Below are 72,089 nucleotides of genomic sequence, written 5' to 3'. Positions count from 1 at the left end.
TCATCATCACCAGCGTCCTCACCTTTGCATATGGTGCCCAAGGGTGATAACGACTGGCGACCATGTGGGGATTATCGCAGGCTCAATGCTATTACGACGCCTGATCGATATCCTATCCCACACATCCAGGATTTTACCATGCAACTGCAGGGTTGCAAATTTTTCTCAAAGCTAGACATTGTGCGAGCATATCATATGATTCCAATAGCTGATGAGGACATACATAAGACGGCCATCACTACCCCGTTTGGTATGTTCGAGTTTTTACGAATGCCTTTTGGGTTAAAAAACGCCGGGCAAACATTCCAGAGGTTCATGAACAGTTTGTTCAACGACCTCAGTTTCGTATTCGTCTACATTGACGACATTTTGATTGCCAGTCCGACGAAGGAAACGCACCTTGAACACTTACGCATAGTGTTCAATCGGCTGGCAAAATACGATTTAAAGATTAAACCGTCCAAGTGTGTGCTAGGAGTATGTACCATAGATTTCTTAAGCCACACAATATCAGCTAATGGAATCATTCCGTGTGTGGATAAGGTAGAGGCGATAAAATCATTTCCAACGCCGAAATCAGTTAAACAATTACAACGATTTGTGGGAATGGTTAACTATTATCACCGTTTCTTACCGAGCGTTTCTAATACGTTGAGACCATTGTACAACTTGATAGCACAGCACGGTAGTAAGAAATTAAAGACATTCGATTGGTCGGAGGAGTGTGACAAAGCGGTTGATCAAGTCAAGTCGGACCTGGTAAAAGCTACGATGCTGTCACACCCTAGGACCGATGCAGTTTATTCTTTAACCACGGATGCGTCCAATTTCGCCGTGGGAGCTGTACTGGAACAGCAGTATCAAGGGAGTTGCCAACCATTGGCATTCTTCTCTAAAGTAATCTCTCCAACCGAACAAAGATATTCTACGTTCGATAGAGAATTATTAGCAATCGTGCTGAGCATCAAGCATTTCAGACATTTTTTGGAAGGCAGATCATTTACGATATATACTGACCATAAACCACTCACCACAGCGATGACGTCAAAAGCTGAGAAATCGCCTCGACAAAATCGTCATCTAGATTTCATTTCTCAGTTTTCAACCGACATTCGTTACATAAAAGGAGATAGTAACATAGTTGCAGATACTCTCTCGCGTGTGGCAGAAACGGATTCAGTTAGTAATTTGGATTACAAAATTTTCTCTGAACGCCAACATAATGATGCACAGTTAAAAAAAATTTTGGAGGACGAGAAAAGTAAAAACTCTTCTTATAAACTTGATAAGCTCTTGCTAAGCAAAACAGAATTATATTTTGAGGTCTCAACGGGAAGAAATAGACTGTACGTCCCAGAATCCTTACGAAGGGAAACATTCGACGGTGTGCACAACGTCTCCCATCCTGGCATAAAAGCATCTAGGAAAATGATGACTGATCGATATTTTTGGCCAGCAATAAATAAAGATGTGGCCAATTGGACTCGTGCATGTTCTGTTTGTCAAAAAGCGAAAGTAGTTCGACACACAAAATCACCTTTGGAATCGTTTTCATTGCCAAAAGGAAGGTTTGACCATATTCACATGGACATTGTTGGTCCTTTACCTCCATCTGAGGACAAAACATACCTATTGACAATAGTAGATCGCTTCACGAGATGGCCAGAGTGTTATCCTCTAACTAATATCTCAGCGGCTACTGTTGCTAAAACGTTCGTGGAGCAGTATGTGTCCAGGTTTGGATGTCCGTTAAGAATAACGACAGATAGAGGAAGACAATTTACCTCAAGATTGTTCGAGGAGTTGACCAAACTAATGGGTACACACCATATTGCAACTACCGCATATCACCCACAGGCCAACGGTATGGTTGAACGTTTTCACCGTCAACTGAAGGAAGCCTTAAGAGCTAGAGGGGACTCACCACGATGGACAGTTCGATTACCATTAATACTTCTTGGCATTCGTCTCTCTTATAAAGATGAGATCAGAGGATCGCCAGCAGAAATGGTCTACGGTCAGAGTCTCCGATTACCTTCAGAAGTTTTCGTACCATCAAGCGACAAAACCAATGATGATACAACTGATTTGATCGTTGATTTGAAAAAAGCGTTCAAATCAGTAGAACCATCGAGTCCCAAGAACAAAAACAATGTAACCAACTACAAACCTAAAGCTCTAGAAAATTGTAGACAAGTATTTGTCAGGGTTGACAAGGTCAAGACTGGACTTCAGGCACCCTATGAAGGTCCCTATACCGTGATTCGAAGGTGCAGAAAATTTTTTATCATTCAAATAAAAGATAGAAATGAATCGATTTCTATCGATCGGCTAAAACCCGCTTTTGAGTGTGAGGAACACACACAGACAACCAAGCTACTGGGAAAGTCCCCCGAAACGAAACGACAGAAACATGTTCGTTTTCGTTCATAATATTACCGCCTAGTCCGCAATATGCGTTTGATGGCACATATAAAATCGTGACTACGTCACTGGGGGGGAATCGTGTAGTGACCAGCACCATCTGGTGAACAAACGCTATGCTCCTGCCGGCGTTTCCGAATTCACCACTTTCGAGAGTCACCCTGTGGTAGTGCAAGTAGTGTAGGTAGCACGCACAGGACACGAGCGATCGGATGCGCCGATCGCTGTTCTCTAATCAGTGTAGGTAGCAAGCACAGGACACGAGCGATCGGATGCGCCGATCGCTGTTCTCTAATCAGTGTAGGTAGCAAGCACAGGACACGAGCGATCGGATGCGCCGATCGTCGCTCTCTTACCATTCCGACCGCCGTCGAGTAAAGACCATTCCTGTGTAATAAATATCGGTAAAAGGTATCGCGCAACCTCTACAACCTTGCAACCAACTTGCAATGCAAGCTTGGTGCATGCAAGAAACTTGCAGCAAGATGGCGCGCAAGATGGCGTCCAACTTCGTACTTGCATGCAACAAACTTGCATGCAAGCTTGCATGCAAACTTGCATGCAAGTTCTTGCAAGCAAATTCTTGCATGCAGTTTGCATGCAAGTTTGCATGCAAGTTTGCATGCAAGTTCTTGCATGCAAGAACTTGCATGCAAGTTTGTTGCATGCAAGTACGAAGTTGGACGCCATCTTGCTGCAAGTTTCTTGCATGCACCAAACTTGCATTGCAAGTTGGTTGCAAGGTTAGTGTATAAACATTGCATACCTTACGGCGCATTGCGTTGCAAGTTGGTTGCAAAGTTAGTGTATAAACATTGCATACCTTACGGCGCAGTACCAGGAGCTACCTCTTCCGTGCATGCTCTCCTGGTATTATACATTCGGAAACAGGTAGTTTTCGAAGAAATTTTTCTCGACCAACCGGAAAGTTAGTGTTTAAACATTGCATACCTTTCGGCGGTTTCGAGCAAAATTGCTGTACAAGGTGCTACCTGTTCCGTGGATGCTTTCCTGGTATCAGAAATCTGAAAACAGCTGATTTTGTATGGAATTTCGTACCAGCCAACGGAAAGTTTGAGCGAAATGAAGGATGCTCTCCGTTTCATCGATCTTCCTTAAACTAGCGATCGCTCTCACGGGTTTGGTAGTATGCAATAGCAATAGTGATGGGCAAATTTATTCCACACTGCAGGTGTCACCTCTTGAAAAGCATGCTTTCCTGATTTCGCAAATCTGAAAACAATTGTGTTGTTCATCGCCTAAATCTTCAACATGAGCGAAACAGGTTTCTAAGAAGTTTCTCTGATTGTTTCCGTAAAGTAAATCGATTGAAAACTGTACCTTAGGCGAAAAATCGTAGCAGGCGCTGGACTAATCAGGAATCGTAAATGTACGTAAATCGTAGAAAATGTGATCCAAGTAGTGGCGTTATGGTTCTCCTTAGCGCATACAAACGTTTATATATATAGAGTGGCTTACTAGGCTCATTTACAGGGCTACGCAACAGAACTCTGAGATGTACGCAAGGGAGCTTTCTTTCCGAGACTTTGCTGGTGTTGTTAAATCATGTTTGAAGTACATCTCCCTAACACCGATAATGCCGTAGCAAAATTAAAGGCCCCGCTTTAAAAATTCCGCCCTGGGCCTCCAAGGGGATTGATCCTCCACTGTCTGGCTGTGAAAAAAGCTATATTTTAACTGCACAATAATGTACCATGAAGCTAACCACTCCATTTACGACTGCTAGCATAAAGTTGAATAAAGCATCTGAATACATTAGCGCCACCTATTGGTCATCCCAAGATACAAACCACCATACGTTATGAGATGAAAACGCGTACAGTCGAATTCAAAATGGTGAGCAGAAACGTTGTAACGTAGTTCCAAATACAGCATAACCGCATATGATAAAATGCCTAATTTTGCAAGCCTTAACTCATGTTTTCAATAAAAATAGCTATATCAATTTGAAGAAAAAAAAATTGTTTCGAATAGAATATAGCCTTTCTGCATGAGAGTAACGCTTAAAACGCTTGTTAGTTGTTATTGTTCAAATGAACAAAATGCCGAAATTCTCCCAATGAAATCCTAAGCCAGGAAAATCCAGAAATGACAAGCCTAGACCTCTTGAGGTTGTTATGCCGATAAAAAGAAGAATATAAAAATAAGAGACATAGATAGATGGAGAGAAAGTTGCAAACAAAACGTCATTTGTGTTTAGTTTTATAATATGTACATTTGCACATCGATCAAGTAATGAAAAGAGATAGTGTTGTTTTGGATGTATTGACACATATTTTAACAAACTTTAGTACATAAATTCGTTCAAAACCGCAACTAGTTTTGAAAGCACAACAAGTACTGTAATTACATTTTGAAGATGATTCTAGTCACGAGTTTACCCCCACAAACGACAATATTAAGTTCCATGAACATGGGTCTGGGTTTCCCTGTTTCAATCACATATTTCGGTTCCAGTTATTTGTCATAATGGTGTGTACATAACCTTACAATATATGTAAATACATCGACCGACAAAATACCCATAAAAGGTGCAGATATGTAACTAGCGTGGGTCGAAATAGGCCTACACGCGATATAAACCGCTTGAAATGCAACGTTTATTTAGCAAAAAAGCAATGTGCAAAATGTACCAAACATATTCTGCTACTATAAGAGATGTGATGAAACATTGTGATGGAAATTTTTTCTTTTCAGATTTTCTTTCCAACAGTGCCACAGACTGCTCTCCACCCAGCTTCTGCCACAACTCAAAGCAAGAAAGTTCGAAGAAATGATACTCTCCATCGCTCATTCCTCATTTCATGCAGATCCACTTTGCGAGAACAAAAACTTGCCTTCTCTATCCAAATCAAACAACAAAAACCCATACAAAAGCCATTTCGCATCAAGTGAACTTTCGCTTTTCGCTGGTTACTGGATGTAGCAAAAATCAACCCTCTTAATGGATTTGCCGATCCATCAAGCGATACAAACAAGCGAATGGAATATGTCTTTCCGCAAACACCTGTTCAACCTGATGAGGCAGGGTTCGTCCTATACGTTCTTGGGCGCTAAGAATGTTTACACCTTGAGTGGTCGCGTCCCATTCATAAGACGGGAGATGGCTAGTGGCACTGCGCTGCATTGCGCATGGGCTGGTTTTACGTGTGCAGAACGGGGTACGGGTCCGAACATGACACGAGCGGGCACGTGGTACCGTGGCGTATGAGCGCACAGCAGAAAACACAACAGGTTGTTCTGTGCTGGACATACTGGGAAGGTTCGGAGTCGGTGAAAGCGATTGAAGCGTTTCAGTCTGACGCTAGCTTTCGTCGATGGTGGACTGATCCCTCCGATGGGAAACACAAGCACACAGGCAGTCCATCATTCTTTTCAACCCGTCCAACGCGCTATTCAACAGTGGAACGTGGAACGGTTTGACAACGATTAAATTGCGCTTCGGAAACGTTCCATGAAAGTTCCCCACAAGAAGGGCCCTATTGTGTGGTCGTGTGTTTTGTGAGTAATTTAATGTGCTGGAAATTTTTGGAAGGTTGAATTTTATTTTTTAGAAACTCCCCTTCCAGTGTTTTACTATGCCTATTGGATGCTACCACAAAGCCGCAAGGAATTCATTAATCAATTTGTTTGCCGATTCGGGCGAATGGCAAGTGTGCTCAACTCTTGCTAGTGGTGAAACGGAAATCAAAGAAAGGGGGAGGGGGGAGGGGGGGGGGGGAATTACCCAAAATTGTGCACTGTGATAAGACGATTAGAAGAAGAGAAGCACGGAAGAGGGAGTGTGAATGTGTCCCTGTGTAGAAGTGTGTGAGTGCGTGTTTGACTGTGTGTGATTTAGAATCCAAATATTAGTCCCACCAGGCGCCTCCATCGTACGGTGGTACGTGGCGCCGAAAACAGAACCAACAATCGATGGTGCATACGTACGTACACGGCAGCAAAGGGAATAAATCTCGATCATTTCTTTTATCCACAACCGAGCGGCATTGGTTTTATTGTTGTGGTTTCCGTTCCGCTTGGATAATGATCGTTCTGCGTCGGAAACTGTCCCGTGTGTGGTATGATGGTATGGGAAAGAAAAATTAGACCACGGGCAAGGTGAAGCCTCAACGCCTCAGTGCCACAGCGGGAACGGCAGCATTAGTAGAAGCATGCTGGCTCGAAATGAAAAACCACCGTTCACCGTTGATCATGATTGAACGCAGAAAGGTCGCCGTGTGAGGAAAGATTAATTGAAAGCCCGGAAAATGCAGAAAATTGTGGAAATTCTTCCACATCTTTGTACTTTCCTGCTGATGGTTTCCTTCCTGAGCTGTTCATGCTGCTTCAGAGTTGAGTGTGTGTGTGAGTGTGTTTATGTGTGCCAATGTGTGTGCTTGCTGTGGAAATTTCACCAGTGAGGTGCATCAACGATCTTGCTTAATTTATTGTGCCATATCAGTCATCAAACTTCTGCAAAAAGTGCTGAATTTAGGTATAAAAGTGAAAATCATTTATAAAGAATATGTTTATGACTCTAAAATCAAGCTAAATACATATATTCAACAAGGGTGGTGGCATAATATTGTTGTTAAGAATTGTATGTGGTGTACGGTGTTATATTAATCAACTATTAGAAGAAAACAAAACTCGCTTATTCAACTAATGTTTATACTTATACCTTTTCGAAGCAGAAGATAAAACTCGATAAAGAAAAGCAAGTTTCCAATTGATTTGTCAAGCATTGAAGGAAAGCTTTCGTGATTGATGTCACATTTCCTCTTGTTGCATAACCGTACAATACTCCGCTAAGAACAGCAAATGAAACGTGCCAAAGAAAATGCGGCCACGAGCATTCCCAACAAGCACTCAATAATAATCGCCCTGCTCAAGTGCACGATCCGTAAGCCACACATCATAAGGCACGTGACTGCTTGCTTCCTTCGACCGAGGGCTAATGGTGGGAAAAAGTTTTACACACGCACACACCCTTAAACTTTTTTGTTCTCGGCGGTGGGCTTTACAATGCCATAAGGCTGATAAAGTGTACAAGAAGAGACTTTACAAAAACGACACGTTAAAGTTTGGGGCCAACTTAAACCGGCTGGATGTTTGCCCGTATGTTACCATCAAACAAGCGTGCGAGTCACGATGGCCAGCATGTGCACGGGCCTAGATTGGACGGTAAACCTCACCCGGGGTAGCTTCTCATGGTGGACTGCTGCTGGATTGTTGTGCGCTTTCAAGCATGTGGTCTTAAAAGTTTAATTAATTTTTCCCCCATTTTTCCGAGCATTATTTGTCCGGTAAGAAACGATGGCGCTGCAATGAATTCAATTAACTTCGATATGAACAGCGGCCGTTGCCGTTCTGCATTTAGCGGTACACGTTGAGGGTTCATCTGACGATGGGAGAAGAGAATACAAAAAAAGTCGAAAAAAGTCTCGTCGAAAGGCATTTCGAAGTTTCCTGAAAGTGGAAGTTTTGATTTCCTTTACGGATAGCCATGCACAACGGAACCGTTTTAACGACCACCAAAAGTTTATGTTTAAATGCCTGCTAATGCAACGATACTTTGCATCACCATTAAAGTTTAAAGTTTTATTCGAGATAACATTGTGCCTAATTAATGTGGCATGAAATGAGTTCAAGTCATCTTACACCGTGCTACGCAACACACAACAGATCAAAAATTTATAATAATCCATAAACATGCCTGTCAATGGCTCGTACTTTGGTTAAATCCCTGTTCCTAAAAACTCATCAGGTAAATGATAAAGTTTACATTTCGTCAAATATTACAAAATTAATAATGATAAAGACAAGTGATAATATGTGCATGATTACATAACGCGTTAGTCGTACTGTTACACAAAAAGCTACGAACTAGTTTTATTGGTTTTATGCAGCGTGTTTGGCATTACATTTTTCTCACTGAATAATTCACATAAACGTTTTTCGTTAAAGTTAATATTTTATCACGAAAACATGATTCAAAACAAAATGTTTTAGAATACGCTTTTATGCTCGATCAGTTCATTTCATTGCGTGGTGTGAGCGCGATAACGATAGCAATGAAACGCATGAATCAAAACGAAGTTCGGGATTTAATTAATGCACTTACTTGAGTTTCTACCTTCACGCAATATGAATAAGTTTTTATGAGATAACATTTACAAGATTTATTTATTCAAAAGTCTGCCTTCTAGGATAAACAATGGTTACTAAAACAATAAACTATTGTAAACTTAAAGAAGTAACAGGGATACGAGCAAAGAAGAGTAGGAAGTAAGGATAGATGGTAAAAGAGAGGCTTGGAGATGAGTTGAAATCAAAGGAGTGGGAAGAGTGGTTGAACCATCTAAAGAAAGATAGAAGCAGAACATTATGGGTACAACAAGAGTGCTGAGTTTCTACAGCTAAAGGGTAGAGCGCTGGAACGGAGGAAACTGGTGGGCACAAAAAAAACATATGGAGGCGAGGAGGTCAGGAGCATCGAAGGAAGCAGCAACAAGCCCACCAATAAAACAGGTTTGACTCACATAACGTCGATAGCTAAGTTGAGAGAACCCCGAAGATATTGAAGGCACGTTTCATAAGGCAACCCAGGTGAAGTAACATTATATGCCTTCGATGCCGGCGTACCTCCTCAGTTGTAGACGGGTGCCAAACACAACTGGCATGCTCAAGTATAGGGCGAACCAGTCCCACTGATATTTCGATTGGGATCTCAAAGCTTCGTTTGACACGTTACCGTTTGTGTTAGGTAATGAGTTTGGGGTACTCCCACAGTTTATCGATGCGCCTCCATCAAAGACGAAAGAGCGTTGAAGATATGTGTTTGATTTTGGGTAACTTTCGTTGGTTCGATTTGAGCTGTTCCGCATGGGCACCACACGCTGGATGCGTTTGTAGCGAATGCGGATGGTGGATTCGTTGCCGCTATTTATAGAATTGAGTTGAATGCTCCTGACCATCGACAATTATCGATCCTGACCAACCCTATCGCACCTTCCTGTATCGAGACAACATTTCATGAATTTAACTTTCGTATGTATGCAAACGAAGCATTTTGTTGAGCTTCATCACACGTTATGCGTCAAGTGAGATTGGCTATGCAATGTGTTTTTAAAAGAAAATTAAAAATACGCTCCTACACTCAATGTAACAGTATGTAATTCATTCTGGTTGAAGCTGCAGGTTGAATTACTGTAAACCGATGACTGCAATCAGTGCAATGATCGTTATGCAAACGGTTCCTTTAATCATCTGCCCTAGCATGCTCCTCTTCCAGATTAAAGAAGACGGTTCCTTCGCACAAAACAAAGACGTCACACGGTGCATATTGGATGTGCTATCATGTGCTGAGAAAAACTAAACAAAATTGGATAATTTTCAACAACTGAAAGGAACCTTTTCATATGCAGGCTAACGTTATTGGTCAGCTCTCTGTCTCACCTAATGCACCTAATGAATACTTTAAACTATTTTTTGTCGATTCCTTAAAGTAAATTTTTTGTCCTTCCATTTCTGGGAACTACAAATTTTTACCGCCGTTTTATACCAAAAGCAGCAAGCAATCAAAGTATACTACAAGCCATGATCACCGGAAACGCGCGCAACGACAATACCCCTCTTATGTGGGATCAAACAACAAATGAGGCCTTTGAAAGCTGTAAGAAAGAGTTGAGTAACGCAACATTACTGGCACATCCGTCTTCAACCGCTAAGCTTAGTTTATATGTTGATGCATCAAACGTGGCTGTTGGAGGGGCACTTCATCAAACGACAGAAAAAGGGCTTCAGCCTCTTGCATTTTTCTCAAAAAAGCTAAGCCCCAGTATGTTAAAAGCTAGCACATACGATCGAGAACTCTATGCTATGTACGAGGCAGTTCGATATTTCCGCGATTTCCTCGAAGGCCGAATATTCTGCATTTATACGGATCACAAACCATTAGTAACGGCCTTCAAACAACGACCTGAACGGGCTAATCCTACGCAGCAACGCCGACTAGTTTTCATTAGCGAATACACAACAGACATACGCCATATCCCCGGAAATAACAACAACGTTGCGGATATGCTGAGTCGCATCGAAACCATATCGTCTGCACCGATCGACTACGATAAGATGGCAGAACTACAAAGGTTAGACGAAGAGTTACTAGCCTTTGTGCACAAACCTCCTGCAAAAAGCTCAATCGTCTTGAAGGAGCTGGAATTACCATCAAAAAAGGGCACACTTTACTGCGACGTTTCAACACAGGAAATCCGACCACTAGTTCCGAGAGTGCTTCGAAATCGGATAATTCAAAAGATTCACGGCACATCGCACCCCGGTATTCGAGGCACAACACATTTGGTGGCGCAGCGATACGTATGGCCAGCATTGAGAAAGGACTGTAAAGAATTCGTCACAAACTGTTTAGAATGTCAACAAAACAAAATAACGCGGCACAATTTCACCAAAGCGGAACATATTACAGTACCTGGACAGCGATTTCAACATGTGCATATGGATCTCATCGGTCCGCTACCCCCTTCGGAAGGAAACGTGTATTGCTTAACACTAATAGATAAGTTTACACGTTGGCCTGAAGTAATTCCACTACAGAATATGACGGCAGAAACGGTTGCACGAGCATTTATCACAAATTGGGTTGCGAGATTTGGTGTACCGCATAAGATCACTACCGACCGCGGGCGACAATTCGAAAGCGATCTTTTCAAAAAGCTTTCCGAAATGCTAGGAATCGATCACCTTAAAACGACACCTTACCACCCACAAGCAAACGGTCACATTGAACGCTTACACCGTCAACTAAAAGCAGCGCTTATGTGTCACGATCGCGCTAGGTGGACCGAGACACTACCGTTTGTTTTATTAGGGATGCGGTCAACACTGAAGGAAGACTTAGGAGCAACCGTTGCGGAATTAACCTATGGTACGAGCTTAAGGCTACCAGGAGAGTTTTTTGACCACAGTACAACAGTATCGAATGCGACACCCGAGTTCGTAAACAATCTGAAAGCAATAATGCATAAAATTAAGCCCGTACAAACAACAGATCATAGAAAAGAGAAAGAAGGGTACATACAAAGCAGCCTACCGACATGTACCCATGTATTCGTGCGAGTAGACAGGATTAGACCAGCGTTAACATCTCCTTACGAAGGTCCATATAAAGTGTTGAGAAGAACCAAAAAAACCTATACACTCGAAGTGAAAGGAACGATATCGATAGACAGATTAAAACCCGCGTACACGAATGTATCGAGCGAAAAGAGCGCATCAGTAGCAAACACTACACAGTATCAACGGGATACAGTGGCAGACAGAAATCCGATACACCAAACGCGTTACGGAAGAAAAATTTATTGTCCACGTAATTTTTAAAAGAAGGGGGGATGTGATGTAGCGGAAATAACCCGCGAGTATAAACGGACGACATCGTCTCACTTAAGGTCGCACGACGAAAAGCCGAATTAGAAATAAAAGTTAGTAGATCATTACCAGCGAAAAAGATCAGACGTACCAACAACCCTTTAAGTAGCGCTATCCGAAACGCCGAGAATAAACCTCCAAAAATCTTTCGGGTAATTATTTTAGTTCTAAGTTTTATTTATATAGAATATAGATGTTCCATATGTTATGCTCAAATGAGACAGTAGCTGCAAAAAACGCGATCTGCGCGCAAGAGCCCAGGATGTGCAAAGAAAAACAAATGTTTGAAGCTCTAGTAGAAGTGGAAGTCAGGATCAGTGTTTGGACTCTTTTCAACTTGAAAATAAATTATAGTATCACGAAGGTTGAGGAGCATTCATAGCACAGAGAGGTATATAAAGTGAACATATTTCCTAGTTAATTTTAGGACAATATTTACCTCTTTTCAAAAGCGATGCCTTCGTTTCGCGCATAATAATGCAATCGATCGGTTTCACAAACTCATTTAAAAGTAGATAATATTATAAACATATCATAAAACGAAAACGTTCGCACAGCCTAATGGATTCTATCCATTAGCAAAACTTTTGCTTGGTTAAGCTCAATCAACTTTCGGTTAATTTTGCTTCAGGTTGTGGTAAAAGATAACAAAACCGTATCCCCTCTGCTATCTTTCTTGCAGCTGAATAATGTTTTGCTCAACTTTAACAGAGCTGCAACTACCTGTAATAAGTATGCATTATTCATTGACCTTTCTGTACCACGGGTGAATATGGCCATACTGCCAGGTGGGGTTGCAGGAATGAAGTTAAAATTTTATTCCAATCTACAAGAAATGAAGCCGTAAAAAATAATCGTCATGAAAAAAAGGTTCACAGGAAGAACAAGAAAGGAAGAAAACCACAAATTTTTAGATACATAACTTTTCTGCTTGAAAAATATACTTTCCACAAAGAAAATTTCGCAATCTCATCAGAAGTGCAAACAAATTAGAAGTGCAAAGAGCGATATTCTACTGTTCGAGGAAGGATACCATCCTTCACAAAACGCTTATTAAAATGCACTAGACGAAGTCTGCCAGCACAGTTGATGCTACTACCAGATGTTTGTGGCCGTGGTCAAATTGCGCTTGGTAAAAATGAGTTATTTAAACCACTACCAGTTCTTCTCTGCGTGTGTATTTTGCGTTGCCATTTTCCCTACCGTCCGGGACAAATTGTTCATGAACAGCTCGTTTCCCGACAAATCCTGCCCATTTGCAAGGCCCTGGAAGATGTATAAATTAAACTTTAATGAACCAACGGTGAAGCCCATTAAGGGGTGCTCATCCAGCAAAGCTGGTACTTTGCTGATGCCTTCGAAACGCAGCGCGCTGTGTCGGTGCGGGCCACTCGGGACGGTTTTAATTTTCTTACTGTCAAAAATTAGCACCACCTTTGGGAAAGGTAAGCAAAGGGTACAGGGGGGAACGGAGAGGCTTGTAACAGGGGATACCTTATTTGAAAATGCAAACACCACCACCTGAATGGACAAGAAGTTTAGCCTTCGCACCATGTTCAATAAAACCATTGATTGAACCGGTGCCACGATGGGAAATACGGTGGAAAAGGAGGCTGCAAACGCCGGGGCACATTATCAAGAAAAAGTTGACCTTTTTTAAATTTAGCGCAGCGTACCTTATGGAAGATGCTGATGTGCAAACAGGATGAATAAGCGAAGGCAAAAAAGGCATAAAAGGAAGAAACAAAACTTTGAGCGACAGCGAAGTAGGCGTGATGGGCAATGGAGGCGCCCAGTACTTTATGAAACTATGAATAAATTTGGTTAAATTTCACATGATAGCCCGGGCCAGGTGATTTACATCACAATCGCTTATTCAATTCCCTCCCTCTTTCCCATCGTTCACATACACCTCGCACCGATATACACCATTAACACATGCATACGTTTTTTGTGGATGCATTCTTTTTCTTCTCTTTGATAATTAATATTACGGCCCGGTGATAGAATGCATGCTAACCCCATGAATATGAATGGTTGATTTTGAATACGGAACGGAACTTGCTTTGCAAAGCTCCAGCTGTCCGCTTTTGCCCATTCATTACAATTTACATCGTCTGACCCACGGGTTGTCAACACACACGCACAAACCGGCTCGTCGACGCTACAAAAAAAAGGCATCACAGGTATGAAATATGGGACCCGGCAATGGTGCGTTTCGGATGAGATTTAACTGTCCCGGCGTTGTGGTCGTAGTGGAATGGTATGTTGGGTTGCGAAATTGCACATACGGTAATAGGGATTGTGTGGCTGCCACAGCTGGTCACCGCTTCCGGTGTCGACGGCTTTGGTCGTCCAATTTACAGGTGAAGTTTCTCTCACCGGAGAGATAGAGACATACACACACACACACACACACACACACACTGACAGACATAAAATTCCCATCGGATTAGCATCATCTCTCGGTGGAATGGCAAACATTTTGATCACTCAAATCGCTATGCATATGTGTTTGTATGCGATTGTATATTTCTAGAAGGATGGACAAATTTCACCATTTTTGCACCGATGCTTAAGTTTATATCTGTACGGTATGAATATTTCTTACACGTTACCGTATTAAAGCTCGGCGGTTTCACGTCAACACACATACATGCACGCGCACAAAAAATGGACTTGAAATGCCAGAAGATGGATAAAAATGCAAAGCTGTCACTACCCCGTGCAAAGCTTTGGTTGGTGTGTGTGTTTGTGTGAGTGTATGTGTGTGTGAGGCAGTCGTTACATCGTTTTTGCATTTCTCATTGCGTGATGGACCACCCGATGCATGCCCACTCAACCACCGGTGCTGTATCACGGGCACGGAATCATATGCCATAGAAAGAATTCCAATTTCCTCGCTTTTTATGGTACTTCCAGGCGAGGTTTCATTTTTACGATGACCGTTACGCTATTCGCATACAGCCCGAAGCCCGCCACCGAAGAAATAAGCCATCAAAAATATTGCTAAACCACACACGCAAAAAAAAAACATAAAGAAGTGAAGCAAAATCGGTATGATTATTTGCAGCATCTTTGCTTGCCCGGTGTCGATCGATTACGCCTCACCGGACTACAACATTGCGATAAAGGGCAGATGCATCCGTTCCGGGTTGCCTACAACGGTACGCCTCACCGCACACTACATCGTACCGGCTTTCGGCGGGGCAGGGCACGAGAGTTACAGTATTTTCTTTCTCTTCCGAACATCAGCGTATCTGTCTGTACGTAACAGCGAAAGCAATCCACCCATCAAACTGATAGGTAGGGCGGCAACCAAATAAAGAAATCTCCTTGACTCCATTGCCTCTTGTGCTTGTGTGTATGCAAGGGGCAAGTGAGAAGGGGGGAGGCGGCAATGAGCTATGAAGGGGACGGATGCAAGTAGGTGGAAACCAGCCCAGTAACTGATTGATGTTTGAGGTTCGGCTTCGGTGATTTGATCACCATTCGGTTGATTTTATGATAGCTTTTTCGATGCTGAATTTATGATAGCGTCCGCATCCGTGCCACGGAACGTGAGCATGGGCTTAACGGTGAGTGAAGCTTAACCGTGTACCAAAGTGTAATGGAAGCTGCTGCGCTTAGGGTGGAACCTGTGGTTTGGACATGTTTCTTTTTGTTTTGTTCTGTTTTGTTTGTTGGTTGATGTTATCGAATTTACTGAAAAAATTACGCTACGCTGTGCGTTGTGCCCAATGCGCCGCTATGTTTGAAAGTGAGCCACATCTGGCAGGAGGGTTGCTTTATGTGTTTTGGATTTGTTTTAAAGTGGAGATTACGAGAAGATTATTAATCAATGAAGCGAGACTTCACCGCATTGTCGCACTGCTATACATAATCGAGCTAAGATTAGTGTATGTGTAAGTAACACTCGGTACGTGCGAAGCGTAAAATAACGATATTCTATCAATCTGTCCCTGCCCTGGGGAGCTTGGAAATGCGAGGCTTAAATCCTCAAAGTGTCTCAAAATTCCTAGTTGTTGCTTATTACAACTATGTGCTTTTCTTGTAGCTGCATATAAACAACTAAATATTTCATGGATCAACGATTAACTATACTACTAATATTACTACTACTTCTACTAATACTAATACTACTTTACTAATTTTCTCTGCGATATGGATTCTGTCCAAAACTGGCGAAACCCTCTTAGCCATGTTCGAGAGAAAGATGCTCAGAAGGATTTTTGGCCCCGTATGTGTGGAAGGACAATGGAAGAGCTACTACAAAGACGAGCCCTATGAGACTCGCCAGCCTCCGGTGGGCTGGTCACGTCATTAGAATGACATTGGAATACCTAGCCCGTAAAGTCCTTTTAGGTCATCTGCATGAACTGAGGAGGCGTGGTAGGTCCAAATTGAGATGACAACGGAGCTCAACCGTAAGCAGTTGGCGGACTCCTGTAGCAGGCCAAGACCGTGAAGCAATTGTAGCGCCGGAATCAAAATATATAACTACTAATTTACCGATAATATGAATGAACATTTGAATGGTCTAAACAAAAAAACAAACCATAACTGTATGTTTTAGAGCGTTCTTTAATCGATGCGTTTCTTCTATTTCGTACGTTACTTCATACCATTCTGTTGAAACACGATGCATTTAACTATAATACTGTTCACATTATCGGCATACAGAATGAGTCAGAATACAACACGTAGTATCAACACGTAGTTCCACAGGCAAGTTACTTTTATCATACGATTGGCGTTTTTTGCTATATTAAAGCCTTTGACAATTTTCGCCTTAATTCCACATAAGGTCTGATAGAAATGAGAAATGTTAAAAAAAATAATCTGAACAAGAAGATACGAGATGCGATCACAGCAGTTCAGCAACGAAATCTCGCTCCGTTGGGAATGGAATTTAATTGCAAAGTAGGCTATGCTACCGAAGCAAAGGAAAGTGGACAGAAGTTGGGGTCTTTGCTAAATCTTTGCCAGCAAAATGCCAGACAATTGTATTGATAAGCTGAGAGCATCAGCATTGGAGTTTTGTATCGATTCTAAGTGGAAAACGGTGTCAAATTAGATAACAAGTATGCCTACAAGAAGACAATATTAACGAACCAGTTTTTAATTAAAACGCCAAATGAAATACTTGTTTTTTTGTGAATTAGGACGAGAGCAGCGCTAGAGTAGGGTTCTATAGATCGAGTTGCACTGGCACATCTTCGGTATGTTTAACTTTTATCGCCCCATTTGACAAAATACATAAAAAAATCAATTTATATTGAAGTCTACCGAGATAGATGTCTCAAATGCTGGTACTGATTTATGCTATGCCTAAAAAAGAAGAGAAAACCTTCGTACATAGCAACTATTTCTTAATGTCTTTGAAGGTTTTCGTTTATTGCGATGAATCTATCTTATGTTTTTTGTCTCCATTAAAAAAAATAACAGAAAGTTTCGTTAAAAAAATCGGGATTTACACATGTTTTGTTAGTTTAATGCTTATAAAAAATATAATGATGTTACGTACTTATGTGGAAATTGAACATGTTGTTTATATATTGTTTCATTTTCAGGCCAATTATTAGCCTTACATACCTGATTACTTGATACGTCTAAAACACTTTGAGGACATTGAAATAGGTAATTATAAATAGTAACAACCTTCTCAATCCGAAGATGGCAAAAAGACACGGTTCGATAAGTTTGCTTTACGTCGCTTGATGTCACCTGTCTGACACTCTGACAAACGTCCTTCAGACAGGATGTCATTCCATACAGCTTATTCACTGACGGTTTAAAGAAATTTAGCGTTTATAAAAAAACAGCTTTCAAAGCTACCGAAACCCCCAGTCTGTAGTGCAAAACCATTATCCTCTGTCCCAAACGGGATAAAGTAAGGTAGTGTAAATGTATTCTCGGAAAATAAACAACGGCTGCAATCACTTGCTTTACGATGGCCAAAAAAAAACAATTTAGAATAATAAAATGAAACGTGCCGACTGTACATCATTTGCACGATTTTCCCTCTTTCATTTTCCAGCGAGTGCATCGGATGTCGGATCCTTTCGCAGCTGGTCCATGCCATTAACCACCGCTTGATGAGTGTATTAGGGATCCTGTCACACGCATTGACGCCCTCCGGTGTGGTGACGGTGGTGCGCGAAATCAAGGCAAGGATGATAAAATGGTTCAAATACGACCCATCGCTCCAAATGAACTTTCTTTAACCGGTTCGCTTATCGGATACCGACAGAAAGCCCGTCAGAACCCATCTAAACCCATCGAGAACCATAAACGGGATGGTAAAAAGTTGGAAATGAGTCCAAAAAAGCAGAAGCGAAACCGTGAGATAAATGTTTGTCGCGTGGAAGGTTGATGGAATGCTGTTCATACTTTTTTGTGCGTTGTTTGTTTGTTTGTGTGTTTGTTTTGCTGGTTTCAGCAAATACCTTAGTAAGGCTGTGGGACAAAGCGAAACAGCGTTTTATTATTTATGTTTTCTTTCCGTTATTGCAGTAAAAGTTACTATTGCAGTCCAAAAAAAAAAGGTAAACAGCTTTCCCCGATTAAAGCCTTTTTTATTTGTTGTCCTTTGCGACCTTCTTCACCACAGATAAGAAACAAAAACGCGAACAGAGTTGTTTGGTTTTTCGACTGTAATTGTGATTTTGGTGTGATAATTAAGAGCCGAGCAGTTTCTTTTGTTTTATAAATAAATAGAACTTTACTTAGTTTTGAAGTTATTTCAATTATTTTAATTTTGCCGAAATGATTACAGTTTGCATAATTGATCTCCTTACAGAATTTAGTTTAAAATTTCAGAAATAGTTTTATATTCCATGTATTCATATACTCTTTAATTTTATTTTTTGTCTCGCGCTTAAGTTCAGTAGAGTCGATTTAGGACGTAGTAGTAGACACCGAAAGACGAAAACAAAAGGATGAAAAGGAATGAGATTTGGGGAAATGGAAAGGAAATGGTACTCTAGTGGTACAAAATTATGCTTGGTCTGTTAATATTTAGCTCGTTGGGTATACAATTAAGTACAGTGCAGTTGACAAAACTAGACGGAGGTTGTTGAATCCTTGTTGCACTCCATCAGCTGTTTGGTTCATTGCAGTTTGTTCTAGTCGGAATAAGCTTCTTTATATCCAAGGAAATCACAAATGGGATAAAATCGCTGTACACTTACTTGCGCGCTCAACATAATCCGCTGAATAAAGTCGAATCACTAAAACCGGCGGTTAGATAAATCAATAGCTTCAGCTGTATCGTTTAGTTGGTGGACTCCTGGAAAATTACATGTAAACCCAATTTAATCCGTTTATCGAGGACAGATAACTAAAACCAACGGTATGATAAATCAATGCCATTAACTGTATCGTTTTAATACCTTAGTAAGTGGGCACTTCATCCACCGAATTTCCCCTCTCTTCGATCTAATCCTAACGCAATAAGTTAAATCAAACGCTCGATAATATGTAGCTTCCCCGGAAAGCAAAACAAACTGAATCATACTCGAAGGCTTTATGTTTACTATCATCGATTGGTTTATTTTACGAGTGCCGCTGAAACGGGGCTCGTTCGTCAATCAAATTCCCATCCCTCATATGGTGTTTGCGTGCATGCGGCCATGCGGTACACCCTCCTGCTGTTGCGTGTGCCATTAGCATACTGTGAGGATTGATCGTACATCAGGCATTTCACCGTCGGGGTTGGCGTCCCTTTTGCACGCCGACCCGATGTTGGTGCGAATAGGCAAAAAATCGGCCGGTTGATTCGTGGGCTCGTAAACAAACACGGCAACGGTAAAACGCTTCTTTTTTTCTCCTCTTTCAACGCATGGCGTACTGCGAGGGCCTGTAAACTGAGTTTTTCTGGATACCAGTGAACTAGCGATCGACCCATTTTGCGGTTACTTGAGGCACGGAGCGTATCCTTGCTGCACAAACGAAACGCTGAAAGCAATTACGCACATGAAAGCCAAAAAAACAACTCCAGCTTGTAAAAGTGGTTGCTGTCGTCCGTATTCCGCCTCAGCGATTCGAGCGAACCGTTCCCAAAAACAACTCCGCACTATCCATACCAGCTAGTAACCAGCAGTAAAGCATCACTTAATTTGTTTGTTTGGCAAACGGTAATGCAGCGTTTAGTGGGAAACAATAAATGGTCCCGAAATGATGTGAGATTTACGTGGCTGTGTAAATGAGCTTGCGGGTGGCATAACTGTTTTGTGCGCTTTTTGTTTGCCGTGTGGTGAGCGAAACTTTATTTTCGGGTGCGGCGGGTCCAGCAATCCTTCCCCTGTTTGCCCGCGGTTTGTTTTGTAATCATTTTTCAAAACCACACACACAACCATTTAATGTATTTATTTTCTGATGAATGTACCTTCCGCTGTGATCTGCAAACAAATTTTCAAACCTTTCGTTTGCCTTTTTGTCGAGGTTGGAAATTAATTTCTGACAAATTATTCCCACATTTGTACTGCATCAGAGCTGCTGCCGGTACTCACGTTAGATGGGATTTTTTTGTTAAAGTAATTTCACATATTACGTGTAATTTACCACGATGCTTACATAATTGGATTACCACCCGGAAGATGCCAACTGCTTGATGGAAATGCTTTGCAATGAATTCCTTTGCAAGACACTTTCGAGCGCCATGTGCGTTGCTGTTCGTGCTATGGTGCTTCGGTTTACTCCGTGGAACAATGAGCTGCATGGGATTTTTTCTCTGGATACGCACATGGAACGCTCATCATGGCCCAATGTTAACGGCCAATTAAACCATTGATAATGGGCCAAGGTGCGATGTAGTCGACGGAAATTTATTTTGACAAGAATTTATTCCGCCGCTTTCCGCTACGTTCCTAATTAACGTTCAGATGCGTTGCTTGGACGATAATTAAACGCTACCAAATGGTTGGAAATGGCACGAGTAATGGAACGGAAGAGTGAGTAACTTGCACAAGCTTCCTTCGGTACGATGTTTGTTTTGCAAAGTTGGATTTAAGTTCCAACTTAAACGGCCATCACAAACAGAGCTTGTGCGACGGAAGGCACTAAGCAAATAGCTGTAGACAAACCGCATTATACCGATGGGGTATGCTAGACGGCATTCTTATTTATTTACCATCTACCGCACCGTCAGCGACTGGAAAAAGGATCGATTGGAATGGCATTGAAAGGAAGGAAACAACAAACGATCACCGCGCAAATATCAATCAGGCATGGCAGAGATTCGTTTCGACCCAAGCGGTACCCTCGAATGAAATGCTTCGCAAATACTGCACTTGGAGCGCTTCTACTTGACTCAACACATCTCATGGCAGTCCTTTCATTGAGTTGCGATATTGAGCAAAAATTGTTGCAAATGTTTGATTTCGTTGTTTTTCATCCCCTTTACGGCGGTCACGGTTAGGAATTGAAAATAATAATGTTCTTCTACTACTTCTCCAATTAGTTTCATAAATTTAAGCGTTTTATAGCTGTAGGGTTATAAAAATGGAAATGTTACAAATGCATCGTTAACAAAAAAAAGAGTTTTATTACAATGGCGGATCTAACGGAAGATGGAATAGGCAGCCGCCCGGGGCCTCACCGTGTGGGGGGCACATAAAAAAGAGCCGTTTAGCAAGAAAAAGTGTATGAATGATGCTAGGAATGAGTCCGTAAAACTAGAGGGCCTCTAGAGATATCGGTACACAAACTTCTCCGCTCAACCTTTTTAGAATAAAGAAACCTTACCATCATTCCACCCAGAATCTCCAAAGGGATTGATCCACCACTAGCTATTTACTAAACCAAATGCCAATACCCACAACCTTAGAAGCAATCCTAGAACGTTACGCAAAGAAACTTGTATCAACACAACATTTGAAACACGTGTTCCTCGAAACGCTCTGCAACGGCTATTCGCTGAGTTGACTAAACAAATGTTTAAATTCTCAATTCCCAAAAAAAAAATCACCAAATCTGTCTGCAAATCTCAGCAGATTAAAATATAAACGGAAAATAATGCATTGCGTAGCAGTCGATAATGATTGTATATTTGTATAAATATTCTTGTCCGTCTCGGAACGTTTCACACGAAAACCCGTACAGTCCTTATATACTAACTGGTTCCAACGTAAAGGACCTCACTAACATAGAGAATCGAAAAATTAACCTAAATATCTGTGTGGTATTGGTTTTAAAACAGCAACCAGTATGACACCTCAAAGATGATTAACACCATTTCCTATAAACTTGTTCGATAGGTTTGAGCCAGCAGTTAATTCAAAGACACCAAGCGATATGATAGATTTTACGCATCGGATAGATTACGGATAGAATATCATATTTGCAAAGATTGCAATATCATCTTCGTGACCATGAAAAGGTAATACTCACAGGGCTCCTTGATCCTCGGATGCAACAAGCACGTTGCATTGTTCCAGTTTATACATGTTTCAAGCTAGCTGAATCGGAAGTCTTTGATAACTGAATGACCACAACGCACAAACACGGATGCTTAGGTAGTTATGATTACGTTCAACAAATGAACAAACAAATGACGTATTCGTATATTTTCACACCCCAGTCCTTATCACTATTTTTCTTCTTTATCGGCACAAAACAACTTCGGATGATCAAAGCCTACTAGTTCTGGTTATCTTTCACCTTATTCACCAAGTAGCTGGATAGTCAGTCCTGCGCATGGGGGATTGGTGCGGATGGGATTTTGGACCGGCCCTGTCGTATGAAGAACGCCGCCGCTATCATTAAATAACCGCTCCGTCTCGCCTTGAACTATACTCTCTGGGATGGAAATGTGCATGTTGTCAGGGTACTTCATGGTATGTCAGCATAAAACATGGAAGTGATATAGTTAACATTGAAGAGTGAACCTGTTTGAGGGTTAATTTATCTGAACATGAGCTTGCGAATTTTACATACAAGGGATGATATACCAAGTAGCCATAGAACCATGGTATCGTTGATTCAAAAATGTAACAGTACATCCATTGATAAACAACAGAAGGCCATCTCGAAACCAGCGTAGATACAGTGTTGTTCGCTTGTGTGTCCATGCTGTTCAAACACTTCGAAACAGATTCGACTAAAGCTGTAGAAGTCGAGTGATGGAGAAGGGACCATTGTTAAGTAGGAAAAGTTCGTATCATATCCATTCTTTTGTGTTTTTTTTGCATGTTTGTATTAACAGGAGAAATAGTAAAGAAATAAGACTGTTTAAAATATTTTATATTCATACAATTGTAAAAACCGTCATACTTTGCATGAAGCTCGCTCTGAAACAGTGTACGGTACTATTGTCTCATTCTCTAAAATATTTAGGTCTCAATTTGAAAATACTTCGCATTTAATGTGAGTCAAAGTGTTTATGCCAATGTAAAAGTTTTTACTGTAACATCTTCGTCAAACTGTTTTCGGTGGACGGATTAGCTAATGAACATTAAACATCAAAAGGCAAATATTTATCATATTTTTAACCCCACGAGAGCTTTTTAGGCGTTTTTTAAGCGAGGCTTGGGAGTTTGTTTTTTTTGCTTTTTACATTGTACTAAATTTATTAACACCATAGCAAAAAAAACCCTCAAGTGAATTAAATGTTTTGTAAAATGTGATTCTGTGCATGATCGCTGTACTTTAAACGAGAATAATGTTCAAAAACGAAACGTGATATTTTTGTATGAGTAAATCTGTTATAAAATCCTTAACGACAAACGGTACATTTAATATTACAACCATGGTGTATATGTGCTATTCTTTTTTCCAATCTGTGCAGTGTTGTGAATGAAACGGATCTAGAAGGCGCCATGGTGTGAAAGAGGAAATAAAGTTTCCCTCAATGCCGTGGCAGTTTCCAATTACGACACCCCAGTGACCCGGTTTTCAGTGAATGTGTATCAGTGACCGGAATGTTGAAAAGTTGAAATCCTGGTTTCTATCTAGTCAGCAGTGTGTTTCGAGCTCCGAGAGGAAACAAAAACTCCCCCATCGAAAGCTCGTGTCGTCCGGTAAAAATAGGGAGAAAAATTACGATACAATCAGCTTTCGGGTACGTGTTGCTAGAACTGATTTGTGCCATGTTCTGTGTTGTGCACTCAGTGTAAAACCATTAACGGCAGCCAAAAACCGGACAGATGTTTCGACCGGTGCTGGAACGGCTCGTACCGGACGAGCTGCGGGTCGGATGCTGCTGAGTTGTGCGGATGTGTGTGGGTGTGTGTGCGTGCATGTGATAAGAAGTGAATGTTTTCCTCCCCCGGAAGCTTGGGAAGGTGTGAAAAAGCTAAGCACCCGTAAACCTTCGTCCAACGTACCGTAACACACGCCAGCGTCAGTGCAAAAGCGCCCACCAAAATGAGCGAGTCAGTCGAGCTGGAGCTGTTGATAAATTGTACCCAGGCGACCATTCTGCGGTTTCCCTGGTCGACGGACTTCAATACCACCGTGATCGGCGAACTGAATCGGACGGAAGTGCTCGACGTGTTGGGCGAAATGATTACCAGGAGCCGTGGGTACGTGCCAAAGTCAACCGACCTGCTAACGCTAAGGTAAGCGACTTGGGAGTTTTTGCTTCATCCGGACGGTGGGAATATGGGCAGGGGAGAAGGAAAGGGATTGAGGGCAGGAAAAGGGTGTAATGAAGGTGGGGGTGAAATTGTTGAATAATTTATCGGAAATTTGTTAAACAATGAAAAACGTGAAAATACTTTAGCACCGGTCCGCCTTCCTGTTGGGAGGAGAAATTATGCAAACCTGTCTTGTTGCGCTTCACGCGCGAAGACAGGGTGCCTACAGGGGGTCCATGTGGTTGTTTTTTTTTGTGTAACGTGTTCATCGTGCACCTTGGAATCCGTGCACGTAAAGTTTATTTATAAGAGGGAGAACGTTGAACGACAGAAGCAAATTGTTTTTCAAAGACGGAAATGATCGAAACCACGCTGTGTCACGACACGCGCTGTTTGCGCTTATCAAAAAACCACTTCAAGTTAACGGAACAGGGAAAATTTTGCTTCCGGTGTATTGTTGAAGGTGTACTGTTGTGTTTTATTCATTTTTGCTAAGGGAGCACAATTAAGCAGCTTTCAAGTTAACCAATTCTCTTCACTACTGGTTATGACAGTCGTGCATTGTGATGTAGCATTGGGTAAATAACTATTAACCCGGTATTTATTCTTTGGAATTTTACCGGGGGTTCATTCATTTCGATTCGAAATGTAGAAAATTGGATTGTTTCAGTTGCACTGCTTTAAAATATAGAAAATATGTTCGTTTGTTAACGCTAAAGTATTCGTTTGATATAAACGATAATGCTTTTATCTAACCTGAATAATCTGTATTTAATAACATTTTATTTTATATTTTAAGTTTTTATGCTGTGTGTTAATTACTAGTCCTTACCTAGCCTTAATTATTTTACTCTAATATCAGATAGATAGACATTTTACCCGGAGGCTCTGGAAAGCTATACCAAAACAGGACTTTGTCTACTGGACTGCTCAAGTTTTCATGATCTTACTAAATGTGCTTAGTTTAACATGACAATTTTAGTTATAAGTTATTGGTAGTATCTAACAAGTGGACTTTCTGTTCATTCTTTCATTGCAGTTATATTTCATTATATGATTAAGCTCTTAATAACAGTTTAACATTTAGCGTTTTTTAAGGTTTATTTTAGATTAAATTTAATTACAATATAATAGTAAGCTCTAATCTTCTTCAGTTTCAGACATTCCGATGATTCTTTTTCGCTAGAAACGTTGTGCATTAACTGCGTATTCCACATATATTAAGACGATTTATAATTATAGGCTAACTACTTTCCCATCGTTCTGTTTGATTATTTTTGTGTATTTTTGTAGATCGACCCAAAAGTGCCAAAGAGGCTTTCCTTATAACGTTTTTAGTTGCTATAACCACATTATAACTAAAAATAATCTGAAATATACCTTTTTGTTTAAAAGAAACCACTTAATATTGAAGTTTTGTTTGAAATACGGAATAAAAATTAAGTTGTATATATACTGTTAGGATTAAATTGGTTTATTTGACTCCGTTCTGTTTCGGCAACGTATGATGTACTTGTTTGTGAAGAAAAGCGTTGACAGCGTTAAAGTCTGGTGACAGCGCATACGCGGCTCAAGTGAGATCAAGCTGACCGGGGTAGTTACGGGATAAAAGATGCAAACGGCCAAAATGCCGATGAAAAATCAACTGTCTCGAAACACCGATACATTATGCATTCGGTCCTTTAACATTTCAACCGAGAAAGAAAAGACAACAAAATAACAAAAACCCAATAACTGTGACTGCGACTACGAAGAGGATTGAGTATGGCCCGTCAACTTTTTCGGATAAACACAAGCGACTGTTGTTTGAAACACTTCTTACTTCTGCCTAAAGATTACAGTGGCAAGTATCGACGTACTGTTTGTTGTCGGGCAGGTGGTAAAAGTTGTTTGTTGGTTCATGCTCTTTTTCGCTCGTTTTCAGTCTCTTTTGGCATCGTCTTGAAACGAAAAGCGTTATTGGTATGTTTCGAACTTACAAAGTGGTGCTGTGGGAGAATAAAGCCGTATGGTTGGGGGAATATTAGCAGCGGGAAAAGCGTAAAAGGTGGATACGACATGGATCAAGTATTATCTAAAGTATTATGCTAAAGTATTATCCAACACATTACTGTCGTTTAAAACATAAACAAAGCATGGTACCTATTTTTCTTTCGGAACAAAGGACTACGCATTGATAAAATGGAGATATTGTTTTGAAGTTACTTTTGTCTAACCGTCTGTCTGCGACGGTCGTGAAGCGTAATTATTTTTCAAAGTTGATGGGTTAAGGTGAAAAACTTCATCAAATAAAACATGTTTGCTTAGCTTGCTGTAGCCAGCGTGTAGGCAGCATGCAAGAAAGGGCAGAAGATCAGGCATGTTTCCTTCAAGCGTGTGGGTAAAACTCCACCGAGAACACATTCACAAAGCTCAACGGCATTTACCCTAAGTCACTCAGTTGGGAAAGAGTTTTCATGTTCTCCATCCCATGCAGCCATGGCTACACAAACGTCAATTCATTTCCCACCGGGTATTTTCACATTCGAAATAAGAATCGCTTAAATTAAAATGTGTTAGAATGCTGTCCACAATGGCAGTGGCTTTGTGTACGGTTTCGGCACGGACCGAATAATTGATGAGGTACCACCGTATACCACCGTAACCCTGTGCGCCATACATTCGACCGTGGGTGACAGTTCAACTCTTAAGTACGTTACACCACACCACCGTACGTACTGCATTACAATTGTTACGGTTGTGTGGCGGGTATTGCGAAAGCTGTCGCAACCCCGGCAGCTCCCCGAAGCGATATTTCAACATGTGACCTTTTGTCAATTTTCCACCAGCAAACGAAGTTTGGCTGCATTGGGCAGGCTTCCTGCCTGTTTCCCTGCACGCAAAATTGTTACACCATGTCCGAACGCTGGTGCCGAACGTACATGGTGCGGTTCGCACTGACAGCACTCCCTAGGCGCTGCCATCGTCAGCCATTGTTGCCGAGCGGATTCAGAAATGTATGCAATATGCAGATCAACACTGCTGGAAAACCTTCATTTTACATCGCACGATGCATGCGAGATCACCGAACCTGCTCCGATCGCCGTTAACCGTTTAGAACCGTAAGCGAATCCAAACGTTCAACCCGCTACTTGTGGTAGCCTTGGTGGTGCCAATCGGAAGTTATCGTGAGTTATGCAGGGCAAATTGTTTGATTGGTTTGACATATTTGTTTACACACTACTCGAAAAGTTTAATAGCACGAGGTGCTCGGTAGGGTGCTTTCGATCATTGGGTCTGTACATTGGAAAATGGTACGTCTACTTGAGATGAACACTGCCGTGTTTTGACCAGTCTGCTGTGTATTTGGTACTTGCACAAACACACAAAGCATAATAAAACCTGAAGTAAATAAAACAGCTATTGAGGTTTCTACCATTCCTTTATTTTTATTTTCATCTCGCAAAAATTTCCTTGAAGTCGTTAATATGTTTTCAGTTTAGAAAACTGAAACGTCTACAATAACCTATTACTGGCTGCGCTGTGCTCTTTTGAGTGCAAATAAAACCGTGTCTAAGGCTACTTTATTTCAAGGTCAGTCGAAGGAACTGGAAGTTATAATACCCTTAATTCAGGGCTTGGGAAAGTCAGCTCCATTAATTAGCTCCCGATGGTCTGAGAGAAAATGTTGGAATACAACTCGATCACACAACATACGATCTCGGCACCACAAAATCCGAATTGTACTGTGTGTAAATAACCATTGATACCAAACGTGCCGTAAATGTTATAGTTTGTTTCGATAGTTTGTTCCGGATACTTGGTTGGTCTAAATGAAATAAAAGAACCCTAAGGCCCCGCTTCTTCGCGAAGTTCAGAACGTGTGTTAGACATTAGACAAACAATCTACTCTGTCGAGCAACGATTTAACCAGTTTGTAATTAGCTCAGCTTGGATAATTTATAGTGGATATTAGAACTTATTCTTATCAAGTGATTTTTAACTCCCGTAGAAAGGTCCGTATAGCCTAACTAAGAATTTGTAATTTCACCTTATTAATGTGTCTAAAAACAGCTTCAACTTATTTCATCATCGATTCGTTCCAGATTCGGTGAATAAAGCTTTTTTTATGAAATTAATCCATTAGCTTCAATAACTCAACCCAATAATTGCAAAATGGAGTAATCAGTGAATTGCTGATATAACGATAAACTAATCTAATAAATGTAATGCAAGTCGGGTTGATGATGCAGCATAAACTGCGTCCCATGATCCATCAATATTTATACTCACCATTTTTTTTTGGATAAAGTGATTTGTAAGAATCGAAAATACTCCTCAAACACGTCGTACAATGCGCTGCAATGCGGTGAAAAATGAATAAATATTTGTTTGTTAAACGACATCAATAGTTGGTTGCTGTTTATTTACATTCTTTGGCCGTGTGATGCGGTCTGAAGCCAATTCACGGTTACAAGCAGGAAGTGACGATACATTCCTGCAGAAATGGCTTTATCATGTTTCGCCATCGCTCAATAGGTAGCACTCCCGTTTTGTATGGGTGTTTCCTCACGACTCAACCTTTGGAGAGGCACGAGCATGGGCGAAATACGCACGCATACACACATATGATGCTGGTGGTTGTTGTACCAGAAGTATGCTGCCACAATACCTTTCTCCAATACTTTTTGTCCATGTCAGACACTAAACGGAAATTAATTGAGCGACAGAAATATCGTCGTCTTTGCGGTTAAGTCCCGGACGTGATGTGAATGGGTTGTTTCGCTAGGATATTTCAAGCGGAGCAATGTATAGTGAAAACCATCAAATCAAATGGGAATGTGTTTCGTGCGGTTCTGTACGGGGAAGAAAGCTCGTCCGTATACCACCACACCTTTTCCGTTGGCTTGTCAGTGTGGTTGGAAATGGCAATCCGTACAGCGCCGGTGTATTCCTGAGATTCAGTGCGCCTGTAACCTGTCGTCTGTCAACGATCCTTTGTCCGACATACAGCTAGTGATGATTAATTTTACCACACGAGCATCTATTTTGGTAATAGTGAATTTTCCCCCAAACAAAAATAAACACACAGACACACTGTCACATGTAACACATGCACACGCGACAAGATGCTCACGCTTTGCGCTTGTTTCTTCCATTTCGCAGGGAGTTCATTACGGAGTGTCTGTTCCCTACCACCAAAAGCCCGTACGAGCTGCCGTGGCAGCTGAAGACCGCCTGGGGCGTCGTGTTTGGCGCGATGCTGCTCGTGGCCATCACCGGCAACTGTATCGTACTGTGGATCGTACTCGGTAAGTGGATTTCGGCGTGACGCCAGGCACGTCGGTATTTGTCCGATCTATTAATTTGGTTTTGTGCTTTTTTGGTCGAAGTAAGTAATTAGAAAGCATCAATCTAGGGAACGGTCCGCTTCAAGGTCGTCTAGCGGTGTGCTGGGTGGAACCGGTTTTGCGGCTGTCCTGTGCGCCTCTGTCTATCTCGATTGGATAATACATTGATTTTGAGTAGCGACAGAAACAAATAAAAGGGCAAACCAAACAAGAAGATTGGCATAATTAAAGATGCTCATCATTCTCATGTTGAGGAGAAATGTTTTGTTTTTGTTTGTATTTTTTTCTCCATCACGAGCTATTTACTTTGCAAGAATTCTTCATCGTAAGTACGACTTTAAGCAAGAGTAAATGTAAGTTCATTAAGAAAAGGCGCAAGGTAATTGTGGTGGATAAAATAAATATTTCATTTATTGTATTTTTATGGAACTTAAAAAATTCAGATAACTAACAAGGTCAAATGAGTACTCAAACAAATATTAATATTGTTGTCCAAATAGTAAACCAATGTACATGTAAATAACACATTTATTCAAAGTTTGAATTAAGATTCTTGAGCTGGTACGTTGGATTCTTGAGCTGTGCCCCAAGGAAAGGCATGTACAAACTATGGATAATTGTTTCACGTACTCTTGAATATTTATGCATTTACATGACGTTTATAGCAACCTTATAAAGTGTGATCTTTTTCCTAAATATATTGTTTGCACATTTCATGGTAAATCTACCTCAGAAGAAAATGGAAATTAATTGAAAAAGTGCACAATTGAAGTTATTTCTGCTAATAAATCAGTTAAAAAGCGAGAGCTTCCAACAAGTTTTTTGTTTTAGAAATTGCCTTTTTTAACTTTGTGTAAAATTTTACTTAGTTTACCCAAATTTAAACTCGTACAATCCACATAAAAAGGGGCAGTGAAACGTTACCTGGTTTCGAGACGTTTCTTGCTAACGATCGATAATTTCATCAACTTCCTGGCTAATGTAATTTTGCAAGTGGCGCACAGCCATTACGCGCTTCCGCTTAACATTTGCACCGTGTATTGCCACTGTTCTCCTACTGCACCTCAAACTGATCGCTGCTGGCATGGGCAAAAGGCTGCCCTGCTGGACAGCACACTAATTAAGGTCAGTTAAATCAGGTTGGGTTGGAGTTTGGTACTTGATGCTGGACGAGGTGGAGAAATTGTCATCATTTGTATTATCAGAACAATCGTCCGTTTGCCAGGCGGCGGTTGCGTGATGGTAATTGGTTTTGAAGGAGGCCAATGTCAACACGAGATCAATGATAATTTGCTAAATTGAATATAATCGATACATAATTGGTCGGTGGCATTGTAAATGCATTGTTAATGCCCTTCTCGAATGGCATGCCGGGCCAACATGCATGTTGATGTTAACAAACCGGATGCAAGGTGGTGATTTCGCACAGCGTAACGAAATGTTCACGCACCGTACGCAAACAGTTATGCTCGCTGGCGCTATGTCAAGGCGCTGCGTAACCTTGTATAATGCCAATATGGTGATATTTGTGTTTACGCATCATCTCAAAATGTAATGCGCAATGTGCAATTGCATAAGCATTCATTTGAATAAACTCTGTGGATTTCTACTAGAACTGTGCAAACACAAATATGTAGCTTTAATTACACACGAAAATAGCTTTAATTTATCTTGCTCCACATGGAGTATGTATGGTCACATATCATGGTCGGCAACTTTTCTACCTCGAGCGGTATAATACAACTAATTTGCCAACCCCACGCTCATCGTTAGCATAAATTTAGCAAAGTAAACCCAAAGACTTTGCCACACGTAATCATCGCTTGGGAACGGCTTGTTTGCCAAAAGTAAAAGCTGTGCGTCCCAAACATCAAAGGTTGGAGCTGAGTTGGAGTTTGATCTTGACTTTGTGCACGGATAGAATGTCCGTCAAAGTTTGCAAAAGGTTTCCCTATCGGGCACCGGTGACCGACTTTGAGATATCCGATCATGTAGCATAGACGCAACCACGCCATCTGTCAACCTAGTCGGTGATTAAGTGCTGCAAAACTTTTCACTAATCCAACAAGAAGGCGTTCAAGGGGTGCTAAGGCAACACAGCTTCTTAGACAGCAGATAAAACTAAGATATGCTTTACGGAAATTCCCGACATGCCACATAAGTTATGTTTGTAAGCAGATCATAAGTCAGGGTAACATTTTATGCAACGTATGATGAATATTGTGATGAGTGGAACTGCTAACGATTCAGCATATTTGAAGTTAATTTGTTATGAGGCACCATATTATATCAAAAGCATATTGCAAACACTTTGGTGTACAAGAAACAATAGACTGTTGAAATCATTCACTATCCTTTCAAGTTGCCAATGTGTGGTACATTCCATCAATTCGTCCAATTTGCAAGCATGCCATGTCTCAATGTCCTGGTGTTTGCGAAGAAACTCATTCCTAGGCAAATTAATTGGATTAATTTTTACCGAAGGAATTAGGGCCCTAAAACCATTGGAGAAGGAAAGGGATGGTGCCTCGGCCAGAATTGACGAAGGATAAGAGAGAACCATCAATCTTAATTGTTACGCCATGCAAGGGTTCGTTAATCTTTGCGATTTAACAGAATTGTTTTAAAGCTATCGTTTTCACTGCCTTTTCACTCGGAAGCTTACTTGCGACTCACACAAGTAGGGGCGGAAATTCAATAAAAATTGCGATAAAAAACCATGCTCAATTTCGTTTAATTTACGACACATAAGAAGCAAAATGGAAGATTGACTTAATTGACATTTAATGATTCTGCTGAACCATCGTCAAAATAATTAGCTGCACGTGCCACATATCACCGGGAGATGATTGTATTTAAATCGTACTAAAACGGTACAACGCTCGAAAGGATAATAAAGCAACCCGCTAGAAAACAAACCGTGATGAAAGTCAATAATGCTATCAGACAAATTTACAAAACAACAAATTAAACCAAACAACAACAAAAAAGTTTTGTTTGCGACGGATGTAAATTTGATTGGCAAGCACGACCGTTAACGATGTTGAACTTTTTCGGCGACATTCGCCGCCCGAACGAAGAGCGCGTTTTGCATGTAGAAAGCAAGCGACGATTTTCACCTCGTTAGGTAGAATCTGTTTTTTTTTTTTCTGCTGTGCGTGTCACTGTTTCCAACTGATTCACTGTTTTCCAACGCAGGCCGACTCGTGCGTTAGTGATGGTGATGATGACGAAGCTCAAAGTTGTTGGCCTCTAGAAATGTGATTTGATTATCAAGCTTTTTGGTTGCTTGTGTTCAAAGCAAAGATTGAAGGCGCTTGACTCTGTTGAGGCAAGGGTAACCGAGAGAAGAATAAGAAATCAGCTCCAGCGAGCTTAATGATCATTTGGCAAAAGAAGTTTATTATGTGCATAATATTTCTAGTACATTTGGTAAATTACAATTGAGAAACTCTCGTTGGATATCATCCGATCGCAGAAATTCGCATGGTGGAGGCGCCCAGTACTTGACTAATGTTAGCGTTCTACTGCTATAGTGGAGGCGCCCAGTATTTTACTAAAGCGAGGAACATATTGACGGGGAATAAATTATTAATTATTTTAATTAATACATTATTAGAAAAGTGTACAACACGAAGCATAAGCATCAAAATAATTTCAAATTAATTTAGAATGAAATTAGAAATACATGGAGACAACAACACACAGTAACGAAATTTATTTCATGAGTACTTCAATTTCCTTATGTCACTTTACTGCACCGAACGATACACTATGTGCACAACAAAACAAGTTTAACCGAAATGCATTTACTCTTGTGATGAACTCCCTCTGGGTGATTTTTCGTGCGGCCCTTTTTACGCGCGTTGCGAGTCAATCGATGTGGTTGTTATGGATTTTTTACCAGCATTTCACAGTTCACCCGAATGCTATTCACAATTTCGGTTTCGCAACACTTCAGCTATAGTAAACTATGCCGTATTATGCTTCATCGCGAATAAGAATAACGGTGAGCATATAAGTTCAGCTGTATGATGCGTCCTCCATGCTTGTCGGTATAGGTCGGTGTGTGAAATTTATTATCCTGCACATACAGCACGTTCCATGTATTTCAGCTTACGCCTAGTGCGTATTCTTTGCTCTAGAATAACAACGGGCGCAGGCACTTTTTGAACATATCCAGCACAAAAAAATGGCTATCGAAAAACAACTATTGTAAGAGTGCATCCGCGCGGATGAAAAGGTTATTTTTTTGAGTGCAGTCTGAAGGGTTTAGCAAACTGAAAGAGAGCTACAAGAGAAGAGAGAGTGGAACACAAAACAAAAAGCTTGTTCTCATCTCATTCTAAAAGGTCTACCCATAAAGTGCATGCATTCTTTTATGGTTTAATGGATTTCGAAAATTATTCACCCGTTTGAAATAAGCCCACAATGAAGATACTACCAGGATGCTGCTCGGTACAGCTGAAACTAATTAAGAGCAATTTTTCTTGTTCTTCTTTTCATATTGTGTAATCCATATTCTATCCGTTGAAGCTACAAGAGTGACCTAAAACAGTTGTATAGTAGCGCAAAGTCTTGTAAAATTAATTGCATACCGTTGTTTTGTTATCCCATCGTCAACAGCCCATCGTCGTATGCGCACCGTAACGAACTACTTCCTGCTGAACCTGAGTGTGGCCGACCTGCTGATGTCCTCGCTCAACTGTTCGTTTAACTTCATCTTCATGCTCAACTCGGACTGGCCGTTCGGGTCGGTGTACTGTACGATAAACAACTTCATGGCCAACATGTCCGTCGCATCGTCCGTGTTTACGCTCGTCGCTATATCTTTCGATCGGTAAGTTGCGTTTTTGGGGAAATGTGTTTATGTTTCTAGGTGTTTGCCTTCCTGATCTGTTGACTGGGTTTATTTACAATTGTTTAGGCAATGGTAAAAATCGTTGGGAAAACTTACACAAAGTTTCCTGCTGGATACAATGTATATCGTCATATTTGAGCAACACCGTGCCGCCTGTTCCGTAGAGCTGGCCTTCAAGTTAAAGCAAGCTGTCGTGGGCTTAGCCCATCACGACAGAATCAGACATTCACCAGCACCATATGTCTGCTTCAAAAGGTCTGTTGAATGTTCGCCGTAAGTTTTTGAAGGGATTGAATATCACAACTCGTGCTGATTGCGCTGCTCCGATGACGATGGAATGCTCGTAATGCAATAGAAGAAGTTTTCATCATTCGATTCATCTGGGTTGAAAATTAAGTTTGAAAAGCGTACGGCTCAGATTGGGGGCTCGAACTTCAAACCGATCGTTTGCGTGTAGCCGACTCGACGTTGGTGACGACAGGCGAATTTCGGAACGGATGAAGTGCTACCGTGGCGTACCGGGTTTCCATAAGAAATGTCATTTGCCAAAGTTAAAAATTTCCGTCGAAGCATGGAACGAAAACTTTCGCATACCGCGTGCACTGATACACAGCTACACATACAGATACGCGAAGATTCGATTGCGATAGTACGATAATGCAATCGATCGCCTGTCGGTGAATAACGAATCACAGTACCAGGGCGGTGAATTGATTTCGCACACGGTGCGACAGCTGTCTTGCGTTACGTTACCATATCCACTTGCTCGGTGGGTGCTTCTTGTGCGCTGAACGATTATGCGACACTTCTGAAACGTGCGTGATTTCGTGCATGGTTGTGCGTAGGTACGGGATGGCAGGTGTAAGCATCCCATTACCATACAGATTTCGCTCAATAGCTCAATGGCGGGTTTGTTCGTTAACTATAACCCAGCCACAAGTACGTAGCTATCATGAATATTGATATCTTGCTGTTGAAATATATTCCCAAAACGAAACAAATTACTCTACTCAATCCTTATTGTCAATTCAGCCGGTGAGAATGTGGCTCGTTCCGAAACAGATGGATCTTGTGTTTGCAAATTAGCATTCGATATATTATACTTGGCAAACGATATTATTCTGAGCGATGATAATTTTCCTATCGGCCTTATTTACTTAATTGTGAAGTATGAGATGTGATTCTCCTCCATTATTTTTGAGCCAATAATATACGCTTGCGTTCTCTAGTCGTTTCACAATAGAAGGAAGTTATACAGATGCAATTACATATATTGTCTATTTTAACATCTAATTTTTATCTTTAACTTCAAAATTTCGAAATTTTTGTTTACACCGAATCAATATCGTTTACAATTTTCTTCTCTAGTATGTTTGGAACCGTTTACTTGCTACTCATGCCGGAAGGCAATACTTTTGCAAAATGACAAGCTAAAAAATGTCGAAATCAATTTGAAAATTTCTTCAAATGTTCATCCTTTAAGCGATTTTATTTCGTCTTGTCTTGGGGATAAACGAGTTTATAGACATCAAATCCTAACGAAGTGCTCTAGTCCCACTTATTTTGCCCGGTCCAACTTGAGGCATCTTAGAAGTTCCTCAACAAAAACGGATTGCTGGGTAATGGGAGACAAAATTATGACATTAATAAGATACTTAACAGATCTTATGAAATGCTTATGTTTTGGCAGGTACTATAGGACTACTTTTTTGTGTGAATATGAGCAAAAGATGACGAGTGAAAATGTTACAGTTATTATGGAGTTAGACCCACTTAAAAAGAATAAAGCTTCAGGGGATAATGGCATTTTAAAAGTTGTACAGGGTCTAGGTATATTTGCTTAGCTTTTTTGAAATTATTACATAAAACAGCATATAAGTTACGCTAGGTCCGCACGGTGGACCTTTGGGAATGCATGAAACCGGAGCTTCAAACTAATGCTAAGTACAAAAAATATGATCTTTCATGATTTGCAATATTGAAAAACTTTTCAAAAATAGTGTTGTAGTATGGGAAGACATATTTCAAATAATTAAGGGTATATTGTTTGTAATTATATTTAGCTAAACTGTTTTAACTGCTTTGTAGTTCAAATTTAGTTAACATCCTCTAGAAATAATGTAATCTAACAGTAAATAATAGTCGAAATGTGTGACTGGAGATAGTGTTTGAAGAGGAGATTACACATTTATTGAAAGTAATAGTATTTTGAGCACTCAGTATAGCATAGTTTTAACTGGTCCTGTTTACGGTACGATCGTTATGCACAACCGTGATCGACTGTACGGCCATGTTGGGCGTCAGGAAGTTCGCCAAACTGTCCACTCCGCTACGGGCAGCCCTGTCGAATGGATAGCCCATCGCCTTCCGATCCGGATACAGCCGATCGCGTACACCACAGTACGACGCCGCATCATTACACGTCCCGACCAGATCCTGCACCACACGGTCCTCCTCATAGTTCGACACCATGATGAACAAATCTGCCGGCAGTCCTTCGGGCAGACCCTTCGGTATGAGCATGTGCGCCGGCCATCCACAGCCACAAAAGTTAAACTCAGCCTCCTGGGGCGTATCGGGTTCGGGTCGGTTTTGGTCCAGGTTGCGGAACGTGCGCTCAAACGGAATGGTAACGGTGGACTCCTTCGACCGTCGCCGAATGCGATTCGAACCGGGTCGCACTGAGGGAAAAAAAGACATGACGTAAGATAAACACACACACACACTAGCGAAGAATAAGGTTACTTACACGCAACCAGAAATTTGTCCAGCTCCACCATAAACAGACGCTGGTCGCGGAAAACCATCGGTGTGCCACGTTCGTCGTTTTTCGGTGCCAAGAAAACGCGCACAAAAGCCATGCGCTGGGCGTCCGAATCATTCTCGATCATGATGGTCGTCACGAACGGAGAGTGCTGCAGATGGGTGAACCTTCGGTGATGGCGGGCAGAAAAGTTGTTGAAGGTAAATTAGTGCACACTAGCCAAAATGTCACCGTTACTCATGTAACGGCCAACAAAAACACAAAACGGGCCATTTCTCAATTAAACGTTCGGAACGGAAGTGACTTAATCACTAATGCGCGTTCGTCGAGTTGTAGAACTCGCTTGACAGTGAAAAAATGTGCTGCCTCGAGAGAAGAAATTACCCCGTGCCCGTGCCAAGACTGTTCGTTAGTCTAGATTATGTCGCACACTTTCACGTGGTGGTCCCCGGGACGTGGATGAGATGAATGGTTCTAGTTCGGTGCCGCTACATTCGCATCGCTATTCGTTACATGTGCCCGTATAAACGGTAATTAAAACGTAGAAACTTTGTCCAACCTTTCTGCCGTGGCGATGCGCCTGTCGGGCTAAATTACTTTCACCAACTTCATTTTCGCCTATGTACCATGTACGTAAGAGATCCATTTTGTGTGATTTTTGGTTGTTGTGGTGATTCCTTTTTCGCATGGCTTTCCCAAACACTGGCGTACCATCGCTTTTGTTATGCACGCTGGGTAGAGTTCAAGTTTTGCGTACCTAATATACGCACACTAAAAGCAAAGCGTATCGTGTGGCCCAAGCATTCATTTACAGAACGGTGAAGCATTACAGTTCGCGAATGAAAAACTCACGTAATGGATCTAAAGGGAAAACTAAACAGAGCGTAGTGGTGTGTGGAAAATTGGGCGTAATCATGCGATGCTTGGGTACGGCACAGCACGCACGAACCACGAACACGGCGAGCAACAGCGTATTTGTTTTGCGCAATGAGCGCTTACGCGATGGGCGGTAAAAATAAAGCGGAAAGATAAATTATCACAATTTCCCCGCGTAAAATGCTTGTTCGACAACTAATTAGGTAAATTGGGCTAAAACTCTCAACATGTAACGCTGTAACATTTGATATGGAAATGAAACATGTTTCCATCGTTCCATACTTGAAGAAGGTGTGTAATTATGAAATTGCATTTCTATAGTGCTTTGGAATGTACTAATCCCAGTATTCCGCATAACACCGTCCATCTCTATCAATCTAAATGTGTGTGGAAAACTTGTACAAAACCTTTTTTTTTGCCTTTATATTATAACACGAAACACAACTTGCGCACCGAATGTGGAGCATGTTATGCAGCGCATTTGCTGTGCTCCTATCGGAAAAACAGCTCGCTGAACGATCATTTAACATGCAAGCCTTACCCGCCCCTGCCCGAATGGTTGCGCTGTTTTGGAAAATTACTGAACCTGACAGGACCGCATCATTGCACATCCATCATCCGAAGAGTGTCCGAACGTACCAGTATTTACCGTTTTACATTCACGTCGTTTTACGCTTCTTTATCCACCCTTTGGGTACTGTTGAATGCTGCTTACGGTTGTGGGAGGTGGTGTTAATTCAATTAAATTTCAATCGAACAACCAGAGCTGGCAGCCATGTGCAGCCGGGCACCATGACCCTACCACCCAGTTGAAAGATTCGCTTAAAAAATGAACACAATTTGATGACACCGAAAATACCGGTACCGGGAAGTCAGAGCGCAAAGTGGCACCATGTGCCACGGACAGCATTTGCGACGAGCGATGGTAGGACCAATAAACAAAAACCATGTGCCAGGATTAGTGGGAAATGGTGTGATGATGAATATTTGTGTTTTTGTCGTGTTTCATTTGCGAAAATGTTTTGCATCGCCCGTCAACCGTGCATATGGTTATGCGTTTTTTCGCTGGAAATTGATCTCTCAGGTCGGTTTGTTGTAAGCTTTAGGCCACTTAGAAGCTCGTTAGCCAATTGTTATTGTGTGGAATCAATTATGTGCCCTGTGACAACAGGACCCGGCAGAAAAGGGTGCGAGACTTTTGAAGTGCACAATTTACGAGTGTTATACGGGAACTCACACGCTAGACGTTAATTAGTCAAATTGCTGGTGACTTGAGCGGGATTTCCTAGAAGTCTCGCCCAATTTACACATGCTGAGAATTTAAATTAACCCCGTACCCCTTGCAATGCCATGACGGTTGGCAACGTACCTAGCGAAGACGTTGCCTCTCGGCACGAAGTCCATGCCGCGCGACAGATCCACATCGGACTGCTGCCAGAACGTCTGGAACGTGTTCGGTTGACCGTCCTCCGGATGCACCAAGATGTCGGTGATGGAAATGCCGTCGAAGGTGAGCTGCGACCGGGTGTACGGTGTTAGCTTGTTCTTGTGCTCCTGGAAGATGTCGTCGATGTACGAGTGCCAGCGGTAAAACACCGGATCACGCATCGCCGTCGCCACATCGCCCATCACGCCAAACGACTCGAGATGCCGATGGTCCGGGTCGTGAGCGTACGAGATGAAGACGTGCCCCATGTTGTGCATATCGCCGTACAGCTGCCTGTTCGGCGACAGGGTGGACGACTCGATGATATTACCGAGATGATCAATCCCTTTCTGCTCGTCCAGTGGAATACGGTTACCGGATTCCTGATAAAATCAATCGGTCGGCCATAACATTAGACTTCTAGCCATTGACGATGTGACACGAGGTAAGGTACAACACTTACATCGACTACGAATCCCTGATGAATCGCTTCGTAGATACGATCAATCCAGCGCTCCAGGTCGGCCACATCCTGCTTGATCTGGTCGGCTTCACGGTTCAGGTCCTTCAGCACGCTCGAATCAACACGTCCCGGCCATGCCCGGCTTGCAACGAGCGAGTCCAGCTTTGGAAAATAACCTTCACTGATCGGTTCCCGCAAATTGTTCAGCCGCTTGACGCGCTGCAACCGATTGCTGAACCGCTCGAAGTTGTACCGTGCCACCAGCTGCTGGTGCATGTAGTAAAACAGCTCACCCCGACGGTCCTTGTCCACGATCGCACGGTTCGAAGCATCGAACGGATACACCAGATGCCAGTGCCAGTGGTGCAGATTGACGCCTATATCCTCGCGGAAATACCACAGCCGGTGTTCCTCGTCCAGATCGGAGGCTGTGTAGTCCTTTGGGATAACGATCGGCATCCGCATGCCCTCCGGCACAACCGTTGCCTCCTCGCGGATCTGTGAAAACACCTTCGAGTCGACGTACTTGTCCGGAAACACCTCAATGATGGTTGGCAGATCGAGATCGTGAGTGTCCTTCCGATGTAGCAACGCTACCGATAGCGCATAGTTGAACAGGTACGGATTGATACGATCGCGCGCGAATACTGCGCAACTTTGTAGATCCTCCACGTTTCGCATACCTGAGAGAAATGGTGAGAAAGGCTTTGGTTTACACTGGAAAACAAAACAGTTAAAGCAGAGCTCTAGTTTCGACCAGAGTCAGCTCCAAATGACTCATGACAATTTTTTTACGCTACACATTGAAGGAGTTTGTTGGAATGGGAGGGTTCTGAACAAACGATTGAATCGATGCCTTGTGATTGGAATCTTTGCATCATCTACCTTATGTACAAGAAGGGATATGAGCTAAGATATGCTCCCTTATACAACAAGAACAGCTTGCCGCATTCGTCGAGAAGACAGTTGAAAATTATCAGGGAAAATTCCTAAACGGAAGAGCAATCACTGATCAGACTCTTCACCAGCAGACTTCTTTATCTGCTTGAAAACCACATGACAATAACAATGAGAGCAGTTACCTTGTCAACTTTTCAACCTAGCACTTAAGAGGGCGAATCGTGACTTCGATGATCTTCGCCAGATCTCCTGCTACAAATTTATCTAGATCCGGACATACACTGATCGATGATTGTTCGATCCCGATTAATCAGACGCATGGGCAAGCGTCTGACGTGAGAAAGTTAATTGGGTCATGAGCGAACGTGACATTGGAAGTGTCTAGTGAGATCAACAAAAGCACATGGAAATAAAAATGAGATCCTCGCCAGAGGATATAAAAGGAGCCTAAATTTGTGACTCGACCTCTCTTTGCTCTTGCACCTCTTGGTCTTCCGACAAGACAAGAAACCCTATTTGTGAACTGAATATTTTAAAAGATAGAAAATTTGACAAACGCCAAAAATCACAACGTAGGACAACCCCCGGACGGAACAATGATCATTGGTTTACGGCTCTCCTACGTAGCAGATGCTTACCAAAAGGTAAAGCAAGCTGCGTCAATCCTCGGGTTGGAGATTCGCAAATTATTAAGAGATTACGTTAAGATTGGAGATTAAAAGCCAAACCGTTAGTGGCACCATCAGCGGAGTTTCCAATTTTTTTTTCTCTTTTCAAATTTTTTTGAAATTGAAGAACTATACATTGAATAATTGGTCAAAGTACTTGCAGTGACTATTAATAGCATTTTTCTTTTCACAAACAGAAACACTAGACCAGTACGTCCGTCTTTCATACCTATGTTCGACCCTCAGTATTTTATCTCTGTTTCCATTCAAAGTAAATAAGCCATAAAAGAGATATAATGTGCTAGTTGGACGAAACATATGGGACAGCTCATGAGAGAGTAACTGTGATAACACATGATACGCAGGTAAAAAGCCTGCTAAATAAAGCTAGTTCGAAACCGAATTCGGCTCCTTTAGTTCGGAACCTTCTCCGGAAACCGTAAGTTCACATCACCTGCCCCGGAACGTTCATCACCGAAACAAACAACCATACACCATACACACCGTATTCGTTTCGTCAGTTCTTGTGTACATTTATGGTGAATGGCAAAGAACAACCATTCACCCATTACCATTTTTCGAGTACAGCCTTTTTAACGCTCATCCTAAAACATAATTGGTTAAATTGCAAGACAAACAGTGGTCGGTATTTTTAAGCCCGTCTGAGCAAACTGGCTCTGAGGTTCCAATCCAAGGTTTGCAAACGGTGGCCATACAGCTAATGGAAACAAATCTCACTGCAGCTCAATTTGTCCACGAAAGACAAATGTTTCTCGAGCAAAATGGGCAAAAACGAGACAAAAGAAAACAACGGCACGGAACATGAAATCTGTTTGTCCCAAAAATAAAAACCCCCCGAGCGTCGAATGCATGGGACTTTATTTTAACGCAAACGCTGGCGCTTTCTCGGTGCCTCTTCAACAAGGATTGCTTGTTGGAGTTTGTTAACTTTTAACTAGATTTGGTCCGAAGAAGGATGGCCGTGGTAGGTGCAAAAATTGAACAATTTCTCACACTCTCCGATCCCCCCGGTGCTGGATGTTGGATGGTTATTCCTAGGAAGGATAGATTTGATTTTGGAACCTTTCGGCAGACAACATTCGTTCGATGGAGAGGCGAGACTGTATTTGTTAAGCGACATCTTTGCTCTTCCCACTCTTTTCGTCCGTGTGCGTGCGGAAAGTGCGCGCAGGAAAAAAAATGTTGTGCTCTCTGCTCCTTTGCGTATGTACGTGGTTGATGAAAGGTTGGTGATTTTTAGCAGCAATATTAATATCAACACACTTTGCCACGAAGAAGCTTTTATGGTAATTGATTTTTCATCGTAGCGTAGCAAATCGTTGCGTAGGATTAAAACAGAGCGTGTCAACTGGAACGGTAGGGCCCCGTCTAGAAGAATTCATGCATCTGGGGAATTGGGGTACATACATTTATCACCCGGCAGGGTGCGAGAATGAACTCCAGTGTTTGTGTGCATAGCACATGGTCGGAATGTGTGTGTTTTTATTTCTACGTGTTTTGTTGTGTTTTAGAGAGCAAATTTACCATTTTTACTCCAACGTATGTGCTAGGGGTGCGGTGGAGTAAAACAAGCCACTGAAAGCCTGAAATGGCCGGCTTTTGAGGTTGTTGTGCCGATAAAGAAGAAAAGGAGATGTGCTACCGTGCTGGTAGAGCTTTAAACAAATTCCCAATCTTTCCACCAGGTAATCTTTAATGTCTCATCAAAGCGAATATCCGTAGCAAAACGCTGAACCCGTAGCTAAACATTTCATTCATATTTCGCTACAGACAAATCAGTTCAGCTTTTTTTCAGCAAAAACGATATGCTTTGCCTGGTGAAAGCATTAAATAATCATCCTCTTTGACGTCCTGTTATCGCTATGACCTGTGTAGTACCTTCTTGCATTGGCCCCTGAACGATCCCGAACGGTACGTGAGCTACAAAACTGCAAAGTGTTCCTTTTTCTCCGCGTGAAACAACCTTTTTCACGTATTATGCAGCGCTTTGATCTGAAAACCTTCAACCATCCACGTGTAGCTGGTGCTTATGTGTGCTCGATGTTAAACACTTTTCAGTCGATTTGACTGACAGTTTCATTTTGCCGGATGGTGAACCTAGCGTGAAGAGCCGTCCGGCTCAGGATCTAATGAGCAGAGCGATAACTCCTTGAGAAGTTTAATAATGAAAGGAAAAGGACGAAGTTAGAGAGAGAGAGAGAGAGAGAAAGAAAGAAAGTTAGAGAGAAAAAGAAAGCTACCCCGATAGCAATCTAGTTGGATAGCCATTTTCACTACCAGAGCTGGTACGTATGATTAGTCCGATTGCTATTTATTGTCGAAGGTGCTCGGTTTCGTACACCATTTACGCTAATGTTCCGCTGCGTCCCACCCCCCGGACGACATGCGGTGAATAATGAAACTAGCAGAGAGAAGCAAACCAACGAGTGATTGTGGTCTGTGCCACGTAGAGCTTTCCAACGAACATAGCAACCGTAGCGTGGTTTGCATACATTATCGCTTCTTTCCGGCACCGCTCACAATAAGGGTTCTGTCGACTGGGGAAATCATTCGGTTTTGCGGAAATCGGACCAGTATCAATCAATGTGCCGAAGGGTGGAAATAATCGTAGTCAAATGAAAAGCCGACATGACAGCGAGAAACAAATCGATCGAAACCATCGGCAAAGGAAATCAATTGCTTGTTGCTGTTGGGAACAATCGGCGTGATGGGGGGGGGGGGGGGGGGGGTACCATCTGCATAAATTGTCTCTATTGATATTTGTTCGTTTGCGGTTGAGCTTTCGAGTGTCGCAAACGGGTGCGACACAACGAACCAGCTTGCTTGGTTTTATCGCCGCTCACCGCATTAAATGTCTTCGTTGTCAAGCGTTGAAGTTATGCTGTTGCATACTGTTACGGGGTACTGTTAATAGATCAAAGCGATTTATTACACTGAAATGATGAATTTCCGCACACTGACTTGGTAGCAATAGCACCGAATATTGCGCGGAACGCTCTGTCGCTTTCCGGTTCAAATCGGAACAAAAGCTGTTAAGGACGCGCTAGTTGGCTCATGAAACTGTGATTTCGTGCACCGCTGCGTTCTGGGATATGGAACCATGGTTGCGGGTTAGCAATTTAGCAGCAATTTGTTTTGGTGAGTTCTATTGAAATACCACGCCCAATCACACACAATGGAGTGCGTTGAACTAACGATCCCAGCAATTTTCCGCTACTAATTTGTTAGTGGGCATTACCCTTATTGCCACGTTACGCTCCAATTTTATCCAACTGCTTTAAATAACTAAGCACACATTGGATGTCCGGTTTAAATACGTTCCGAATAATGACACCCACACGTGGCCCAGGAGTTGTGTACAGAGTGGAAGTAATTTCACGTGCTTTAGGAAGCAGCATGACATGGTTGACCCATGGCGGGATGGGTAACTACAGGCAGAACAATTTATCTTAATTTTTTATCCCTACCCCTCGGTATCGTAGCGATGGGCTTTTCGGCTCCAAGGTCGAAAGGGATTATGCAACACGCAACACGTTGATGCTAGTGACACACTGTGCACAGTGACCTCACGCTGCCGCCATTATTCCACTTACCCATGAAGATGTCAATCAAGCGTGCGGCTATTTTTCGATGGCGTGGAATAAAGAGCGAAAACTGTTCCTGCCGTCCGAGCGACATGGGTATGCGAAGATCGGGCAGGGCGATGCTGCGCACCGTTACCCGTTCTTCCGCATTCTCGCCGAACCGATTTTGAATTTCGGGCCCGATCGGTCGGTACCGGTCGGTAAGATAGTTGTCCGGTACATCGAACACTACCCGGCCCTTGCCCATGAACACCGGTTCCCGGGGTCGGTCCAGCAGCAACAGCAAATGCTTCTTATCGAACACCATCCTGGCGGGATGCACCGGATTGAGGTTGGTTTTTGGACCACTTTCACCGCAGCACACTGCACTCTCACTTGCGCCGTTTTATCGCACTTGCGATGCTGCTCGCTTAATGCAGGACACCAAGGACACGCGATGCGGAACGGGGTTTCGTCCAATTCGAGACGCTCGTCAAACCTAGCGCACGATATGTCGACTGCCGCAACGGGGACAGATTCTTTTATAGCAGTCCATTTACCAGGCGCCACGCAACGAAAGGTCAATGGTACGCGTACGAATTGCGTGATTGCGGGAACCTCAAAAAATCTGTGATAATTCGCCGGACGATTGTATCTAACCGTCTTATCGACAGCAACGCACCCAAGGAACGGTAACAGTTCATTAACATTGGTGCTCTTTTGTCTCTTGCGGTAAGCTACGACCACAGCAGCAGGCCTGTGTGAATGTTATCCAACCGTGCAGCATAGGTCATGGTTTGGCGTGACGAGGCGATTAATGTAAACAAGCGCGAAACAAATGAGCGCCCGCTGGAGTGTTTGCGTGTCTTCCGGGCACAGCACCATGCAACATGTACACGGTGGCAATGGCAGCCAAAACAATAACAACAACAACACAGAAACAACATTGCTGTCCAAATATAGCTGGGCTGACGCGACGCTATCGCGCATTGTGCGGTTAGCCCAAAAGCGAGCAACAGAAGAGCAGCGGCATCTAGTCTGGTGGAGGTATGTATGCCTTCCTTATTCTTTATCAGCCCCGGGGTCACAGTAGCGATTTTATCACACTCCGACCAATTCTCACCATACGCTTGCCGGTGGCATAAAGCGTCTAAAAAAGCGGAGAGGCCTTCCCGTGAAACCCTGTAAGTGAAAGACGTTCACAAGGGGAAAGAAAACAAAAGACGATATTTGTATTAGGAATTTCGCACAATTGGAACCAAAATAAAATGTATGTTTCCCTGTAGGCCCACCGATACACGTGGCACACGTATGACAATAGCTTTGCGCACAAATGTTTGCGCGAGTGCGTGCATTGTGCGGTGTACTTTATCGATAACGGTGGTTCAAGCTTTCAATTTTCACATTACCTGGAAAGCGATAAACGAATCAAGGGTGCGATATAAGCAAATAAACAATGACTGTCTAGCGAAACGATACACGCGCAGCCATAATCGAATTTCATGCGCATGGGGGTGTTTTAGGAATGCTTTCATTTACAGAACATCGACGAAAGGCGGAAGTGCTGTGCTGTGTTTCGTTTGTGCTTAAAAATGGCTTTACTGTTTTTTGACACAAAAGTGGAATTATTTGAAGTTTTCGCAACCGTGTGAGGTGTTCCGTACGATGCATCTCGAACACGTGCCAAACGGGGCGAGTGGGTATACGAGTTCGAGGAAATTGTCACTCGATTATTTACTGTTCGGCACAGCGGTAATAAGTAATTTGGTCGAAAAACTCTTTGTTATCAATTCGCCTAAATTTTGATTATTAAAACCAAAGTGTAATGGGAAATTTGTGGCACTGTGCCACGTGCTAATTCAATTCGCTTCTATTTATGGGGCAAAATTTTTGGAAATCAATCATTTCCGTAGCAAGATTAATTTAGCGCTTGGGCGGTATTTTGTTCGTCCAGTGACAGCACTTCAATGGCGGTAAGAAAATCTGTTTCAATAGTAAATCCCATAGTAATTGCATCGGCTGCTGCGTTCGAAATTCGATATCACTGTAACACAATTTCTCGGAAAACTAAGCGCAGCTTTGGGGAGGGAAAAAAAGATCAAAAATTGCACCACAAACGTGTAAACCGAGCTTGTACATTCCAACAGGCAGCGTGTTAGCGTCTGCTCGACCAACACTTGCTCTGGAATGCTTTCACCATTTCACCAGTGTTTTCAATTATAAAAAGAGCTACCGGAAACGGGAGATCGCCCGCGTCGACGCCTTCTCAGCAACGCGTAATGCAAAACCCCGTGTGCCGTGGGACGAAGGTTGGCAGCTGTCTTCAAAGGATCGCATTCCGCCATGACACAATGTTACCCCCTCTGATGGCCTTTCCTTTTTTCTCTCTTTCATGCACAACAACCCATTCGGCGCGGCTCGTGTCCTGCTTTGCTTGCTTTGCATCCTGCCCAATCGCAGGTACATTGCGATAGTGCATCCGTTACGTCACCGGACGTCAAGGAAGAAGGCCCGGATCTTTCTTTTAATCATCTGGGCGTTGAGCTGTGTCCTGGCGGCACCGTGCCTGATGTACTCGACTGTGATGACGAAGCGGTAAGTTTTAACAACCAAAGAACGTGCAGTAGAGAGAGCGAGGAGAGAGAAAGCGGTATCAGCGCATAGATAGGGAGTACGTACGGACTACTGGCAAAGGATCAAGTCAAATTGAAAAGGACACTGTTCGATGGTAGAAGCAGATAATATTCGATAGTTTTGCCATGCAGAAGTAGTATTAAATTACACGCTGCTAGTGCAAAGCGCGACGGAACTGTCACCACGAATTAATGCAAAATAATTGTGCATTTTAGTTTTAGCTTAATTATGGTATTTTTTACACATGATTCGCGTTTTCGAACGCAAATTACTGAACGTATGGGTTTAATTAAACTTATTTTAGTATATACTTAACGTTTAGTAGGAAAACAAACATGCAAGATAGAAATTATGGATTTATTTGTGTATAATTGACAATGTGTCCTAAATTTATAATATTGTTTTCATACAATTAATTTTAATCAAATAGTTCGCCTAAACCTAATTTCTTGCTAATTAAAAAAAATAATAATGTAACATTACGATGTTACGAAAAATATTAAATTTATGTATTATTAACTATCGTTTGACAATATAGCTATTTACAAAAAATACATTTATAATAATAATTTATCTATTTTAATTACATTTTCCCTTTTCTTTGCTTCCTTCGCAAGATACAATAACGGTAAAACGCGAACCGTGTGCTACATGCTTTGGCCCGATGGGCGTTATCCAACATCCATGGCAGATTATATGTAAGTATTCCGGTCTAAGCATTGTTAAGTTTACGCAAATGTTTGACATACCATTCGTGCGTTTATTTTTATACCTAAAATTCCATGCATTTTACGTCACTGTCGATAGACGGATATAACACCGTTCTGATTTCCGTCAGCAACATTTACTATCACTTTGTCTTTGTCGATTCCCGTCGACATGTTTTAGCAAGCGTACTTCCTAAACACCGGTAAGGGTGACCGGAAACATACGGGCGGGCTTTGTTGCGTTACTGTTCTCATCACAGTTTGACATGAAATCTGCATACTGAAGCACAGTGGACACAACATTCGTAGCATATTGGGCTACGAATAATAAAAAAAAATCACAGTTGGCAGCTCTTTTCGTTTTGCCGGACATGTGCACAGTGCTTGCCATTCGTGTATCGGCACCAACGATCTGTCACATTTGCTTTGATTGTTTGCAACAACGAAACTTCTAGTCAAAAGTAATATAATGATTAAAATTGTTCTAAAATTTGTTAATTTTATACGATAATGATGGATGCTTTAAACATAAAGATAATGAAACTCGGTACTAAATATACACCGAAATACAAGGTAGACTAGCAAATTCTACCTGAGGCTCTTAAATGTAGAAGCAAAGCCGGTATTCTTTCCGCAAATTCTGTCGCATGTGGATGTTATCACGTACCAGGTATCGGATGTTTCAGTAAACGAAATTAAACCGCAGTAAATTTACCATTCCGAGTAGTAGTAGTAAACTTACATGGAACTCAGCAGCTCAAAATGAAGACATATTTTTTATGAATTCTCGTAATGTATTTTGTGAGAATCTTTGTACATCCACGAACAAAAATTTTGGGGAAAACACATAAAAGATAACGCTTTTCCAAGAAAAGTATCTGTGCGCTGTAAAAACTGATATATTGTCAAAAATGTATCGAAATTCCAACAGTAAAAAGCTTTTATGAAACCATATCCTGATACTTTGAATTACTAATTGACAAGCACAACTGTTTTTCGAAAATAAAAGTTAATACCAGTTCCTAGTAAAATGCTTAAAGAACCCCGAACAATTATTATTTAATGATTTGATTTTTATATATATAAATAAACAGACCTGGATATTTTAAAAAAAAAATGGGGTAACTTTTTTTTAATAATAAAATTAATGATTGCATATGTCCTGTTCAACTGCTTAAACTTGGCTACAAAACTTGTGGGACGTATTGTAGCTTCTAATGTCTTCTTTTTTTTTCGAAAAATCTGACCTCGTTGCTTCACCGTTCACTGGATACGTGAAATAAATGATAAAAAAATTTATTCAGTGAAAAGGCACGTCAAAAATGTCGCCAAAAAACGGTGGCCGAGAGCAAAGCACATGCCTGCTAACCGGCCCAGCTAGGGCGGCTGGACAACCGTGGTTCCTAAATATGATACCCAAAACATAATTTTTCCACCCGAATAACAAACTGCGTCCGTGTCCGTGGCCGCGTCACATCGATACAGCGAGAAGCTAGAAATGGGAACTAGTGGAATTGTTAAGCGCAACGCTTTTCAACATTCACCGCTGACCGTTGACCGCTCGCTAACATGCCGCTCGTCCGGTCTGGGACTGAAAAATTATGGAACGCAGTTGGCGTCGCATTGCTGGCATATCGGAAAGAAATGAATACATCGTGATTTGGATGCTCTCCGACCGGCCATTGTTGGAAGACCAGGTTTGTGTTGGCCTGTCGCGTAAATCCTTCGAATGTTAATAATTGAATTTTCCTCCCAATGCAAAACAGCGCCGAGTTGGAAAGAGGAAGTGCAAAACAATTTTCCAGGGAAAACCTTCATTTGAGCCACGAACCATTTGGTTCGTATGATGACGCAGCATACGGAGCTATCGGACAGTTTTTTCCCTCGAGAATGTACATGCCATGATACTGGAGATGTTCTACGAAGCATCGGGCGTGCGAAACCTTTCGTTCGTACTCTTTCATCCGGCAAACCCTGCTCATGCTCACGTGAACCAAACTATGCAGTCCCCACGGGCTGTGAGTTTGGTAAATAAATTACCGACTGTCAGAAAAACGGTGCTACCAGGTAAAAGTTGTTAAATGGTTTAAAAATAGCTAAAAAGAATGCTCGCCAGAAACCTTTCACATTCCGCCAGTAGAAGAAAGTTGATCCACTACTAACGGTTGATGAAATGGAAGAAACAGTTTAATGTCCGGGATGGATGTTGACGCACCGTATCATTTCGGTTTTGAAGAAATGGAATGAGGATGCTGAATAAAACCGAGGAAAAAAAAACACATCTCTCTGAGGTATTCCTTCCAGGCATCCGTGTTCTGTGCCTGAATATGTGGGAGTTTCGCTTGTCCCTTGCTAGCGTTCCATCTCTGGGGATAAGATAAATTTTCAACTGAAGCAATGCTTTACTTGATGAAAGTTTAGCACGTTCATTTGGGAATCAACTTTATCAAATTTGATTATATAAATAATTGTTCTCTATTTTGTTACATTGTTTACACTGTACCACTTCTCATAGCCTTGGAAAAAGTGTCCACCGTATAAGCAGATGATGAGCACAGCTGCACACTTTAAAGTCTTAGTTACTTGCAGCTGCTGGTACGGATAACTACACCACACGCATGAAGAAAGTTGTAGACGTTTTATTTTCGTTTTAATACCGTTACCTATAATCTGCTGTAAGCTCTCCGCCACGATTGCCGTACTGCTTGCAGTAAGCTTCTAAAACCCTGAATAAAACCTTCAAATTCATTGTGGACCACCCTTTCCTACCGGATCGGCAGCGCAAACCAAAGTTTGGTGGAATCTTTTATGCGAATTACGAAGGGGGCACATGCACATAAAGTTACGGTGCTCCAACACCTTCGACACGTGGCATCAGCTGAGCTAATGAATTCACAATTACGCCATAATCCTTCCGTACACAACCGCCAGAAACTCTCGACGTAATTCAATTATGCCCATAATATTGCCCCTAATGTTAGCAACCGGAAACGTCTTCAACGCACTAGCCGGCCCGGCATCTTGTTCGGTGGTTTCGATGGTGGAAAAATGGCGCTACCATTCCCAGCGGATCATCAGCACCGGCAAAGCGCGCCATATTGCAAAGGTAAACAAAGTGTGTAAGTGCGTCAAACGAGCGAGCGGCATTTCTTCGTAAGGCTCGTGCGCGTGTGACGACACCGAATGGGGTTTGGGATTGGTTCTTCCATCTCCTCACGCTGACAAAAAAATGGGCGCACAAAAAATAATCACTACAACAGATTCGCGTCGCACCCAACCGCACTAGTAACTCTTTGACCGCATGCCTGCTGTGGAAACATTCCGCGCTTACTTCGGTGCACATGATCCGGTTGGATAATTGAATAAACCAGACCGTGTTTTGTTCATCACAACCCATCATCCCACTGCGATCCTTCTGATTATTTGCTGCGTGTTGTAATGCTGTTTGTGTTTCGTTAATACCGTCACGAAACTCAATTTCGGGCGAATTCGCCATTGAATGCGGGGTTGAGATTTGAGCCACTCCAACCGTGGATCATTGGCGAAGAAAGTGGATTCACCGGTTCCGACATATCAAGCTCGGCGTAGATGGAACAGACAGCATGAAAACAAAACTCGACGGCCACGTGCCGTTCAGACAGCGAGAGAAGCTTTTATGAAAATTAACGACAGCTGGGCAGCGGCAGCTGACGCGATGAAGACACAAAAGTTCCCAGTTGGGTCTATTAAAAATCATCTTGATAAATGTTTATGCGCATATTCCGACAACGATAGCAAAACGGTATGGAATGGCCGTTCTTCATGAATAAAAAAACGGTATCACTCGCACGATGCGCATCCGATCGATCCGAGATAGTTGGAGACAAACCGGTATAACTTACCGTGCGCCATTACTATGACCCTTGTGTTGATACGTTTTGCTAACATAAAGCCATGAAAGCCGATATTTTTCTTATCGGTTTTTTGCGGACTCGGGGCTCGGTAGCGTTTTTAGGCGGTGGAAAAATAAATATCTGACGGTAGCATGAGCCGAATGCGTAGTTCACCGGTGGATAAGGGTCACCCGAAAACGGAAACCCCACCGTACCGTGCACAATACAACCGGAGTGAAATGTGTCAAATTGTAGCCAACCCCAAAAGCGGAACCTGACCCAATTTTCGGGAAGGAAAATGATACATCATAAAATTCGCAAGCTTAAAGCTCGTTACGTACGATAGCTTCGCACAGGCGGAACAATAACGGTTCGTTTGGGAACGCGTATTTAAAGACGTGGGTCGGTCGGTTTGCTTTTCATTTCACGCTGCTTACGACGTTGATTGTACATCGGTTGTGTGAGGTGGAAAATGTTCAATCGGTGCGTCGATCGACCGGAAGGAAATCGGCAAACAATGGCCAACCATTTCCTGCACATTCCTGATTCCCTCCTTTCGTATACATCCGGTGCGTTGGGATGGAACAACGAGAGCAACATACGAATCGTATACTTAATTACACTTTGCTGCTTTGCTGTATGGTTCCTCGTTCGGCCCTGGCAACACGTGCACGAAAAGGGGGAAATAAAAATTCACCTGAAACTCCCGCGAAATCGTCAGGATCAATCACACGCTAGCTCCTTGACAGGTTCATTCCGTTCCACAGTAACAGTGCCGGGTCGGAAAATGGATTCTTTGCTAATCTTGTACGCGAAACGTGTGGCGGTGTGGTATGGTACTCCCCGGTGAAAATATTATGACAGATAATCTATTTTTGAGTTCATCATCCAACAAAGCCAACCTGACGTTACACATCGAGTGGAGCTTTTTTTTTCTTCGTCTTTTCTGTTCTTTGGTCTTCCGTAGTCGTGCATTTTTCAACCCAAACAGAACAAAACAGAGCAAACTACGGCCGAAACCGCCTACAGTAACACCGGTACCGGACCTGGAATGCAATCAACGAAATTTCAAATTTCGTTACTCGTCCAATGGCTTCAGCTTTGCACGCTGGGAACATTCTACCGACGACCAAAACAAAGCATTCTACATTCTGGCACTGTCCTTCCGTGCTTTAAATTTCTGGTGAGTGTGTGTGTGTGTGTAACCAAAAATGGCCAACAATGCGGTAGTAGACCTCGCCTACGTGGCAAAGTGTGCGGTTAACCATCGCAATTTGCCCAGTCCTCGTAAGGAAACCACCGGCCACAAAAGTTCTTAGCGTCAGGGTTGGAGATTTGGCCGTGAGTTAGCAAAGTTTATACCGGTTTCGAAGTTTCACGAGCACATTTTCTGCTCGAGATAAAGTTGTGAGATTCATCACCTAGTGACCAATTATTCTTTGGGGGGTTTTATTTTTTTTGTTGAACAGAAAGGGCGAATGCACAACAACCGTCTTGCGAGACAGCAGTGATGCAATGGCTTTAAAACAAATAACGATTAAATGTGTAAGCTGGTAAAAGAGCAGGAGGGATTTATGAGTTGTGAACATTTTTTATTGGATTGCATGATAAGGTGCTCACTGGAGATGCAGAACTCGATTATTATCCAGTCATAGAGAGATTCCTGAGCTTTTCGAAAAGCTACTTAAAAGCTCAGCCATTAATCAGTTAAAGATTGGTTGGTCTCTGCTGGAATGATAAAAAGGATGAATTATCTTTAATTCCACTGTAGTCATTTCCACATCTCAAGTTAATCTGGATGCCTCCGGACGTGTCTACTTGTTGAAGCTTACACACAGGTTGAAAGTTAAGTTTTACGATGCTTGTTTTATTCCACTTTTTCCCTAAACACAATGCTCTGCCCTTTTTTGATGCTCTTCATGCTTGGTTGCGACTTACAGAATGGTCATGTTCTTGTGGGAAAGTTGTCACCATTCTTTCAATTCTTTAAAAATTGAAGTGGAAAATGTTGAAACAGAGATGGAATCCTTTTCACTTTCCAAATTTTAAACAGAATAAAATAGAACCTTAACTACGGTGCTTTCTTCACTAACACATTCGGCTTGTCGACAAGTTTCGCTAAGGTATGCATTGCGAAAGCTTTGCATTGCATCGGTTTCATCTAGCAGCAGCTCAGGAAATAGGTGAAACATTCCTTAACTACCGCAAATATTTCTTTTCTAGTAGCAAAAAATCAGTGAAACCCTCAAAACCTCTGTAAGTATTTAAAACAATAACAACACTTGAAAATAATACTTAAAATCAGTGCGACGTATGAAAATTGAGGCCCGAAGAGAATTTGCTCAAACCACACGTGTTGCTTAAGCAGTGACTTACTGAATCTGCTATTGAGGGGACCATTAATTGCCCATCCTTTGATTCGTTTTCGCATCTTTGTTAATGGTGTACAGGGCCATGAACGGATCACCAATTATGATCTACAACTCCACCAACGAGTAATTAGAATGTCTACGGTACTTCACGGATTAAAACCTAAGCCTATTACGAATTCAACGCAATGAAGTGCGTTAAATCAATACCAAACATTCAGCAATGCGGCATGCAATTCATCTCGTATTCATCTATGACCGAAGCTAATGTTGATATTTCGGCACAAAATTTTAACTTGAAGCTGAACCAAAATTGATTTGAAGGACTACTCTCGACAAAAATAGCAACGAATTGTCGGGCAGCGGTTCGAGAAGCACTTGAAGCTGAAGCGTTCTGTCTTCACCGTAAAGTTTTGAGGTTGAGCGTCTGTTTGCACAAACTCCTACACAAGTCAGGATCTGTTGCCATTGGTTGGAGGGGGGGATTTCAGGTCTATTAAACAGCTTACCGAACTTGGCGCGACTTGCTTGCCTCATCGCCGCTTCGATTCAGGCCTTAATTAAGAATTCTTGAAATTAGATCCTTCATTAAAGCAAAAGTATTTAAAACGAACGAAATGTATAATTCAAACAACACTTTTCTGAAGCGCAATTTTTCGGAACATCGCTTTTGCAGCTAGATAAAGCGACTATAAAGTCGGCTTTAATCCGTTTGTATCCTGCAGGAAGAAAAAAAAAACGTTACAGCTGCTTTTCAGTTTTGCAAACAGCAAACAATGCGCAACCAAACATTAGATAACAACTGTTAACTGTTCCTGTCCCATCTCACCGAATGTCAAACGGCACGATTTACATCACGAACTTGGGAAGCACAATAATGAACTTTTATCATCCGGTGACCGGCTTTTTTCAACAAAGACCAAACACAACTTTTCCTCTCATCAACGTTCGGTACAAATTTCCGGAGGATATTGTCTTTGATTGGGCACGACAGCAAAGATCAAACAAGTTCATTGGTCTGTGTTGTTTATCGGTCGATAAAGTGTTTCTTCCGATTCTTCATTTTTCTCGCCTTTTTCTTGCAATGCTGTACGGTACTGTATGTCATGCAGCCGGTAAAGTGGGTGATTTATTTCGTAATGTCTAAAAAAAGAAACAAACAAACCAATTGCCAATTTTCGACGTAACCGTTCGGTCGTTTAGGCTTAGAAAGGTCGGCTAAAAATGTTGCACAAGCATTGCACTCATCGTGCACTTCTTATAACTGTTTCCCAAGCGTTGTGAAAAGGTACGATGCACGTCGAGGAAATGTGATCAATTTATCGTGGCGTTACACAACTACCCGTAACTCAGTCATTTCCACGAGGACGAAATCAATCTTTCGCAAGAGTAAGCTAACAAAAGTTCATACCAAACCACGTTAAACAGTACACCGGAACCGAGATGATTGCCTGACGTTAGTTCGCTGCGTTCGAGCTCACTTACAAAACCTCCTTTACCGGCACAAAACCAGTTGCAGTATGCAAATTAATAGCTACTTGGTAAACTTTCGACCCACTTCCGGCTCACCGGCTCGCCACCTTTATGGAATAATTTCCTAATAAGAAGCTGCAGCGCACTAATTGCAAAACCAACACGCACCAGCCAGCAGCAGCTGTCGGGGAGCCGGAAACTCGGTGTCACCGCACTAGCTGCCAAAGTGCTAAACGGCAAAGTGCACTAATTGAAAATGCGCGAACGTGCGAAGGGAGCGGGAAGTTTCTTAGTGCTGGGAATTAATGGTTGCAGGTTGAGCACGGTGTGTTTAAGCGGTCAGATTATTAGGTGTCATTTTTCCAGCCGGGGGCAACTGTGACATTTTAATTATGTTGCATTACGCTGCAGGAAAGAGTTAAGGGCGTTTTTGATCAAAATTTGATGCATTTTTTTGTTAACCATTACCTTAAAATTATGCTCTAACGCTTTTCATTACTTTTTCGCTATCGCTCTGGCATAAATTTTTGGATTTATGGATAAAGTGGATAGTGGATAAAAAATGTCAGTAACATTAATAGATGTAGGGCCACGAAAGTTGACAAAATGCTGACAAATATGTCAGCTGACAAAATCGACAATTCGACACACTTTGACGTCTGGTGGCCTCAGTGCATATGGTACGCTGTCGTTCCCATCGTCTTTAAATGACAGGTAATGACTTACCATGGAACTTCAAAACTTGGATCTACATCGAGCAACTTATTCGTGAAGCTTTCGCAACACTCCGCGAGAGCCCTACATCATACAAAGCCGTGGCCATTTTCGAACATTGAAATCCACCTTCAACTGATACATAGTTATCTTAATCCTTCACTAAAATAAAACGGATTTCTGCTGTCTTTTTCATCATAAAGAGCTAATCAAGCAAAAGTAGAAACAACAAAGATCATTTTTGTACTTCACATCAATCATGTTGTACACATTTCCGCAAAATGGTTACAAGTGGAATTAAATTCTTCAAAACGACAGTGTTCCAGATCATACATTAAACATACGTTGAATGGTAGTGACATCTAACATCGAAATACTTTGAATTCTATTGTACTCCTTCTATTTTTGCACAACATTTTTTTACAAAATTCAAAAAACAAACATATAATAATGATTGATTCGTTAGTGTAGTGTGTTGGAATTCTCATGGAGATCACGCCAAACATGTTTCCTATTTCGTTGTTAAAATATCCTCCATTTCGACGAAATTATCACAATGCGTTACGAGCCATTGCAGGCATTAATTTACTTTTCGCCGAATCACTCATTTTCCTAACCATGGCACACTAGACGCGCTGGAATAGCAATACCGTTCATTACAGGAAGCATCTCGCTTCATCATGCTTACGCTAACTCAATAATCATCCCCTAGAAGAGTCCCTTGCCGATGCTCCCGGCCATGTGCCGGAAGGGGTTTGTATGATTTTTTGTGTTTGTGTCCGTAAGCATATTCTCGTACGATATGTTCATCTTTCGCCTTTCTTTTCGTTTTGCTCATTTCGCCGTTTCATGCCGAGCTTACGCTATGCCATGTCCGATGCCACTATGTCTTTCCTGCCCCCGGTAGCGATGGTTTTCAATTAAGCCGGTGCTTCTGCACAATAACTCAATTAGCTAGTCCGTCGGCATTTCATTCCCGTTTTGCTCACACTGTTGTTTTTTTTTGGCTTTTTTTCCTTCCATTTTTCAACGTGATAGCTACAACCTGGTGTTCCTGATACTCACCTACGGCATTCCGATGCTGATCATGATCGTCTGCTACTCGCTGATGGGTCGTGAGCTTTGGGGTAGCCGCTCGATTGGTGAACACACCGAACGGCAGCTGGAGTCGATGAAATCGAAAAAGAAGGTAAGTGTACTGACAAAGTTAAGCTACGATGGTGATTTCTTCCCATGGGTCTGTGTCCACCCGGGTGACAATGTGAGCATTCCGCCTAGTCTTATTCTGGTCTTTTTTGCTGCTGTCTTCACGGTACACGGCGAATAGTGCTGTCCAAACGGATAGCTATTCGTTTTATCCGTTCATCCGTTCTTACTTAACCCATTCCGATATTATTTTTTCCCAATGATTACCCTTCTGTTGTGTACGACACTTCCCCGCTTTCATTCATTCAGCTTCCGTACACGGCTCTGGTACGGAGCATGACGTTAAAAATGTATACCAAACGATCCGAGTACCGTGCTGGCCGAAGTGCGCCATTAGTAGATAATAAAAAAGTCCAGCAAACATTGGTATTGAATCGATGGAATGACAATCAGCACAAGCGGTCGAGCGTGAAGGACTTTGTAGAATATGAAACCGTAGTGGAGTAATCGTTCGGAGCGAAACAAAATAAGATCTCGCACCGTAGAAAAATAGCAACTTTAAACACACTCGTTAGCTGATGTTTATTTAAACGGAACGTTTAGACTATCGAAATAGCTATTTAATTTAGGGCGAACATTTCAATTATGGTATTGGCCAATATTAAAACTCGTTGACAATTTATCGGTAACATAAAATATATAAATATATATTTATACCAGCACCAACAGGAAACCCGTGAATTAAACTACCTTATGTTGTTACACTGCAGACCCTCGCCGTTGCAATGGTGGTTCTGTTGGAACTGTAATACGAATTATTTTCAAAGCGCTGCTTAATTCTTAATTTTGAACCATAATTTCTGCCTTTTTCCTTTCCTGCTTTCTAAATGTTGTTCTCCTTTACCACTGGGGTGGTAACCTTTGGATATTTTACTTTCAGTGGCATCCCTCCTGTCGGCTTCGGATGATTAGAATTTTGAGCTTGGTGCTTTCCTTTCCGGATATGCCCATCGGTCTGCTTTGAATGGAAATTAAATTTTACGTTGCTTAGGTCCTTTTTTGTGTTTCTATTTTCTGTGCGTAGCAAGATGCATACGCCGGCAGCGCTGGCCATTATACCGTACCACGGACGGACGTAGAATATTGAACAAGGGCATAACACTGAAAAAGCGTGATAATCGAGGACGGACGATGGAATTTTCAATTGGTTGTTCATATGTTATGGACTGTGTACTGTTTTATCCTGCATGCTTGCTTTTATATCATGAGGGCCACCACAATAGTCCCACGATTTGACGAGGAAATAGACGTTCTTTAATAGTGGCTCAAAAATGTATCGCAAAGACAACTCAACAATTTTCAAAAAACTTTTATTTCAATTAAAATGCTTCATGTGAAGCAACTCGTAGCATTTTAGAACGAGCACAGTTCGAACGACCGCCATAGCCATTTATGACGCGTTGATAGCATTTAATATGCTATGACCGGCAAAGTGCACCTGAGTTTTCCAATGAAGGCCTTGAAAAATGAGCGATAAAACCATTGAACAGTGGCACAAAAGTTTACCGGGCACCTTCATCGTGCTTCACCGTCCTTTCCCGTGTGCGAAAAGTCAAAAGGAAATCGATTTTTCATTCCACCCGTAATCTACGGTCGGATCCAATTTCTTCGAACCGAGCTGGAACCCTGCAGTGGGCAAACGGTGTCCACCTTCCAACAACAACCAATCGCTCGCACCAAACGTCCAAACCGGTCCGGCCCTGTTCGCCGGGAGAGTGATTCATTTCCGAAATCAAATTACACTAAACCTGCCTGATCCTTCCGAAGAGGCTGTGACACCTTGTGGTCGGCGGCGGACTAATCAATTACCGCCTCCCGACGGTCAATCGTTAATGTAAAAGAGTGGCCACTCCGCTGGCTCGATAGCACCTTCGGCACCGTGCATTTCGGCACGTGACAATCTTCATCAGTGGAAGCGAAATCCCCCGAAAATCTGGGACGCGCACACAAAGCGGAGAGTTTGGGCAGATAAGTTAAATGACTGACAGTTATCGGTCAACGTTTGGCGGATTGGGACGCTAGGATCACTCGATTGTCACCAGGCTTTAGGTTACGGTGTTGGGTCGGTCCGTTCTGTGTTGATACATAAACTATCTTTGAATTAATCTGGTAAGCTTGAACCGTCAAACAAATTGACACTCTATCTGTTTCAATCATATTTGACGTGTACAAGGTTTGATGGGAAAAAGGTTTCACGAAAGGCGAACAACGGGCATAGGCCCGCGGCAATCTAACCCCCGAAGGGAAATCGTATCGGTGTGAAAAGCTTTCACAATGGAAATGAAAGCTTTGGTGTAGCTTGAGGCACCATTATCAGGTATCGATGGTGGTTTTGCAATGAATAACATCAGTCGTATTAATATCGGTGATGCTGGATGTACATTCTACAAGAAAAGACTGCAAATTATTGGAATATCTCGGTTTAATTTCACCATCTTCCACGCTATGCATAGAAACAAGAAAGAAACAAGAACACCTCATGTGAAGTACCACTGTAAATGCTTCCTAAAGGATTGTCGCATTTCTAAATTTGCTATGAAACATTTGTTTGAAACATTCGTTTGAAGACATTTTCATGTTCAACCAGTGACGGGTCAACTTATCCCGAGTGTGCTCGGCCGTATTGCTGCGTAATATTCCGTCTATAGAGTGGTCCTAACTTACTCCTTACACTAATAACCTATCTTTGGCTACATTTCAAAGCGTTTGTGCCTTTGATTCCGATTTACTAAGACGACCAAAGTCTCTATGAATTCCACGTTGCCCACAGCTCCAACATTCTAGCGATGCCAGCTTCATTAGCAACAAAACAATGCCATGTGCTTCTCCTGTCGTCCAAAATAACAAAGCTTGTCAGGAAGCTGTGTACAGTGTTCGTGTTGAATTAGCTGAGGTTGATAGCAACTTTCTCCGAAGTGGCTTTCCTTGTTAAAAGATGAAATTGAACAATGGAGAAAAATGAGTGAACCAGTGCTGCTGGTGATGCTCGAATGCGCTTTTGCACAAGGATGTTCGATTGAGCGAATGCTTGAAAGGTAAAGACGCTTTCTGTGTTTGCAGAGTTGGGAGCAAGTTTGCTAGCAGATGTTTTTCATTTGGAAAAACCACAGACTAGCCACCAGCAATCTGCCAGCCAATATTGAACCATTTATGAAGGCGAGTGTGCTCTATTCATTATTGGTGTAAATGGTTCTCGATCGACGAGAGGGTAAAGTTTTAAAGAGCGGTTGGTGTTATATGGATGCTAGTCTTGGAAGCTCTTGCCTACACAGTTTGCAGGTTATAGAAATAAAGACAAAGAAATAGTTGTGGTAGCTGGGTTTGGAGAAAGTTTTTCGGCCGAAAACCGTGTTGCGTAAAATGTTGGGTAACAGCAAACTTTCTTCAAACCCGTTCTTAAAACCACGAACTTACCTTTCTTTCACATTCTTTGTGAGTTATTTACACAAATATGTCCATGTGCGGAAATAGGCCTCTTCTTACCGATAGGCGTTTAGAAATAAAATAAAAAATATTTAAAAATCTCGTGAAACTTAATAATAACCTTCACGAATTATCCATGCCTAGTCGCGAGCAGCTTTATCCTAGACTGTTTGTAAGTACGTTAAAACGTAAAGCTGATTAAGAAAGCTGGCCGGAAATTGTCCTGGATGTCAAAACAATGGACTAAGCGGATGAAAAAGAAAACAATCTTTAAAATTAATTTTCTTGTTTTTTCCCGTTTGCTTCTAACGTGTTTCGTTAATTGTGCGCTGCGCACTCAGTATTTGCCTGCCGGTTATGAGGTGCAAAAAAGACATAAGGTTCGTCTTAAAAAATGGGTGCCTATCGTATTCTAAGAAATGTTTACCCACTGACAAAAGGGACAAGCACGGTGCGTCGCTGTTGTAGCCACAGCGGAAAAATAAAATGGTGTCTGTTGGAAAACTTTTTCAATCATTTGCTGTACCGCTCGAGGTGCGTAAGCGTTCCCATGTTCGAAAGCTTTCACATAAAAATTCTATCTTTTCTTCTTGAACGAGAATGTTTTTTTTTTTCTGATCGCACAAAGGATGTTCTATCTAACAACACAAAAAAGAGGTATGTAATTAATAATTCTCCTGCATACGATACGAACTAATTAGGTGCGATGAGTTTGAATCCTTAAGCAAAAGTGCGTGCTTGAAGTTAGCCAATATAGGCCCCTCAACAACAACATGCTTGATAGGTGGCATGCATTTTTCATTCGCATTCGACTAGTTCGCATTCACCGAAAGTTTCATATAGAAAACAACATGCTTATCGATTTTCCGTTACAACAAAATTAAATTGTGATCATTTGCAGATGTTTTGACACGAAACGGGTTAAAGGGATTGTTATGCGTAGCAACACGCTCCGAATTGTCAGATTTGAAGTGATGTAGAAAATGATCCTATTAGGTTGCCATGGGAATGACGGTCATTATCGTTCGCTGCTTACCCGTGTTCTGACGCGTCCGAATCGTGCCATTGAGTTAGATAAAAAAAATGAGACCTAATGACATGTACAATACAATGTCACATTTCGGTTATGGCGTTCCATCTAATGGCGCCGATTATCCGTGCTGATCGGGACTCACCGGTTGCCGAATAATCGGATAACACGGATAATAGGCACATCTACTTTTTATAATAAACAGTCGCGTATAATGTACCGGTGGTAGGGTTTTTAGTGTATACGTTATTTTATGTGAGTGTATTTTATTGTTGCAAAAGTAAATGTAGCTGTTTTGTTTTCAGTATTGGAGCTCTTTTCTTAATATGAAATAGGGTCTTTCAATTATTCCGTCAACGATGGTATGTCTAATTTCCTTTCGAACTGTCATTCAACTGACGGATAATCGGGCACCCGGTTAACCAGCGCTCCACTGTATTTGGTTTTCAATTATTTACCATTAAACTCGAGAATGCGCCTGAAAGGTTAATTTCGTCCCCAATAGCACGATTCAACAACACGCCAAGTTGTCAGAAATATCGATTCAAATATCGATTCCTCCATGCTAATCGATATCGATTATTTTTACGCTGGGTTAACTCATTTTCCCTTCAGGCACTTCAATCTCGGAGGTCTTTATGACTCGAATAGTGAACAGGTGCCTTATGAAAAACCTGTATATATTTTATATGTAGTTCCAAGCCTTATCACCTGGTGGTACTTAATAAAATGGTATTTCAATAAGTTTCGGTAGTATCATCCATGGGTTTCTATCTTTCATGTAGCAATATTGCACTTTATAGAAGGGTCAAACCAACAGAGACTCTCTAACAACAAAGATCCAAGATCAAAAAAGTCGATAAAGATTTTAAGGACCCTCACAGTGTAAAATATCTATTGTTATTGCAAAGCCAGGTTTAGAAGTAATCAGTATAGTATGAATACCAACACAGCGATACAGAATAGACAGGCCAAAGCAAAATTAAAAGTGTACACTTCTATCGTTGGTCTTGGTATCTTACCCTCGTTATGCAAGACATAATAAAAAAAAACCAATCCCTCTACTATTCGGATAGGAATGCCAGCTCAGTGCCTATTGTTACATTCATTAAACATCCCGTACTGAATGCTCGATGCTGAATGACTTTCTATAACAATAAAGACAATACATAGAATAGAATAGAATAGAATAGTACACTTAAAGAATAAACTGTAAAAAAAATCATACCCATGATTGTCCCGGCAAAACCGTGCACGCCTTGCACTGTCAAGAAACTACAGAAATAGTTTATGACGGTTCGAAATGAGTCAACGGACATCTTCTGTTATTGTATGAATATTGCATAGGATGTAAGCCCACGGAAAATTTGTGACAAAAATCAGTCAATATAGTTCATAGTTCAAACTTTGTTTCACTCACATTCGCCCGTAGGCTATTCTTGACGTTGCACAATTTCCATCACTCATAAACGATGAGAAAATTCCCATGCTGCAATTAATATTGCATCCATTCGAGACACAACGAACCCGTCTTGGAATGCCATACGATGTGACATTTTATTCGCACGACATCTTCGTTACAACTCTATCGTGCTGTTTACTTCCGGCTGTTTCTTGTGTCGGGAGTGAAGTTCATTCCAAAGTTTACGACTGTAGCGTTCACCGACCTACCGGCGACAGGTACGATGGTGCTCTGCTTCGCTTTTTGTTTGCGCCGTATTCCATGACTTCGCTTGCGCTTCATTTCGTTCCCACCGTGGGCATGTTTGGCTCGGGGAAAAGTTACAAGCGTCACAATGTTCGCCATCACTTACAAGAAGTAATAATTTCGAGAAGCTTGCTTATGGCACTTTTTATACCTTGTCCAGTAAGATAATCATATCATAAGATCGTACAGCCCCATTTGGAGGCAGAATAAAAGGATCTTTTGTTCCTTTCGGCGTATATGCTAAGACACGTGCTAAAGTTAGATCCCCCCGGTGTGCAGTAGGTCTACTCTATGCAGCAGTTTTTTGGGCGCCTAACCATAAACTGGAGCGAATCATGATGCTCATATCAATGCAAGCTTACGGAAGCGATAAAGCGAGAAAATGTGCATGTCACTGGTTTACGTTACAAAACGCATCACTGAGTCAGTGGTTTGTGTTAGTTATTACTATTATTTCAAAGGTAAATTCGGAGAACAATTATAAATACTCCACTTGAGTTTTAAAGAGCAAATCAAGTTTGTCCCATACACTCAGTTTCACATGTTGAAAGTTTTCAACGAAAAAAGCACACTTTGCACATTACAACAGAAAAAAAGTTCTTCATTTCTAAATATAGGTCAAAACATCGCTCGTACCAACGCTTCACCGTATCTTCTACCCACAATCACAAACAGATTCATGCTAATGGGTTCCGTATGAAAATTGTCTCCACCTAACCTTTCCGTGCCAGGCGTGCCACGTGCGTTTGACGCGTTGAAGCTGTCACGTTTGCGTCTCGCTAATCGTAACGAGCGAGTCGTCGTCCATTAAACTCTCCAGCCCCTCTTCGACACAAAGTGCAACCATCAGTGGCACACACACACACCATGTTCCACATTTTAGCATCCTCCATCACCAAAAGCGACCAAAAGCTTAATCCATTCGCTTCCTGTTCGCCGAAAATGGAAAGGAATTTTTATGCTGTCCTTATTACATGTTGTTTCGTGCTAGCTATTTCGTATACCCGTCATACGCAACTACAGGACCGATAGCCACAGCCAAAGGAGACACCGTACGGGGAAAACCGTAGGAAATGGTCCCACCTTTCCAGCTATCCGCTCCGCTCACTAATGTTTGAAGCTGCGAAATTTGAATTCTTTCACGTTTTTAGTTGTCGTGGAAGTTGTATTAAAATGGCGTAGAAGCGTAGAAATTGTGGTGTGCTGCTGCGGAATACGAGGTGGTTCTTTTCCTAGCATGACAGTCGCTTCGCCAAGAAACGAGAAGTAACAACATTTCGCTACTGGCTTGTGCCTTATCGGTGGTTTATGCCGGATACGGGTACGGGTGGTTGCTTAGTATGCAAACAACGGCTGTTGAAGCAATAACGCTCTAAAGGTTAGAAATTTATTTGTCCACTCAAGTGTCTCTCCCCACATTCCGGGAAATTTCTTAATAGAGGAAAATGCATGAAAAAAATAGGACTACCAGCGGCTGCTGTGTGTGCTAATAAATCTTACTCAATGTTGGAAAATATTTCATATGAATTTCATTGCCATAATTTATTGCTCCTCATTTAACCGTCAATTATGAGTAATGTGTGTAAAATTAAATCCTGGGCATCATCTGTGGGTCTTTCAACTTTCTCCCGCAACCCAATCCAACCCTGACCCTGCCACAATTTATGCATTGTTATTGAACAATCCTTCACCAATCCATCTCCAAGCTAACCGTACCGTATTACCTTTGCTTTTCACAGGTTGTGCGAATGTTTATAATTGTGGTAACGATATTTGCCATCTGCTGGTTACCATATCATCTGTTCTTCGTCTACGCGTATCACAACAACCAGATGACATCGTCGAGCTACGTGCAGCAGCTTTATCTGGGCTTCTACTGGCTCGCCATGTCAAATGCAATGGTTAACCCCATCATCTACTACTGGATGAATGGCCGGTAGGTGATGTGCGCTGCACCGCATGCTCACGTGTCGAGTGCAAACATATTCTAACTCGTGTATTTAATACCATCTCTCACTCTCTCATTCTCTTCACTTTTCACCTGTTTGCCAGCTTCCGGGTGTATTTCCAGGAAATCATCTGCTTCTGCTGCCTGCAGTTCATCAACTCGCGTATGCGCGACGGTGTGCCCCAGGGTGTGCTGCTGAACAAGAACTCCAACTCCGAGCTGGGCCGGTATCGGTCGTGTAAGTAATGCCCGCTAAGCCGCTCGGGATTAGTTTAAGCGCTTTAGGGGTATGTTTGCCAGCGTAGAAAAACGAAACAGCACGATTCAATTAAGTTTTCATCCGCTGTAAATCTCACAAATCGTTCGGATTCTGCGAATCAAGAAGCAAAAATAACCTCTCCACCGAAAGTACGGTGGCAAGCACGTCGATACTATTTCACCGGCGCTGGTTAGAATATTGAATAAGGGAAAGCAAGGCGGCCTCGTGCGAGAAAGGGTACGACAACCGAAAACATCACGTTTGCTAAAGTTCCACTACCACCGGGTTGTCTTTTTAGTACCAAAGCTATAGTTATTACGGTAGCCCTTACCAACCGAAGACGGTGAAATATGGAAGGCCAACATTAAGCCACACCGGGGACGAAGAGCGAAAGTTTCGACTGGATAGCTTGCACGGAGCAAATTTATGAAAGGACAGTACAAAACTCAACCGAATTATATTTTTCCTTCCCGTCGAGGCGTGTAGCGTGCATGTACCTGTCACACCGGCAGTATGTTTCCTTTAGCTGGATGAATTTTACATGTTCCGTCGCACAAGACATTTCTCAACCGAACGTAAACTTGCCTCCCGTGGGGACATTACAGGCATTCAATAGCTCACCTGGAGTTTGTACTCCCGGGTCAAAGTATTTTTACTGAGAGGTTTTTTTCCCCCCACCAAAATTGCAACGCAACCATTTAACCTTGTATGTTTTTTATTTACCTTTTCCACGAACTTCGAACATTGCCTCCTTCGATAAACAACCTTGCGCACGATAAAATCAATCTCGACGGTACGTTTAACCTAAAGGTTGAACTCACGCAGAGTGCCATGATGGAACGTTTCTCAATCAAATCTGATTGGATACTCTGCTTCCACCTCATCTTTGGTGTCGATATGTCCAGTTTTCTAGCGAAATCGAGGAAATAATTGGGTTTTTATTCGCATCCCTTCGTATTGATACCATTCCCTCCCTTCCTCTCACTCTCACGCACACTCTTCCTTCAAAAGAAACCTTCCAAGAATGACGTTACCCGGGAAATGCATCCGTGTGTATTGTGGCAAAAGCTTTCCCATTTGCTGTTTCGCTTTTCCGACTTCGGCGGGAGTAAACGGTTGATAAAAAACGATTCAGCAAACAAGTTAGCTGGAAACTGGAAGCATACGCCCAATCGGTCGCATTTATTGCTTTCTGGCGATTATTTATGAAGGTGCTGAAGTATTGATAAATATTTAATCTCAAACACGGTACAGATACACAAGTGGTTCGCTATTCAGGGTGGGTGACCTGACTGCTGTCGATCCTCTCAAGACGAACGTCCAAGAGCTGACAGGGATGAGAATGATAAAATATCTCAAAACAATATTTAACTACAGACAAAGAAAAAAGACGACATAAGTTAATCTTTCGTGCTGGCAAAAAGTTTAGCGCTCTATAGCACGAATAAATATACTCACTTGCAGAAATCGTTAATGTTTCTGTTAGCCAAGCGAATTTGTCGCTAGCAAAAGGTGATACTCACTCACCATTGACAACTTTTGTGGGGTTTCTGGGCCGGTCCCCATGGTAACCGGCATCCTTCAAATCCCGACAGGATGGCTAATCGATACTACCCAAAATTTGGGTCTCAACTTTCCATCATTAATCAAATGCCTGTCGGTCGTAGAAGACGAACAAAGTTACTTAAAGGCCGTGTTGGATAAATTGGAAAGCACCGGCACTGAACCTGCCCAACCATTCATGGCTGTGTAAGGAAGTGCTAGGAGTGAATAGAAAACGGCATATAAACCAACGGACGCTTCCCAAAAATGGGTGACCATTTTGTTCCGATTATTGAATGATGAAAAAGGCCCTTTAAAGGAACGAGTTTCAGTTGATTGACCTTTGAAAACGGGAGTACCATTTCTTTTCTGTTTTTCTTCGCTATCCGCTAGCAGGTCGATACCTTTGCTATTTGTGAAGACTTAACGGTTGGGGACTATTTCTAATGATTTAACAACTCAATTAAAGCCATACTAAACGTTCCACTATTTCACAAAATACTTTACCTTTCTTTTCTGTTCTTTTTTTCGCCCCATCTACTCCATCGACTAGATCGACAACGGTCCGTCTCGGTACGATGGCGACCGCCGAGCACGGAAGAGTACCGGATGCGTACGGGCATACCCCGTCCGGCTCATCTAAGCGTGAATGTGCTAGAAAGTGCCGCGAACGGTGGCAGCGACAAGCAGCCAGTTGCCGACATTGCCGAGCTGCAGACCATCAACTTCCTGCACCTGAACCACAACTCGAACGAGCTTCAGCACAGTTCCTCCAACAGTCACGAATTCTCCTGACATCCGCAGTACGATTAAGCCCACGGTCACCGGCCAATGGTTGCCGGTCCAGCGCGACAAGCGGTTCGCGAGACGAGACTTTGCCAGTAAAGTCTCGATGACGGAAAGGCCGGTTCGTGTCGTCTCGTTCACGCACGCCCGTGTGTGATGGGTGTGACCGGATCGGTCCAAACGTTCCTGCCAACAAGCTGGTGTAAGTCGACATTCCTAACGTGCCGATTTAAGCATCCACACATCGCCATTCCAGCAGGTGTTCACGGGGAATGATTTCTCATTCCGAACAGCCACCCGTGATGGCCGTTTTGATAGATCCAATAGAAAGTCATTTCGATTTTTCGATTTTCATTCTGTATGGCCGTTTTCCAGCACTCCTATCGTAACGTCCTACCGCAACAACGGTACATAAGCGGACATAAAACCGACCAGCCGATGAGGACTTTTTGATCCGATTACAATTTTCCGCCCGAATCAATGTCCGTATGACTTTTTTCGCGCGCACCTGCATGCACACATTGGCCATTTCACAACGCATGAGTGTTTGACAGACATCAATCCGACTGGTAATTGGTACCGACCACTGATGGGTAGTGGCCAAATGGAAATTTCTTGTCGTTGAAACGTACATCTGTTTTTACCACACCAATTTGCATGGGTGACAACCTCATGCGTATCATGTCCTGTAGATTTCTGACTGTATTGTTTAGTACAGTTGTAGTTACATTCATGAAAACCAATCTTTTTCTTTTCAGAAACCCCGGCCCTGTACCGATTCCGCACCTACTCCCTGTCCTAGGGTCACTCGACCACCTCTTTACCCATCCCTGACCTTTGACCCCGGTTCTGTACCATTTCCGCACCTTCTCCCTGTCCTAGAGTCTCTGTCTTTGAATTGAGTATACTATTTTAGTATACCGATATACTATTTTTGCATGCGGCCTATACTATTTTAGTGCACCGATGTGCTGTTTTTAGTACACAGGTGGCAGAAAAATACTAAATTGGTATTTTTAAGTATATAAAGGAATACTAAATTAGTATTCCTCGTACCAGGTGATTCAGACTAATTTACAGATCTTTCCCTCCCAGACTTAATTTTACATAGTACAACATGGTACAGTATTGGAATACTGGTATAGGTATACTATACGCTACTACAGGTTTACGCAAACTATACTACTACGCTAGATTCAAGTTAAATAACTATTAGTTCTCCAGGAATCCTTCAGTCAGTGCTACAGTCAACACATCAAAGCATAAATCTGCTGTACTGGGCATATACTAATTTAGTAATTGTATACCACAAATTTCCTATTTACGGTATGGTATTTAAGTATACCCAGAATATGCTATTTCAGTATACACTTTATTTACTATTTACGGTATGCTATTTCAGTATGCTGGAACATGCTGGTTTAGTATATGCTATACTATTTAAGTAGGCGGGAATATACTAATTTAGTACGCGGTTAGTTTTTTTAACTTTATTGGGCAACCTGGATAGTTGTTCTTGGCAACAAGGGATTGGTTCGGATGTAAATTTGTACCGGTGCTGTCGAATGAAGACTGCTGCCGCTACCAAATATATAACCAGGCACATCTGATAAAATGGCACCGTATGAAATCTACGTATACAACGGAATTCTGTTGCATAGCCCTGTAACCGGGCCGATTAGCTAGTGTGAACAAAATACAGTCGTCCCGGTGTTTTAATTGTATGCTCGTAGGTTTACATGAAGTTACTAACACCCAATGACCCTTAACACGAATGCTTTATTTGGTTCCTAAGTACGACCATTATGATTGATGATTTAATCCTTAGACTGGAGACGGCGTCAATACAGTTTTTAAAAAATGCTAAGACAAGTCCATTAACACAATGTCCATTAACCCATGTCCATTAACTTTGAAATCGGAGCAAGATATGGTTCTTCTCCTACACAAGCCAACATACACAAAGGATCAATCTGGTTTAAGATATTTTTATTTGTTCTGAATGCAATTACTAGTTAAAAAAATCCCCACAACTGAACAAACAACCTCGAAGGGTTTTTCTCGCCTCAGTATAAAGTGCTATTGATTACAAGGGAACATTTCTCCGAAAAAATACACACACACACCTACAAAAACCTTTAATCCCAGACGTGTTGGCAATCATGTAGCTCTAATCACCTGCAACGTTCTGTTTACTCTTATACATTTTCTTCCCCAGGGGCTACTGAGATGCACAGGAACATAGAGCACGCTGGAACTGAAGCAAATGCAGTTTGCTTTGTTTTTGTCGGTGGGAAACAGTCAATGAACGTTCGATGATGAACGTTCGGGCAGTGGCAGCAGTCTTTTAGAGGTTGTAGTAGACTGGGTGAACAAGTACATTTCTAAAGAAAGATTTTAAAAATAGTTTACAAAGCGCTGGTGCATCGTAGAACAAACGTTCGTAGTAAGCCAGATGTTGTTAATACTACCAAATGCTCGTAAGCGACACACTCAAAAAAAACAAAACAGAACAAATGTGAAGAACCTAGCCCCAGTGAGATTAATAATGAACAAAGTTTATTTATAGCCTAGATCATGTTGATCGCTCGTGTTCTTGAGAGTTTATCGGAGGGCTTACTAGACTAGACCGAACCGACTTCTTTACCCTTTACTTTACCCTACGGATGATGGCGTAGTTGTTTAAGACCTATACTAACCAGAGAGATATCCATATTGTACCGAGTAGATTTCTGGCAATGTGCAGGTTTAGTTGCTAGCATGACCGTGTAACGAACGGAGCGGTAAGCCTGCTAGTGATGGTACACAAACAGAGGTAAATGGTTCTCTTGGGCCGGCCCGCTGTAGAGCAGGATAGGTTCGTCTTGGGGTTGTTTGTGGGTTTGTAAATCCAAGTGAGTAAAGGTGTACAAAATAAGCACAAGTGCGCTCAGTAAACCGTTTGAGGTGAAGGACATTTGTTAGGCCAGTCAGCAGACGTAAGACACCGTGAAGGAATGGTACAAAAAAAGTAAACGATAAGAGAATTAAAAGAATTTTTAACAACTGTTAGGATAATACTGGTTTAAAGCTCACATAGATGTCAGTAAAAAAT

General features: G+C 42.0%; 2 protein-coding genes across 2 annotated transcripts; one reads left to right on the top strand and one right to left on the bottom strand.

The window, feature by feature from the left end:
- The first annotated feature begins 24,240 nt into the window (after nucleotides 1-24,240).
- On the top strand, nucleotides 24,241-71,482 carry LOC128297132 (tachykinin-like peptides receptor 86C). Its single transcript, XM_053032702.1, has 10 exons — nucleotides 24,241-24,434; nucleotides 29,598-29,743; nucleotides 34,409-34,622; nucleotides 47,785-47,919; nucleotides 48,576-48,656; nucleotides 58,132-58,282; nucleotides 66,200-66,396; nucleotides 66,513-66,646; nucleotides 68,763-69,197; nucleotides 71,214-71,482. The coding sequence occupies exons 1-9, from the start codon at nucleotides 24,241-24,243 to the stop codon at nucleotides 69,002-69,004; spliced, it is 1,494 nt and encodes a 497-aa protein (XP_052888662.1). The 3' UTR covers nucleotides 69,005-69,197; nucleotides 71,214-71,482.
- On the bottom strand, nucleotides 36,876-45,658 carry LOC128297131 (phenoloxidase 2). The gene is made up of 5 exons (XM_053032701.1): nucleotides 45,355-45,658; nucleotides 40,173-40,855; nucleotides 39,653-40,092; nucleotides 37,393-37,574; nucleotides 36,876-37,324 (listed from the first exon to the last, which is right to left on the bottom strand). The coding sequence occupies exons 1-5, from the start codon at nucleotides 45,650-45,652 to the stop codon at nucleotides 36,876-36,878; spliced, it is 2,052 nt and encodes a 683-aa protein (XP_052888661.1). The 5' UTR covers nucleotides 45,653-45,658.
- Nucleotides 71,483-72,089: the final 607 nt, after the last annotated feature.

This window comes from Anopheles moucheti, chromosome 2 (genome assembly GCF_943734755.1).
Source record: "Anopheles moucheti chromosome 2, idAnoMoucSN_F20_07, whole genome shotgun sequence".
In the NCBI taxonomy this organism is placed as follows: domain Eukaryota; kingdom Metazoa; phylum Arthropoda; class Insecta; order Diptera; family Culicidae; genus Anopheles; species Anopheles moucheti.
This window is presented reverse-complemented; position numbering and strand designations above follow the sequence as displayed.

Excerpts from the sequence above, each read along its gene's own strand:
- LOC128297131 (XM_053032701.1), bottom strand. The coding sequence starts at position 45,652 with ATGGTGTTCGATAAGAAGCATTTGCTGTTGCTGCTGGACCGACCCCGG. Across the intron at positions 40,856-45,354 it reads CTTGATTGACATCTTCATGG|GTATGCGAAACGTGGAGGAT; the intron begins GTAAGTGGAATA and ends CATTTCTCTCAG. Across the intron at positions 37,325-37,392 it reads GGACAAATTTCTGGTTGCGT|TGCGACCCGGTTCGAATCGC; the intron begins GTAAGTAACCTT and ends TTTTTCCCTCAG.
- LOC128297132 (XM_053032702.1), top strand. The coding sequence starts at position 24,241 with ATGAGCGAGTCAGTCGAGCTGGAGCTGTTGATAAATTGTACCCAGGCG. Across the intron at positions 34,623-47,784 it reads GTCGCTATATCTTTCGATCG|GTACATTGCGATAGTGCATC; the intron begins GTAAGTTGCGTT and ends GCCCAATCGCAG. Across the intron at positions 66,647-68,762 it reads GCTGGGCCGGTATCGGTCGT|ATCGACAACGGTCCGTCTCG; the intron begins GTAAGTAATGCC and ends TCCATCGACTAG.